This window comes from Vicia villosa, linkage group LG5 (genome assembly GCF_029867415.1).
Source record: "Vicia villosa cultivar HV-30 ecotype Madison, WI linkage group LG5, Vvil1.0, whole genome shotgun sequence".
Classification (NCBI taxonomy): domain Eukaryota; kingdom Viridiplantae; phylum Streptophyta; class Magnoliopsida; order Fabales; family Fabaceae; genus Vicia; species Vicia villosa.
The window spans coordinates 5,985,361-6,057,449 of NC_081184.1; the positions used below are offsets into that span (position 1 = coordinate 5,985,361).

The following is a 72,089-nucleotide window of genomic DNA, read 5'->3' on the forward strand; positions in this document are numbered from 1 at the left end:
TTGGAGGGAGAGGATCAGGAGGAGGCCTAGCTTCCGCTAATTGAATCAGTTTGCGATTGAGCAAGTGAGAAAGAAGTTGGCTATAAGTCATTGGTACATGATCATACATCCTTTTTGGCCTATTCTGCCTATGTTGACTTTGTCTCTGTTGATAACCTTGTTGTTGGAAACCTTGTGGTTGGTGTTGAACATATTGTTGATAAGGAACCCAAGGTTATTGACCAATAGGTGCCACGTAAGCTTGAGGAGCGGTGGCGGTCACTTGATAGCAAGGAGCTTGATCTTGAGCAGAAATAGCACTAGTCTCGCCTTCTTTCTTCTTGATGAAATTACCCTGAGGCTTCTTGTACCCATATTGATTAGTAGGGATGGCAAGCAGACCCAAACCCGCGGGGCCCACCCGCACCCGAACCCGAGTCAACGGTTGAAAACCCGAGTTGACTGGGTTTGGGTTTGGGTTCGGGTGCCACCCGATATTTCGGGTGCGGGTTTGGGTAGTGTGAAATCCGCGCCCGAAACCCGAAATCACACCCGATTATATATATATATATAATATTATATATATATATATATAATATTATATGTATATATAATATTATATATATATATATATTTTGTTGAAAGTTGTAAGAAAATTGTAGAAAAAATATATTTTATGTATTTTGTTGCGGGTACGGGTTTGGGTGAAAAAACCCGAACCCAACGGGTGTGGGAGTGGGTGTTATTTTGTCACCCGAATAACTTTTGGGTTTGGGTTTGGGTTCGGGTGGTAATTTCGGGTGCGGGTTTGGGTAGTATGAAACCCGGACCCGCGGGCACCCGTTGCCATCCCTATTGATTAGCAGCAGCAGCATTGGTGGGATTCTGGATCTTACCAATTTTCAAGACATTCTCAATTCTTTCACCAATCCTGACTAGATCGGAGAAGCCGGAAGAAACACTACCCACCATTCTTTCGTAATAGTGCCCTTGAAGAGTATTCATGAACATATCAACCAGTTCGGATTCAGAAAGTGGTGGATTAACTTGAGCAGCCATTTCTCTCCACCTTTGGGCATATTCTTTGAACGTCTCATTGGTCCTTTGTGCTTGATTTTGTAGTGGCAACCTAGTCGGCGCCATGTCGATGTTGTATTGATATTGCTTGAGAAAAGCATCGTACAAATCCTTCCAAGATCGGATCCTATTACGCTCCAGATTCATATACCAGTTCAAAGATGCCCCAGACAAGCTATCTTGAAAGCAATGGATGAGCAACAAGTCATTGTGAATGTGAGAAGCCATCTTACGATAATACATGATGATATGACTCTTCGGACAACTTAAACCCTTGTACTTCTGAAATTCCGGAGTCTTGAACTTAGGAGGAATAACCAGATTAGGAACCAAACACATCTCTTCAGCGTTCATTCCATAGGCACTAAACCCTTCGATAGCTCGAATCCTTTCCTCAAGAATTTGATACTTCTCAGCAGATCTCTCAACAGGTTGAGGTCTTTCAACAGTTGGTATTGAATGCATTTATGGATTAGCAAACTGAGGACCACAGAAAGCAGGATAAGGAATCTCTGTATGAGGAGGTGGGGTAGGAAATGGGCAAGGAGGCCCAGTCATAGTTGGCACTCCAAAAGTTACAGGCATAGGTCCTCCTTGGTTTGAAGCTCCAAGAGTATCAGTAGTCATAAAGCTAAATGGCATTCCAAGGGTGGCATTAGTCCTTGGTTGGAACTCAGGTGGATTAGTAGAAGGTGAAATGACAACATGTTGAATGCCTTCAGGTTGACTAGCAGCAAGTTTATTAGTAACAACAGAAATCTCTTGCACAACAGGAACCCTTTCAGCTCTTAAGGCTTGGATAGCTTCCAAAATAGCATCAACTTTGCCTTTCATTTGGTCCATCCTAATGGCAGCTTGATCTTGTTCATAGTTCTCCATGATTCTTTGTCTATGAGCTCTTGTCAGATATCAGTGTGGAGGAATCGTCTTGACTGATCTGATGGAGAGGAAGAGTGGTAAGAGTCTTGGTAACCATGGATGCATATGCATGAATGCAAAAATGTTAATGAAGATGCAAATGTATCATAAATCAGGATCAAGGCCTCTTGGATAACAGCTTCTCATGGTCAATAAGATATGGTCGAACCCTCCAGATTCAGAGGTTCGACATTGCTTTCTGGATAAATAGCTCGTGCATAAGTCAAAGATGGTCGAATCCTCCAGATTCAGAGGTTCGACGTTGATTCAGGATAGATAAACTTTACATAAGTCACATAAGGTCGAACCCTCCAGATTCAGAGGTTCGACGTTGATTATGATAGATAGTCTGAACGGGCATAGGGTGGGATGGAGGCATGTTTTCCTGCAAAACAAAATTTCCCAACCCATCTCACAGGTGTGATCTAGTACAAGGTAGGTCAAAAGGTCTCCAGCGTTAAAAGTTCTCCTGAGACACCATCATTGTTGCAAATACATGCCAACAATGGTATCCTATTTGAACCTCAACTGGTCGTGGGTCTCATGATCGCAATCAACAGAACCTGACATTCTGTTGGCATCATGACTATCCACTCTGTCCTAGGTAGCCTAAGTATCACTCTGGCCTGGGTATTGGGTCTCTTACCTCAAATCAGTAACATCCCATCCCAACAGACAGCATAATAATAATCATAGTATATGAAAATAGAATGCGATACATAAAGAAATAAAGCAACAAAGCCATAAAGCAATAAAGCAATAAAGCAATAAAGCAATAAATAAACACCCAAAGAAAAGAAAACAAAACAGAAACTAGGATCGACTAAGCTTCCCCAGCAGAGTCGTCAGCTGTCGCACGCTCGCGAAATGCGAACAGAGTCGCCACCAATATATTTATCCCATAGAGGGAAAGGAATATCAGAAAACCTGGAATAAGGAATGTATAAGAAAAGGTCTTGCGACCAAAGATCGGGTAAGAAGTCGGTTACGCGAGGGGAAGGTATTAGCACCCCTCACGTCTGTGGTACTCCACAGGATCCACTTATGTTTGTTCTATTCTAAGGGTGTATAAATCTAAAGCTTAGTTACAAAGGGAATGCATGCAAATGAAAGAAGAAGAAACACGGGGAAAATAAGGTTTATAAATAGTTGTGCTCGGTTAGGCCCCGCGACCCAATGCCTACGTATCCTTTTCAGGAATCAGAGCGCCGTAGTTCGGCTCTTTAGTTTTTGTTTGTTTTTGTGCTTTTTTTAGTTGAACAGTTACATTCGCACTCCGCTGCTCGACCTCTGCAGTCTTAAGCTGGGAATGGAGCGGAAATAACGTGTCCGATTAGGAGAAAGAGTGCCCTGAAGGTAAAAGAAAGAATAGATGATTGGTTTGTGTTTTTTATGGTAATTCCATGATGAACAAAACCCAATACAAGGCTTCGCACCACTTCATTACTTTGTTTAGGTCTGAGCCTTTATTAAGTATTTTGAAATGTTTTTTATTGGTGATTATTAAGGGAATTAATCTGCGAGTTGAATCACATAAGAGTGTATAATGGTAGAGAAACAGATTAGGGAATGAATCCCTCTCATTTCTCTACATAATGATCGAGAAACAGATTAGGGAATGAATCCCACTCATTTCTCTACATATCGATCGAGAAACAGATTAGGGAATGAATCCCACTCATTTCTCTACATAGTGATCGAGAAACAGATTAGGGAATGAACCCCACTCATTTCTCTCCCACTAAGTGATTGAGAAACAGATTAGGGACTAAATCCCACTCATTTTTCTCCCACTTTTAGTGAAGTGTGATCCGCCTCTTCCTTTATTAAATGTCTTAAAGTTGAAAAGAAAAAGGAAGAGCTTAATGTTATGAAGGGAACTTCTAAGTCCTAATGTTGTCATGGTTTCTACCTAAAGGTTAGGAATAAAGGAACATGAAAATAAAGTCACAATTAGAAGTCATAAGTAAGATACATGAGCAAAATTGAATAAGGATACAATGATACAAAATTATACACAAGCATGAAGTAACAAGCCAAAAAATATAGTACAAGAGTGGCCTAAAAATACTACTATTTTTATATTGATTTTTATGAGTGGAATTGAATTACAAATCAAGTAAAAGACTAAAACAAATAGCCTAAAACTAATATTTTTTATGTACATTTTTTATGTGTCAAAAATTGTGTATTAAAGTCTCAAGATTAATAGGAAAAAATTAGCTTTTTATTACTAAAAGAAATGACAAAAAACTAATAGAACCTATAAATATTAATTGAAAACAACATTACCCAGGGGGTGCAAAGTGAAATGTGTGGTGTGATTAGAAACTGGGCGCAGGGCCCATAGTGATTTGGCCCAGGGGCGTTTTTTTTGTGATTCAGATCTTATGCCAAAAATGCAATGGGCTCGGGTGGTGCAGAAAGCAAAACAGCCCAAGGGATTGTATGTTGCAGATTTTTCTTACATGCCAAAAAGATGCTATGGGCCGCAGGGGGGTGAACTCAGAAATTCGATGGCCCAAGAGGGATGACATAATCCAGATTGTTGTTTTCAGACTTTTTTGTAGTGAGAGAAAAATGGTACCTGGGCCTAAGGGGGTGATATCAATTCGTGGCAGGCCCAATGTTATGATCCATTAGATTTTATTATTCATAATTCATTTTCAATAAGAATTAATTAATTAAAAAAACAATTAATAAAAAAATAGGAAATAATTGCAAAAAGGGAAATTAGGGTTCATTTTGTGACGTTCCAGCTTCTCACTCTCAGACTCATTCCTTCTCACATTTTCGCCGGAGGCGGCGGAGCGTGACGTTACACCTAATAACATACAAAATCACAACCTCTGTCTCCATCTGAACCCTACCCCGACCCCAATTTCACAGATAGAACGCTCTAATCGCCGCAGATCGACAAGGGGAAATATGAACCCTAAGTTCTTAGTATCAACGATTTGCAGAAACGCACGAGATTCAGGAATTTTAAAGAAGGACGAAGGATGGACTAGCATCAGTAATGATAAAGCATTAAGAACACGCAAGAAGGAGAGTTCTTAAGACTTACCTGAAGTTCCGAGAGATTTCGAGTTGAGAAAACCAGAGATGATCCAAGCCTGCACGCAATTGAAGGCGAGTAATCTTCAGGTGCAATCTTTAGTTCCTCGCTTCTCTTTGTTTTTGTTCTTTATTCACGATTATTCTTCCTCTTCTTTGCTAAGCTTCTGTTCTGTTGTTGTGTGAGGGATTGGTGATGATGTTGATGTGTTTCGCAGATGAAAAGGAAATGGAGATTTGATGATTCGTTGATGAAGATGAAGATGATTCAAGATGGTGATCCAAGGACGATAATGGACGTGTAGCGTGGTTCGTACTATGGTGTGACTCTGGTCAAAGGTAATGAACGTGATGATTGATTGAAGATTGAAGTTGTTGGAGAAGATGAAAGTGAGAGGGTGATCGAATTAGAACTGGTGAAGAAGTGAAGAAGTGAAGAACTGAAGGGGAAGTGGTGGAGGATTGTGAAGTATTGGTGGTGAATCTTGAAGATTGAATTGAAGAAGGTGAAGGAGAGTGAGAGTGAAGATGAATGAAGAATCGTGGGAACCCTTGAATGAAGGTGGAGAATGAATATATAGGTTCACAGGTTAGTCTCCATCTCTGATTTTTTCTGTTAGATTTCAGTTAGGGATCTGTTTCTGTTAGTTGAAATGTTAGTTGGGCTGAAACTGAATTTGTTAAGTTAGTTTTGACAGTTGGGGAAGTTAGTTAGGAATTGTTGGGTGAGATTAAGGTAGTTAGGAAGTTAGTGACAGTTAGGAATTTGTTAATGTTATGAGGCTAGGGACTTTGGTTAAATCCTGTTGAGGATAGTTAGGGAATTGGAAGTTTTTGGAGGAAAGTGAGGTTTAGAAGTTTAAGGTTTGTTAGAAGCAGTTAGTTGGAACTGATTTTCTGTTATTGATGTTTGAAGTGTAGGGGTTGACTTTCTGTTGTGAGCTTGCTACACTGTTAGGATAGGTTATGTGGTGGTTAATAAATTCTATTATGCAGCTACAGAGGATTAATTTAAACATGATTTGAAACCATAACCTCTTCTTTCTATTTGCATGAAAGACCATATTTGTGAATGCCTTGACATGAACATTGCCTTTGAATTGATTGCATTGCGATAGGTAGATAATGATGGGCTATCTTGGAACAATGACCATGGCTCTGAACTTGGTTTAGATTTTCTCTGATTTTTCTCCCTTTTTCTGAGCTGAATCGATGCAGGGTTACTTCGTGAACAAGCTGAGTTTTTGTTGAATCTGCTTGCAATTTATAAACTCCCTTGTTTGGGGTTACATATGCCAATGTGAATGTGATTCCTTGTAATTTGCCGCAGCCTTGTCTCTTTTTTTTTTATAGTCTTGGTGCTGATTTTGAACTAAATAGGGCTATTTTTTTTTTTCATGTTTAGAAAGATATGTGAAGCTGATTTGGTTATTGTTGTTGCTGATTGTATGTTGATATATATGACTGGTGTGGCTTTTGAATTTCCATATTTTCTGTATTGGTTTTAAATGGAAGGTTTAGCTTGAATGTATTTAGGTTTTATGGTACTGATGTAGCACTTTTTGTGGTATAGGTGACAAGATTGGCTGTAGTTGCAGAGAATGACAAGGTAAAAAGGGATTAAGAACTGGAAGAAGCCGTGAAGTCCTAAAGTTGTTTGACTCAGCAAACTCAGATTTAAAGAGTTGCTGCTGCTAGTTTCTTTTCTCTTTCGTTTGGCGAATAATTTGTGGATTCTCTTCTATATTACTAGTGTATCGAATTAAAGGCTGGCCCCTGTATATGCACATTGAACCCTTCAATAAATTCAGACCTTTGATTTTCGAATTTGAATTTTGAATGATGATGCTTGTAATACAAACTCTCGCAATGTTTTTATATTACTTTTATGATTTCTGCCTTGTGATTTGCCCCTGACTCGATAAGAAAATCCAAGTTGAATCTTTCTTCCAAGTTTGACAAGAACCGAGTCTTAGTAGCATGATCAAACTTGTGTTCTTGCATGATTGGATTCATGAAATTGCTTAAACAAGCCTTGAACCATTTAGACTTGATAAGTTAACTTGAACGAATACTTCAATCCAATTCTAGCTCAATGGGGCCTTAATTCTTCAAATCATTTAAACTTGTTTGACAAGTAACAAGCGATCGAAAGAATAATGCTTATATATATTATCAACTCCTTAACAACACCTTGAAGGATCTTTGAGGATGAACTAGACTTGAAGTATAGAAATAATGAACCCTTAGTCCATCCTCAAATTAATGAACTTCAAACACACTTAAGCAGTGATCGATGAGGATGCTTATTGTAGCTTGATAATCTTGAATAGAGATGAGAGCCTCAAAACTATAGAGGAACCCTTATTGCTAAGATCCTTGATCCCATTTTTATTGACTAATGATGCATGAGGTTAGATGACCTAATGGAAACATGCAAATGAAATGTGTAGCTTAAGCCAACTAGAAATAAAATCAGGTGGGCAAATTTTGGGGTGCAACAGGTGGGTAAAGAAATTTTCGTAAGAAATTCCCTAGTTGAAACTTCCAATACACATAAGCATTGTTTCTAGTTAAAGTCCATGATCCTATCCAAACTAACTCTCCCTGGATGCATCACCATTTGTATATAGTTGTTTATTACTCTTTGATACTCATTTATACCTCATCCGATATTATTTTATAAGGGTCTTATTTATAAGAAACAAGTTATTTTTTAAAATTTATTAAATTATTAATATATTAATCTATTATTTGGTTAGATATATTGATTATTAAATAAATATAAAAGATAATTTATCTTGAAGAAGTATATAAGTTATAAATTATACACATATAAATAAGAATTACCTTTTTATGAAATATATATTTTCATAACAAAAGTCTCACGGTATTAATATAAGAGTTTAAAGGTAGTGCACTGACAGTGTAAACTAACTTTTACACATACAATCAATCAAAATCCTTACATTTGTCATGTCATATTAGTTTTTTAAAATTAAAATTGTGTTTTAATTTAATACATGATTGTGATTGATTGACAGTGTAAAAATATTTTATACTGTCAGTGCATATCCCTTTTCTCTTAATATAAATAAAATTTAATTTGAATACATTGATGGTGTAAAGAAATTTTCACCGTCAATAAATCACAACCATTAGTTTGTTGAAAGTGTTTGACTTTTATTTTAATTTTTTAAAGTTATATAATTGAGTGGTTGTGATGCATTTATAGTGTAAAAAGTTTTACACTAACAGTGCATAGCAATTAAACTCATATAAATAATTTTTTCCTGAAATTAATTATTTATTTTGTAATAATATTTTGGGTTAAATAAATTAAATCCCCTGCCATTATAGCGAGTTTTGATTTGGGCCCCATGAAGTATTTTTTTTACATAAGGCCCCTTAGAAAACTCAATTTTTGGATTTACCACACCTGCTGACTGGTCATCCAATTAGTGGCCACGTTGGCATTTTTTGCTGACTGGGACAAGTGTGATAAATAAATGCTAGGGTTGTCTTCTTCCTTCTTTCTCCACTGTTGTTCTTCATACTCTTCTTCCTCCAAGGTCGTTCTTTTTTCTTCTTCCTCCACCGACGTTCTTCATACTCTTCTTCTTCATGCATGGTCCAAAGCAACTCGTATGGTAGCAGTGTTAACTCATCCGCATTTCCAGATTTACCCAAATGTGGTTGTGATAGAGCAATGAAGATGTGGGTCTCCAACATAGTCCAAAATCTCAATAGAAAGTTCTGGAAATGCCGCAATGTCGGGGTAAGTATGCTTCTGTGTTATTTGGCCAATTCAATGTCAAAATTTTGATTATTATTAAACATTTGTTCAATGTATTTTGTAGACTGGGAGTAGCTGTGATTTATTCTTGTGGGAAGATGAAATCAGAGACCTTATCAAAGGGAATAGAATGATTCAACCAGATTGTAATAAGTGTGAGATTCTAGAAGTGAAGTTGGAGACAGTAACAAAGAAATTAGAGAAGTTGAAGAAGAAGCTTGCAACTCAGACAAGTATTAACATGAGGCTGAAGAAGACAGCAATCCTTCTTTGTTTTTTGGTTATAGCCATATTGTATTACTTAGTTTAACATGAATTCGGTTGAATATTATGGGTTGCATTTTAATGTATAACCTTGTGTATTTTATGTCAATGAAATGAGTTATGTTTATGTGTAATTATTCTTGTGTATTTTATGTCAATGAAATGAGTTATGTTTAAGTGTAATCATTTTGTTAACTAATGTGATACAAGAATTTCAATTGAGCAATAAAAGGGTGCACGATGCAATGAACTAAAATTCAGAAGTTACATAACTTGTGCACCAAAATATGGGCATAATTCATCAAGATACAAACTAGAGCACCAAAAGTGTGCAGAATTCAAAATACCTTACAAACTAAAATTGTCTTAGAAGTAAACATTACATAAGTGCACCAAACTTGTGCATATAAAAAAAACATCCAATGCATATCAGAACAACACTAAAACAAACATTACAATGCATATCAAAACAGCACTAAAATAAAAGTGTGCATTACAACACATGCTAATTTCACTTCTTCTTTTTTGGAGTAGTCTTCTTTGGAGTACCCTTCATTGCCTTCTTTGAAGTAGTCTTTGATGCCTTCTTAGGAGTAGTCTTGGCTGCCTTCGTAGTAGTATTCTTTGATGCTTCCTCTTCCTCAATGTCCATGCATATTGGTTGCTCAGGGTCAGAACCAGGACCTGTGAATGGTTTAGGTTTTTTGAACCAGTTCTCCTTTATCCTCTCACTTACCCTTCTCCTTTTAATTGGTTTAACAGCCATCTTTCCCTTACCCTTGTTCATGTTACTTGTTGAGGCCTGACTTGGAACATGAGAATGAATGTCTGGTAGGCTACTAATCATATCATTAGTGATATCCCCAAACAATGTATCAGTCTTGTTTTCTTCATTGATTGTACCAGTCTTGCTTTCTTCATTGACTGTACCAGTCTGGCTTCCAGCATTGTTTGTAGCAGCCTCTTGACTTGCATCACCTTCTTCACTTGCATTTGGTCTCATTCTCTTCTGCATTAAAAAAACAAGTTACATTATATCCAAAATCAGTTACATGTAATTAATAGTGTCATTACCTTTCTATTCAATGCATTTGGATTTTGTCTTTTGCTCTTGCATGACTTCACATTATGCCCCACTTTGTCACACTTAGTGCATCTATAATATACACCAGATAACCTTCTTCTAATTCCTTCTTCACCACTTTCCCTAATTCTTAGCTTCCTTGGCCTACCAGGTCCCTTTTTGTAATTAGGAGGTAAGAGTTCTTCACTTTCAAGCTCTGGCCACATGTCAATGCCATTAATGTGACTAATAGCAAATCCATAACACATGGCATACTTGTCTCTTGTGTAATACTCATGAACAAAATCCTCTGGGTTCTGCTATCTAAACCCTAATGCAGCAACAACACGTCTACATGGAATACCCACTAGTTCCCAAACATTACATGTGCAAGACTTTTTAGCAATGTCAACAATGAACTCTTGTATGTTATAAGCATGAATGACCTGAAAATTTTCTTCCATAGCCCAGGTTGGCAACCAATGTCCACTCATAGCTACCTCATTATCTAGTCTTTTCCTAGGAATAGGCATCACCTTGTGTGGCCACTTGTCTAGTTTCAATGTAGAAGTACTACACCTATTCATCAGATATTTTCTAATCCATTCGCACATAGTCAAAATAGGTTTATCTCTAGCATACTCATCTTCACTAACATACTCATCTTCCTCACCTTTACTCTTACTATGAAAAGTCAAATAACCAGCTATAATAGGCCCCTCATTGACTGGTAGGTAAAGTAACATCAATATCTTCAAAACCATCAGCAAGAGTTGTGGTCCTTTCATCCTCACTATCGCTCAACCCTTCTACAATCTCTTCATCATTAACCTCTAAGTCAACACTTTCATTCACACACCGAGGATTCTTACTATGTTTGGGTGCATCGTGTTTAACAAACATTTTCCCATCTACTTCCATCGAACACGCATACGCAGCAAAATCATAAGCATCAGAATCACTCCTGAACTCTTGTATGTTATAAGCATGAATGACCTGAAAATTTTCTTCCATAGCCCAGGTTGGCAACCAATGTCCACTCATAGCTACCTCATTATCTAATCTTTTCCTAGGAATAGGCATCACCTTGTGTGGCCACTTGTCTAGTTTCAATGTAGAAGTACTACACCTATTCATCAGATATTTTCTAATCCATTCGCACATAGTCAAAATAGGTTTATCTCTAGCATACTCATCTTCACTAACATACTCATCTTCCTCACCTTTACTCTTACTATGAAAAGTCAAATAACCAGCTATAATAGGCCCCTCATTGACTGGTAGGTAAAGTAACATCAATATCTTCAAAACCATCAGCAAGAGTTGTGGTCCTTTCATCCTCACTATCGCTCAACCCTTCTACAATCTCTTCATCATTAACCTCTAAGTCAACACTTTCATTCACACACCGAGGATTCTTACTATGTTTGGGTGCATCGTGTTCAACAAACATTTTCCCATCTACTTCCATCGAACACGCATACGCAGCAAAGTCATAAGCATCAGAATCACTCCTAATCTGGAAATAGTTATGATCTATTTCCGAGATTTTCGTCCATAATCTAAACGAACCAACTACATAACCCCAGCCACTTACTATGTTTTGAATGTGACTCTGAGTCCATGTTTCAATGTGTTCCCCAGTAATAAGTGTGGAAACCCCGCCTCTGTAAATCGTCTCACCATCTTGAAGTTTCATGAACTCGCCTCCATGGTGAAAGACAACATTAAGCCTAACATTCAACTGAAAAAAATGCAATGTAAGCCAACAGACAAACATCAATGGTATCCTCAAGTACGTGAGCAATTACCTCAGCCGATTTGACCGGTTCATCGTCGTTTCCAGCCATCGGAACTCTTCTTCGCGTTCGTCTTCTCCGAGCTTCTCACTTTCCAATTTCAGAAAACCCTAATTCTGTGTTTACTTGTTTTGGGGGAGTAAACTTGACAAGCAACATCATTTACAAACCCAGTCAGCAAACAAATGCCAATGTGGACACTAACTGGATGACCAGTCAGCAAGTATGATAATGGTGTCATACCCCAAAATTTGCCCTCTTATAATTGTCTATGTCCTTTTCTTTCGAATAATTGATATGGTGCAGTTGGTAAGAATTTAAGGATAAGAGTGTGCGATCGAGAGGTCCCGGGTTCGAATCCCATTGTCTAACTTTTATCAATTTTTTAATCTTATGGTCACTAACTTTAATTTTTTATTTTTTTATTTTAAAAAAAATCATAAATATTTTCATTTTTAGTTGATTTTTCGTTTTTCTTTTAATTAATTATTAAATATCACTTTTTTTCACTTTTGTGCATTTTTGAATTAAAAATCAAGAAAAGAAAGTTTTTAGATTGATATTTAATTTTGGCATTTTTATAACTTTGGGAACAAGTAAAAGAAATTGAAATTTTTTTTTTTTAAACATGGCTAATGAATCAAAATCAAATAAAAATTGATTTGATTTCTTAATTATGTGAATAAAATCTTTTTATTTTCCTTATTTGTTAACCTAGTTTATTTGTATAAATAGGTAACATTTTTACACAGAAAGGGGGGCCAATTTTCTAATCCTAATTTTCATCCTCCAGGTGCATAGTAAAAAAAAACCTGTTAACAAACCCTTATTCACCTACGTACATATTGAACCCAGTTTTGTTAAACAACCACTTTAACACTAACCGACAAAGGCCATCACTCAAAACCATACCAATCCATGACATAATCCAAATTCACCTCTCTCATCTATAATACAAGAGTTCAAGAACAATTTTAGATTGAACTCAATTAACAAAAAGAATCAAAGCAAATTAATTTAAGAAAATTGTTGTGTAATTGTCTGTTGATTGTACAGGAAAACAAGCAGTGGAATAAACGGAGAAGAGTTTCAAAACCGAAATCGGAATCGAAGCTACTGCAGACCGCACCAGCCGCTGCCAACAACCGCGTACCTCCGACCGGTCGCGAACTCCACCGCGGAAACCCCCTCACGGCCGCACGCATCCAAAATCATCATCAGATCCACCGTCAATAGCGCTAATCGTGAAGCTCCCTTCGACGGCGGGTTCTGTCATTCTGGTTTTGATTGACCGCCCCAATACCATCACTTAGCGTAACAACAATCCATTGGAAGTCTCTGTGTTGTAAAAAAGACTTTCGCGAGGAAGATGGAGATTGGGGGCGAAGGTTTTCTTTTTTATCTTTACTCCCTGGCTCTGTTTATATTGTATTTATTGGCATGTTATTATCAAATGGAAGCGTGCAGGTGGATTGGTAAGGAAGGTGAGATGTGAAGCTGGGGTCGTGGGTTCGACCCTTCGTCCCAGCATAAATTTTATTGAATTAACTCACTTGCAGATCCCATGCGCGTTGCCAGATCGAGCCTACGGTGTACCCTCATCCTGTGGCTCTAGGATCACATCAAGGTCAAGACAAACGCATAGAAATCTGAATGTCTACCATGGGTCATCAAGGGCGCACCACACAAGATTATTACCAGGTTTCTTTATATTTTTATATATATTTCTACAAATTGTTTAATTATATATATTATTTATATTTTTATATATATTATGCAAATTGTTTAATTATATATATCAATATGCATATAATTTAATTAATTATTTAAATTAGGGTTAGAATTATTTTCCCGATTTATATTCTCGACTATTCGACTATTTCGGGTAATTAATTTTAATTAATATTAAATCACAAAAAACCCTATAAAGGTGTTGAGTATTAGGGTTTGCCCGATCCCATTGCCCATTTGCCAAAATATTAATTCTTGAATAATTCTCTTCTCGAACCGACTAAAGCTATTAGTCGCATTAGACGAGAGATAAAACAATGAAACATTAACCTTCAATTAATTCTCTCCTCGACCCGACTAAATCTATTAGTCGCATTAGACGAGAGATAAAAATTAATTATAAATCTAAAACACATTCAATTGGCTGCCCGCGACGATCAATCTATCGATCTGAGCAATCAGCAATGCCCTTAACCCGTTAGCTATACTGACCAAACCTATTGGTCACTGCATCTAACGGTGCCATATCAAATCAGGGTTGTACGCCCAAAACTTAAAACATTCAAAACATTTCAAATCAAACTACGGATTTTCATCCTAATTCCAAAACTACGACAGGCCATTCAAAAAGCCTTCAAACAACCTCATACTAATTCAAAGGCGTACAACCTTGTGCCCGAACTACGTTGACTCTGATTCTCCCTAAGGAGATACGTAGGCACTTGGATAACCAAGGCGAGTCCCCCTCCCTAAAATCTCAATTCACTAAAAATCTCAATTTTCACCCTATTCATGTCCTTAGCTATTAAACCTCTAAATTTTAGCCACAAAACTTGAACCTTAGATTCAAAGCCAATAGGAAAGGGTCGAGGGTGCCTAACACCTTCCCTCGACCTGATTATAATAACTTACTCAGATCTTTATACTGCGTAGGGTTTCCTATTCGCCCTTCAGAATAGGTGGCGACTCTAAAAGCTTAATTTTTAGGGCAGGTTGCTACAGCTGGCGGCTCTGCTGGGGATAGTGATAACAAAATTGTAAATTATTATGCTCCTATAGGTTTGGCAGGGTTTAGGATTTTTGGCAAACTTTTTTAGGTTTTGGCGAAGTTTTTAGGGTTTGGCTAATTCGCCAAGATTAGGGTTTGGATTAGGATTTAGGTTTTCATTTTTTTATTTAAATATTTAATTTTTTTAATTATTTATTTATTTACAATTCCTGTTCACAATCATTATTTACAACAATTTAAATGAATATTTGTCTACGTTAATATTTATTGTTGTACGGCGTTTTTGGAGCTACAAATGGCGGATTTGGGGATCAGGTTCTTATAAATATTTAAATTTTATTTTATTTATTTATTTACGGTTTTTATTTACAGTAATTATTTATAGTAATTTAAATAAATGTTTATTTAAATGATTATTTGTTTTACTGTAAATTTTGGGGATATATAAATTGTTGTTAAACTTAAGCGTGGGAATTATAATAATGACCAGAGGGGAATTACATCGCCTACGAGTCTTATTATAATTCCACTCAGAGTGGGTTGAATATCCGGAAAGGTCTGATACGAGGCTTGACCTTGTTGAGGGCTGGACTTGGTATTTGGCTGATCTCTCTGGGAACCTACCCCTAAAATTCGAACCTCATGGATAAAATGAGTTGTTCTAAAATCCAAAGAGACAAAAAGTCTCGGCGGCTACGAACGACCCCATGAGACCTTCTAGAACATACCAATGGGAAGGGTAGGCACCCTAAGCCGTTACGTAGAACCTATGAACCTAGGGCTTATGTGCTTACATGCTTATTATATGTGCAATTTATATACTGCGAATGCCTTGCATTTCAAATTTTTGCAGGTACTCCTACGCGTTCCCTGGCCTGCAGGGACCCTATTTCCAAAACCATGTCCTTCCCACGAAGGACACCTCCATTTACGCACGTTGAATGGCCTCACGATGGCCATGAGACCTAGTGACTGTCATGAACGGTCACTCCGCGCCCGCATCTACGCACTCCCTAACCTGTGGGGAGTTACCTTTTATATCTTTGTATTTTACAACTATGTGTCCTTCCCACGAAGGACATCTTCGTTTACGCACGTCGATTGGCCTCTCGATGGCCATGCGATCTAGTGACTACTTTGAATAGTCACCTCGTGCCTACATCTACGCGTTCTCTAGCCTGTAGGGATTCTAATCCCAAAATCGCATCCTTCGTACGAAGGACATCTCCGTTAGCATACGTCGATTGGCCCCTCGATGGCCATGCGATCTAGTGACTGTCTGGAATAGTCACCATTGCTTACTCCTACGTATTCCCTAGCCTATAGGGATTTTCTTTTACATCCATGTGTTTTACAACGACGCGTCCTACCCTGAAGGACAACTTCATTAACATGCGTTCGATTAGCCTCTCGATGGCTATAAGATCTAGTGACTGTCCTGAACGGTTACTCCACGTTTGGTTCTGCGCACCCTCTAACTTGTAGGGTTTAGATTTCCATCTATACATCTCTCATCCCTAGCCTGTAGGGATTTCATTTCATCCAATATCGTCCTTATATAGGTTGTGTTCCGCATAGAGAACCTTCCCACTAAGGACAACTTCATTGGTACATGTTGATTGGCCTCTCGATGATCATGAGACTTGGCGACTTCCTTGAACGGTCACCAGCCGCTACCTTCTGCATACTCCCGAATCTAAGGGATTTCCCTTAGCGTGTCATAACATTTACCCTGTAAAGATTCCAAGAGGGTCTAATGCCGCCTCTAAGGCTATTCCTAGGATCATATGTTACACGTCTGCATTGCATACACGGAGTTACAATATAAGGAGTCTCTCGCTTACGCGTGCATTTGCATTTTCATGCATTCATACATTCACATTTGCATTTCTATCTTCGCCCGCATCCATACCAACCATGCTAGCCGGTTTCCCGAAACTCCCAAAAAAAAATCAAAGGATCGTAGACTATGGAGAAAGGAGAATAAAAGATCTTGGTCTTGCTAAAAAAGGGGGACGTCTTTTACCGTGCCAGCCACGTGTCCATGCCTTGGCTTAACAGGATTATAAATACAATAAAGGTTTTCATCGAGCAAGGACCAGTTCAACAAAGAGTTCCCTCATAGATACACTCAAGATGTATCTAGTCATAAAGGGGTTCATCTTAGAACATATCAAACTTTCGAGGACGCTCTACGATAACCCGGGGGCAAGGATTAGTCCAATTGGGGCAAAATCCTGAACAAAGATGCGTAAATACGATGGAGAGAAGGCGACGTGTGTTAACTCCACACCAAGGGGCAAAAGGGTCATAGGTTCTCTCTATCAATCTACAAACTCTGGAGGTTGCAAACGGTGTGGTGCTATCCGTAGGAAAAGCAAAAGAGGTTTAGTCAAAGGAAACTCATGAAGTTCCGATACGACGAAAACCCACCGCTAACGATTTATTCCCGCCAGGTTTGACATGTCCAAAGAAAATTCGAGGTTGCCCTCACTTCTACAAGTTTAAGAATCTAAGGAGTGAAACAAGGTCAGTGGATCTACAAAGGAGATTATCCCTAGGATCAATAGGTGTTTACCGTGCTCACAATTTCAACCCTTACGACCGCTAAGTGTTACTCAAGATAAAAGTTATACCTTCGGATTAGTAATTCTAATGGGACAACCATGCAGGTTTTGGAGTCAATTCATTCACTCACTATCATGACTTTCCAGTCACACACTTCTATTTTTAGGGTTATTAACAAACTTGAGGGAGAATGACGAATACAACAACTAAGTCCAGCTAAATATATGCTTTCAAGGTAAGACCGAGCCGAGGATGTACAGGCATTGTTTCCATTCCCAAACAGTGGAGATATAAGGATGTTAATCCCTCGTTACCCCCTCGAACCAGGAGTTGGAGTTTTTTTTTTCTACTTTTCAAATAAACCTTGATTTTAACCAGGGGCAGGGTAGATTTCAATTAATTCAATGGCATGTTTTGGTTGTCAAGAGAATCAGTCAAACGAAGCAAAAGTTCAAGCATAAGGAGCAAAGCATAAGGTTCAAGCATATCTTCTTCCTCGCATTCATCCAAGATTGAGGAAGCAATGGAGGTAACATTTACAACACCTTCTTCCAAGATCGAGGAAGTATCAAAGGCGAAGCTTACAAATCAAAATCAACATAGCAGTCACAACATTCAATATCTAAAGATCAAAAAGAGCATTTCAAAAGAAAAAGGAGAAAAACGCCCGCTAAGTCAAAATGAAAAATTCCATGAAAGAAAGAAAAAATGACTTAGGCAAAAATCAGGGCATCCCGATGGATCAAATTCGAAAGAATTGGTTCATGCAAAAATAAGGGATACAAAGGCGATATACAAAAGATAATCTTGTGACTGCCACATCATCGAAGCTTCTCATAAACTCTTGGATCTTTACAACATTTCTCATCAAAGCTTGGGTCTTTACTAAAGGCTTCTGCTCAACATCAAAATTGAAACGATTCTCTGGCAAACAAAGCACATCCATTGGATTAGGCGAATTTTTAGGATCTGGAGAACATCAAGGAGAAAGGGGTGGGATAAATAAAATTTTGAGCCTTATATCCATTGTTTCTTAAAACATGAACCAGGCCAAGTTACAACATTTAAAAGTCCTAATTGAGGCAAGGTTAACTACGAAAGCATATTAAGCAGGAATTTGTTATACTGACTCCTATGTTTGTTAAAACTACTTCTAATCACTATGCTTCTTCAAGCATTCTTTTCAAAATCATCCAGTCCTAATTCATAACGGACTTCGATTTCAAAACTTGCATACGCATTCCATTGGAGCTACTTCTCAAAAAGTACAACACCATCTACGAGTATACACTTAGCATCGAGGAAATCTCGAAATGGGTTAATCAAAGGTGATCATTCCTAATAAAGACCCTGGAGTCGGGGGAACCACATCTAGGGGGTTCTCCTAAACAGGGGCAAAAATTTCAAGGAGCACAGGGGCATACAATCGAACATCCTATTAACTAGGGGCAGTCTTCCTAAGGTTCAATCGACTTGGGGCACATCTCAAAGCAATCTCAAACAGGGGCATGTCAGACATGGGAAGAATTCAAATTCAAAGGATAGAACACTATGGATAACCTTCCATGACCTGGAGATCAGGGGCACACCCTTCAATCTAAACATCGAAGCATATGACAAGGCTATTCCCTGGGGCACTTCCTTCATAAGCATCTTTCTCCATGAAAATACTGGGGCAATGGATATCAAATCCGCAAGACACACAACAAAAGGAAAAAGGCGTTCTCGCACTTTACAACATCGAACAAATCTTTCTCCTAACTACGATCTTACGAGCTCAAACAAAACAGGTGTTGGGAAATCGCGCTAGCATCACACCCCATCCTAGCAAACAAACCTGCAACTCCAGCGAACTATATACGCTTTGGTTATTAATAACCTACCATTGAAGCATCACACAAATACATACAAATCACGCATTACATACATTGGTTGATACATTACACCGTAACTCTTTATGTGGTCTTCTTCAAGACAAACATTCACATCCATTCAAAAGACCTTTTTCGGGTAATCTTACAGAAGACGTTACTTCGTTCCACTCATTACGTCAACCAAGCATACGCATATGCGTAAGCATACATAAACATTACAAAGCCAGCATAAGCATAGTCAGGGTACAAGTGCAAGCATGGAATAAACAAGTTCAAAGGGTTTGAGGAGATAAAACCATGAGATTGCATCAGCATTAGCATACATGCATACGCATTAGCATTTGCATATACATATCACAAAAGCCCAATTTTTATTGGCAATCCAAATCATTACAAAGTCCAGTTCCCGTCTGGTAGTCAGTCCTCGTCTGACCGTTACATCAAAATTCAAATCATACAACATATGCATGCGTAAGCATTCGCACATACGCACTATACAAACAACAGGGGCATGTGCATAACGCATAAGCATGATGCATACGCATTTACAAAATTCTACATAGGTAAATTTCGCGATAACACTCGCGGATAACCCTATTGGTGGTACAGGTAAATTCTGCGATAACACTCGCAGATAACCCTGGTGACATAGGTAAATTTCGCGATAACACTCGCGAATAACCCTATTGGTGGTACAGGTAAATTCTGCGATAACACTCGCAGATAACCCTGGTAACATAGGTAAATTTCGCGATAACACTCGCGAATAACCCTATTGGTGGTACAGGTAAATTCTGCGATAACACTCGCAGATAACCCTGGTGACATAGGTAAATTTCGCGACAACACTCGCGAATAACCCTATTGGTGGTACAGGTAAATTCTGCGATAACACTCGCAGATAACCCTGGTGATACAGGTAAATTCTGCGATAACACTCGCAGATAACCCTGGTGACACAGGTAAATTCTGCGATGATATTCGCAGATAACCCTGTCGGTGCAGGTGAACTTGCTAGAATTATAGCAAGCAATCCTATTGGGGTCCACAAATTGCGGAAACTTACTAGAACTATAGTAAGTGGGGGTTCACAAACTGCGGAAGCTTGCTGACCATAGCAAGCCAATTACACAACCAACAGAAGGTCCTCGCTATTCCTTTTCAGGAGCCTTTCCAGGCAGTCTTCTTTAAGACGTATTCCATCCTTTTTAGGAGCTTTTCCAAGCAAACGGGGTTTTACAAAGGATTTTACAACAAAGGGGTTTACAAAGTTTCTCAATTGGGTTTATCACGTTAGTCCCTCGGCAGTGATATTCTCCAAAACATCATCAATAACAATCAAAGGTGTTATCTTTCTTTTCAGAATTACTAACATATTTCAATTAACATAATTAACAATCATGCATCATTCAACTAACATAGTTCATTCATACATAGTGCATATACATACTTTACTCTCATTTATTTTGAGAAGCTCACTGCATCATACATTACATGCATCATAACAATGCATAAAAATAAGGTTGCCTTTTCAGGCCATGCTACAATCAAATCGCAGTGGTCCCTTTCAAAAGCGTTTGCTCCACACTCTGAAAAATGGTATTCACCTCGGGTGGCATCTGTAAGCCCATCTCCTTCAGAACTTCTTCCCAACAAGCACAAATTTCGGGGCATTCAATATTCAATCCAATTCTACCTTTAGATCACGATAGGCAGACGTGCCTATTTGCCTCTTCAGGTTTAAGAAGATTGAATAGGGGCAGCTGTCATACCCCAAAATTTGCCCTCTTATAATTGTCTATGTCCTTTTCTTTCGAATAATTGATATGGTGCAGTTGGTAAGAATTTAAGGATAAGAGTGTGCGATCGAGAGGTCCCGGGTTCGAATCCCATTGTCTAACTTTTATCATTTTTTTAATCTTATGGTCACTAACTTTAATTTTTTATTTTTTTATTTTAAAAAAAAAATCATAAATATTTTCATTTTTAGTTGATTTTTTCGTTTTTCTTTTAATTAATTATTAAATATCACTTTTTTTCACTTTTGTGCATTTTTGAATTAAAAATCAAGAAAAGAAAGTTTTTAGATTGATATTTAATTTTGGCATTTTTATAACTTTGGGAACAAGTAAAAGAAATTGAAATTTTTTTTTTTAAACATGGCTAATGAATCAAAATCAAATAAAAATTGATTTGATTTCTTAATTATGTGAATAAAATCTTTTTATTTTCCTTATTTGTTAACCTAGTTTATTTGTATAAATAGGTAACATTTTTACACAGAAAGGGGGGCCAATTTTCTAATCCTAATTTTCATCCTCCAGGTGCATAGTAAAAAAAAACCTGTTAACAAACCCTTATTCACCTACGTACATATTGAACCCAGTTTTGTTAAACAACCACTTTAACACTAACCGACAAAGGCCATCACTCAAAACCATACCAATCCATGACATAATCCAAATTCACCTCTCTCATCTATAATACAAGAGTTCAAGAACAATTTTAGATTGAACTCAATTAACAAAAAGAATCAAAGCAAATTAATTTAAGAAAATTGTTGTGTAATTGTCTGTTGATTGTACAGGAAAACAAGCAGTGGAATAAACGGAGAAGAGTTTCAAAACCGAAATCGGAATCGAAGCTACTGCAGACCGCACCAGCCGCTGCCAACAACCGCGTACCTCCGACCGGTCGCGAACTCCACCGCGGAAACCCCCTCACGGCCGCACGCATCCAAAATCATCATCAGATCCACCGTCAATAGCGCTAATCGTGAAGCTCCCTTCGACGGCGGGTTCTGTCATTCTGGTTTTGATTGACCGCCCCAATACCATCACTTAGCGTAACAACAATCCATTGGAAGTCTCTGTGTTGTAAAAAAGACTTTCGCGAGGAAGATGGAGATTGGGGGCGAAGGTTTTCTTTTTTATCTTTACTCCCTGGCTCTGTTTATATTGTATTTATTGGCATGTTATTATCAAATGGAAGCGTGCAGGTGGATTGGTAAGGAAGGTGAGATGTGAAGCTGGGGTCGTGGGTTCGACCCTTCGTCCCAGCATAAATTTTATTGAATTAACTCACTTGCAGATCCCATGCGCGTTGCCAGATCGAGCCTACGGTGTACCCTCATCCTGTGGCTCTAGGATCACATCAAGGTCAAGACAAACGCATAGAAATCTGAATGTCTACCATGGGTCATCAAGGGCGCACCACACAAGATTATTACCAGGTTTCTTTATATTTTTATATATATTTCTACAAATTGTTTAATTATATATATTATTTATATTTTTATATATATTATGCAAATTGTTTAATTATATATATCAATATGCATATAATTTAATTAATTATTTAAATTAGGGTTAGAATTATTTTCCCGATTTATATTCTCGACTATTCGACTATTTCGGGTAATTAATTTTAATTAATATTAAATCACAAAAAACCCTATAAAGGTGTTGAGTATTAGGGTTTGCCCGATCCCATTGCCCATTTGCCAAAATATTAATTCTTGAATAATTCTCTTCTCGAACCGACTAAAGCTATTAGTCGCATTAGACGAGAGATAAAACAATGAAACATTAACCTTCAATTAATTCTCTCCTCGACCCGACTAAATCTATTAGTCGCATTAGACGAGAGATAAAAATTAATTATAAATCTAAAACACATTCAATTGGCTGCCCGCGACGATCAATCTATCGATCTGAGCAATCAGCAATGCCCTTAACCCGTTAGCTATACTGACCAAACCTATTGGTCACTGCATCTAACGGTGCCATATCAAATCAGGGTTGTACGCCCAAAACTTAAAACATTCAAAACATTTCAAATCAAACTACGGATTTTCATCCTAATTCCAAAACTACGACAGGCCATTCAAAAAGCCTTCAAACAACCTCATACTAATTCAAAGGCGTACAACCTTGTGCCCGAACTACGTTGACTCTGATTCTCCCTAAGGAGATACGTAGGCACTTGGATAACCAAGGCGAGTCCCCCTCCCTAAAATCTCAATTCACTAAAAATCTCAATTTTCACCCTATTCATGTCCTTAGCTATTAAACCTCTAAATTTTAGCCACAAAACTTGAACCTTAGATTCAAAGCCAATAGGAAAGGGTCGAGGGTGCCTAACACCTTCCCTCGACCTGATTATAATAACTTACTCAGATCTTTATACTGCGTAGGGTTTCCTATTCGCCCTTCAGAATAGGTGGCGACTCTAAAAGCTTAATTTTTAGGGCAGGTTGCTACAAATGGGGTGTGGTAAATCTAAGAATTGAGTTTTCTAAGGGGCCTTATGTAAAAAAAATTCAGGGGGCCCAAACCAAAACTCGCTATAAAGGCGGGGTTTTAATTTATTTAACCCTAATATTTTTATTTATTTAAATATAGAAAATATGGTAATAACTTACTTATAATATTATAGAAAAAATAAATTATTATTAAAAATAAAAATTTACTATTTATATTTAAACGTGTAAATAAAAAGTTTTTAAAAAAACTTCATCTATTTCATTTTATTAAATTTTCAATTTAAGTTTTGACTTTTGTAATATTTTAGGATTATGATTAAATTGTATTTAATTTGAATGAACTTTTTATAGAAATTATAAAAATCAATGGAGTAACTAATAACAAACTCAAATTGTCTCTTCAGTCCTCTTTATGGTAAAAAATGAGAAATCACAAATAACAAAAAAAAAATTAATGTATTTAGTCTTTTTGTGGTGTATACACTTCTTGGATTTGAAGCTTTTGTTTTCACTCACATACTCACTCATCCTTTCCACCACTAGAACAAACAACCCAAGGTTTTTTTTTTTCTTTCCCTAATTTTTATTTTTGATTCTTCCTTTTCATTTTTTTAATATTATTATTTGATTCCATGAACTGAAATTTGATTTTTATTATAATATTTTTTATAGATTATGATGATTATTATTATTTGTTTCAGAACATTGAAAGTGTAGAATGGCTTCCATGATTTCAACCTTGCCACCACCATTGCTACTTCATCATGGTAGAAAATCATTTTCTGGAAATTTCCAGAATTTCTCTGTTTCTCTTCTTGCAGGTAACCCTTTAATGTGTTTGTTCTTTTTCTTTGCTTTTCTTTGGATGGGTCTCTAAAAAGTTAAAATTTTAATTCCCTTAGACAGTATATGAAATAGAACTTGTTAAGATATTTCATTAGATAGGAAGTAAAATGAGTTTTGGAGTTTGAAATTTTGAATTTTAATGAAAATACTTGAAGAAAAAACATGGGAGAAATGGTCTGATGTAGTTTCTAATGGCGGTTGGATGTATGATTTCAATTATTCACATTGCAATTGCGGTCTGATGCGGTTGTGAAGGCTACTACATCAGCAATATTGATATCGCAATTGGGGTTGCTGACTGCAATTTAAAACCATGGTTTGACATTATTGTAGCATGTGAGAGATGAATTCTTAGAAGGTAACATTGTTGATCGATTGACTAACTAGTTTCAGATACAAACTAATTCAGCAATCACAGTTAAGCGTGTTTGGGCGAGAATAATACTAGAACGAGTGATCCTCTGGAAACTCCGCAATTGATAAATAAAGACTAACTCCGTAAAATGCTCATTTTTTAACTTCGGTAGCTTACTATGCTACGGAGCAATTATGAAAATGTTGAAGGTCCTTAAAACAACATTGATTTGAATTCGGTTACCTTTATTTTCTTATGGTGTGTACTTAACTGCAAGTGCTGATTTTTCGATCTCACAGGAAGACGGAATAGCGTTGCATTTGTTGTGAAGGCTTCTGGAGAAAGTTCTGAATCTTCAACTTCACTTACTGTTCTCAAATCTGTTCAGAATGTTGTGAGTTTCGCCTTCCGCTCCCAATCTTCTCGTCTCTTTCTTGAGAAAAACATCAAATATTACCTATATTTATGTTTGTTTTTTGTTTGTTGATGTTGAAACAGTGGGATAAACCTGAGGACCGGTTGGGACTAATTGGTTTGGGCTTTTCAGCTGTAGTTGCATTTTGGGCATCGACAAATTTGATAGCAGTAATCTTTACCAATCTTGCACTATTCTGGTTCCGAATTCGTGACTGTCTTTCCGATTTTGATTTTTTTGTGATTTTTGTGTATAGGCTATTGACAAATTGCCAATCATCCCGATTTCACTGGAACTAGTTGGAATACTTTTCTCAACGGTAAGTCCTTTTCTAAATAACGTGTAAACTCACGAAGAATAGAACCACCATATTATAATAGAAAATGCATCATTTTGCGCTGTTCCAAAAGTTCGAGAAACTATAATAAATTGCGTGCATTCATCACAAAGTACATGGAGTTATACAATGTTTTGCAAGAGGGACTTGATAAATTTATTGGTTGATTTAGTAACTTGAATTGATAAGTAACTAACTTGTTTTTTCTGATTCAGTGGTTCACTTATCGCTATCTCCTATTCAAGCCGGACCGGTAAGCATTTACTATATCACTTTCTTGGTTTCCAGTTTTTCGGATATTAGCTACATCATAAAATTATATGAAGACCTATGATTTCATAATGAAGTGAGGAAAGAAGAAAATTAGTATGAAGTATCTGCTCTGGAGCACCAACACCTCTGAAAAATGAAAAAGGACGTATCAGTGGCCGTGTTGGTGTCAGATGCTGACAGGATACTGACATTTGTGATTACGTTAATTTGTTCATTTTTTTTCAAATTATTAATGGTGTCGATGCATTAGTCTCGGTGTCATTTTAAGTTCATAGATTGGTACTTTTCAAGAGTTTATCAGCTTATATGTGCAGTCACTATGCAAGCAACTTCAATTGAGTTTTTTTTCTTGATTACAGGGAAGAACTTTTCAGAATCTTGAACAAGTCAGCTTCAGATATCTTGGGCCAGTAAGATGTGCCGCTGAAATATTACTCGAGATTATGATTTTAAGCGCGGATTATCATTAATCAGCGGCAAAAAGTTTACGCCCATGTCAATTACAGTGCAAGTTCCAAATCTTAACTTATGCATTAATGTGATTTGGTTTGATGTAACTAATTATCAAACACATACTCAATGTATAGTTTCTTAAGTTTCACATTAAAAAACACTTTAAAGTTGTTCCAAACATATATTATTAATAGCATTTTCAGTCATAACATCATCATTAAGTTTCACTCCCCCTATTTTATAGAATGATATCATATAAATTTGAAATTAGTTATATATCTTAAATCAAATTATTAATAATTTTAAATTTAATTTATACTCATTTGAAATATTCTTAAATGGTTTGTTTGATGTTTTTATCACTAAAATAAAATATATGACTATGGTTTAGATAGGAACTTTTGGTTGACCTGTAATGTTATTTTCGAAGTGAGTTTGACTATCTAATATGAACATTGGTTTTATGAGGAAGAGTCAAGAGGAGAGTGAAGAGAAGAAAAAATTGGTTTTATTTGTAAGGGTCAACAAGAGAGAGTGAATGATTTTATGTGTAATAGTGAACAGGAGTGGAGAGAAGAAATCATAAGAGAGTTCTATTGATCAAAGAAGTACAAAAGATATGAGATACAAGAGATTAAAAATAGCATAAGAGATATTAAGAGAATCAAGATGTTTTAGACTTAAGGATAAAGAATTATGGTGGTAAAACATGAATGTTCAGGCTTATGGATTATCTCATGAAGTTATGGAGAAAAAGTGTTAGAACCGAGATTAAGTCAAATGACTCAAGTTAATGATAATCAATTTGGTTTTATGTTTGAGAGATTGATCATGAAATCGATCTATCTACTATGACATGTGATAAAGAGGTATTCATGGATTTATCGTGTCCACAGATGGTCTGGTTAGAATGTCATTCAACGGTTTCTGCGTTTCTGAGCTTGGGTTTAAATGAACTGAAAGTAAAAAGGTATAAACAGGAAAATAAATATTCTTTGGAGAGAATAACTTATCAAACATGAATATACATTACTCGTCACAAACTTAAACTTATCGATTAGTTGCACACAACCTATGATACTCGTCATTACCATCACATATCTCTCACATCAGTGTTCATCTCTGAAGCACCAACGAGACATATCACAACCGATGTTATCTCTAATGCAAAGTTGCAAGAACATTTGTATTCTCGCATCGGCGATCTCTCGCGCGTAACTCAAACACGGAAGCATTAAGCTTATACAAATAAGTGATTGTCAGTTCTAAATCTATCTCTAGAATCCATAAACTAATAGAAGCTCATCCCTAATCAAAATCTGCGAGGTATATCTCTACAACAACACAATTTCAAACATAAATGAAAAATATTAAGGAAGACAACAATAACGGTTTGTAAAGCAAGTTTTATACAATGTCATGATCGATAAATATACATATGTTCAGAGTAAATATACAAACAAACCCAACAAAAGAAAAATACACAAAGAGGAGAAGAGATAAACCAAACATCTTGCGGGTTGTCAATTCCGATTGATGAAGAATCCACCTCTGATCATCCAATTGCATGATCCGATGGTTGTTTTCTAAGCTAATCTAACCTAAGAATGAAATTGATGAATTTGGAACAAAATTCCCTAAGACATAACCTAAAACTATGCTGAAATGAGAAAGATATAGAAAAATTTACGCAGGCGCGCTAAGAGGGCTCATTGGGCTTAGCGCGCTTGCGCTTTATTACAACATATCTGGTATAGTAAAAGGGACCGCGCTTAGTGGGCTGACCGCGCTAAGCGGGATCAGAAATTCAATTCTGCCTCTGTAATGAGAATGGTAGCGCGCTAAAACTTGGGCTAAGCGGGCTCTGCAGAACTTTCTTCCTTATTGCTCAAAACTCCGTATTCAAAGCTTTGTCTTCGACACTTTATTGCTCTAGGCTCCAATACACATCAATACTTATAAAATGAATAAAAAATGGTCAAACAGTACATAGAATGAATAAAAAAACTCAAGTATACTATTATTTATACAAAACTCGGGTTTTACTATAAAAACCAAAAGAATAGAATATATACTAAAAATAGTTGACATTTTGATACTTATCAATACACATATAGATGACAATATAACTTTGTATTTAGTCATTTATGCATTATCTAATAACAACAAAATTCATCATATTTGGACAACAAATTTCTATTTAATATACAAAAATAAGATTGGAGAAAATTGGAGATAAAACAATACCAAAAATATTATGATAAAATAGAAAAATAACGAAGATGAAAGATCATAGAAGATGAAAAAGAAAGAGTAAAAGAGTTGAGAGATTAGAGAAGAAGAGGTGCATTAAAAATATAATTGGAAGAGAGGACAATATAATAAAAATAAGAAGATGAAAAAGAAAGAACATAAGAGATGAGAGACAAAAGAAGAAAATATGAGATATACATGAAAAAGAAGATGAGAAGAATGAATGATATCGTTAGGAAAGATTTGAGAAGAATTAAACTGAGGCCTTAAGTATGAGGAAGAGAAAATCATTCCTAATCGTAAGGCTAAGGCATAATAGGTTTAAGTTTGAGTTGGATGTGGGTTAAGTGAAGTTTGGGTTATAACATAATGCGGTTTGGTTCGATTTGATTTGGTTTGTAAAATAAAAACCGTAAATCGAACCGAACTGTACTGTTTTATCAAAAAATAACTCAAACGCACCAAACTAGATGTAGTTCTTTACTGTTTCAGTTTGATTTAGTTCGATTAACAATTTTCTTTAAGAACGTTCAATTTTGAACACCCCTATCTAATATACATTAATATTGGTGAGAATTTATGAAAATAGTTTTAATGTTTTTCTTTTATAATTATCAAAAAATAACTCAAACGCACCAAACTAGATGCAGTTCTTTACTATTTCAGTTTGATTTAGTTCGATTAACGATTTTCTTTTAGACCGTTCAATTTTTTTTTGGCTTTATACCACCGGTTTAGTCCGGTTCGGGGGCGAGTTCTGGCATCAAGTGGTTCCATCCCCCTCCTGATCGCAGTTGCGGGGGATCGAACCGTGGTTCTCCCTACCAAATCCAGCGCCAATCACCACTGAACCAACTAACGATTGGTTAGACCGTTCAATTTTGAACACCCCTATCTAATATCTAATATACATTAATATTGGTGAGAATTTATGAAAATAGTTTTAATGTTTTCTTTTTTTTGATAATAAAGAGGGAAATGGCCCTAGACAGGTTTGAACCCACGCCCCTTGAACCAACAACTCAAAAGCTTACCACGGGGCCAACCCGCTATGGGGTTAAATAGTTTTAATGTTTTTGTTTTGGAGCAGTCAAGCCTATTATTCTGTGAGACACATGCTCCATTAATGATAATAATTATTTGGGTTAAATATGTTTTTAGTCCCTTAAAATCACCCAAAATTGCTTTTAGTCCCTATAAAAAAAATGTTGACTTTTAGTCCATATAAAATTACTTTTGCACTCAGTTTTAGTCCCTTTAAAGGGACCAAAAGTGAGTGCAAAAGTAATTTTATAGGGACTAAAAATCAATATATTTTTTATAGGGACTAAAAGTCAAAATTGAGATATTTATAGGGAACAAAAACATATTTAACCCTAATTATTTTTAACTTATTTTAATACATTGGATAATACCCTTTTTTTTTATTGAATATTTCATGATACCTTTATAAACAAAACTTATAACTTACATATAAATAGATTAAGACTATGTCTCAACCCACTCCATGGTTATCTTACACACCATGCAAAATTTCAATTTTATCCCCAGCTTCCGTAGATGCACATTCTGAAGTATTCCATATTTTGAAAAAATTTGATTCCTTCCGTAGATGCATCTACGGAAGCGTAATAAACTAGTGTATATGGGAAAAAATACACATAAAAATCAGTTAAGAGAAGTTTCCGTAGATGCATTTACGGAAAAGCTTAGCGCCACATTGTTCCGTAGATGCATCTATGGAAGTGTCTGATATAGTTTGAACCAGAATGGTCACTCCCCCATTGTTTCATTTCTTCAAACTTTTCATACTCCACACCCTAAAAACCCTACATCATCAATATCCTATTTCACTCAAACACTCAAACTTTTTGGTGCAACAAATCAAAGGGAGCAAGAAGAGTCTGAATTTCAGGTAAATAATCACTTTCAACCACTACATTGTTCACATTGTCAACGATTTTTTCTGCAAAAAAGTTACGAAGCTTCCGTAGATCCATCTACGGAAGGTGTTGAAGATGAACACTTCTGTAGATGCATCTACGGAATAGTCCCTGCAATTTTTTCCAGCATTTTGTAATTCTGTGTGATTTTGAAAAAATAGGTATGGTGCACCCCGATAATATTTCAAGAGAAGTAGCTACTTTAGTCGATGTTTATACGAGTATCAATGGGGTAGTCGCAAATGTGGTAGATGTTGGAGGTCAATTTCGTAGCAAGCAAGACTTTGATGATCGTGAAAGCATGCTAACATGGATTCGTAGGAACGCAACTAACCTTGGTTTTGGTGTGGTGATAGAAAAATAGGATAATGGTATGACAAGAAAAAACCTGTTTGTAACAATATTGTGCGAAAGAAGCGGGAAATACCATCCTCCTCTAAAGAATTTTAAAAGAGACGACACGAGTACTAGAAAATGCGAGTGTCCATTTAAAATTTTCTGGTACATGTTGGCTAGCACGAAGTGGAGATGCTCTGTTGATCGGCATTCCCTTACTCTCAATTGATCGGCAACGTGTCTCGGGCCGGATTGAATTATATATCTCACGAGGCGAAACGAGGTGAAACAATTGGTGGCGATAGCGCAAAGTGTGGTTGCACTATTACTATCACGTATAGTGTCCCATGTGCTTGTGCTATTGCTAAAAAAGTGAGATTAGGTGAGCCAATAATAATGAATGAAATCACTCCTCATTGATAGAGACTTACTTTTGATGATGATGGTTGTGTCGAAGAAGATTCGAATATCTCTATTATTTCCGAATTGGAGGCGATACAAGAGAGGCTTTCGAAGACCGATGACAACACGAAATTATAAATCAAAGAACAATTGTGGAGGATTGGATTTCCCAAAACAACCGGCATGAAACCGCTGTCTCAATCCGTTAAGACAAAGGGTGCTCCAAAGAAAGTGAAGTCTACGCCAAATGACAACTCGACAACACGGTCTCCTTCATATTGTGAGAACGTCGACAAACGCTTTCCCGACTCACCTACTCCGAAATCGCATAAATACATCGACTGGATCGTCAATGTGGCGGGGGACGGTAATTGCGGATTTCGGGCTGTATCGGCTTTGCTTGGTAAGGGAGAGGATACCCATGAGCTTGTCCGTCATGATCTTATCGAAGAGTTGGTGAACCATAAAGACTCGTACATGCGGATATTTGCAGATGAAAACAAATTTGAAATGGTAAATGAAGCTCTTGTCCCTTGGGGGGGCGCCTACGCACCAGTTTTGCATTGGATAAGATTCCCGGAAATGGGACATCTTATTGCATGCGCATATGACATGGTATGCATTGACTTGACGCGTTATGGTTTTTCAGAAACCTTTTTCCAGCTCCGCACCGCACCTCCTCCAAATCCAATTGATCGTATTATATGTTGGATGGCTCGCCAAATCTCGTCATTTTGTACAAGTTTACTTGAAACTGGAATGTCCCATACCACCTACGTCACCGGAATGGAATCTTCATCATACCAAACTTACCGAGACGTGGCCGGATATATTTGTTGATAGGATGCATGAATTCGAAAGATTGAAGAATATCGATAAAATCTCGAATGCGGAAAAGTCAAAATTGGAACCACCAATAGATTTAGCCGGCAATAGTTCTTTTCATGTACTTATCTAGTTTCAAAGTGTAATATATGCACTCTATAACATTGCAATATAATCCTTTTGTGTTTGTGTGTTTGTGTCTATATGTTTCAAATTGTTTACGTTTTGTGTTTCCTAAATTTCTTATCAAAATTGATGTTTACTGTTTCTGTTCTGCTAAACAACATAGCAGGGAAACTTCCGTAGATGCATCTACGGAAGGGTGTTACATTGAAAATTATAGGTGTTAACCGTAGATGCATCTACGGAAGGGCATTACATTGAAAATTAAGGGTCTTTACTGTAGATGCATCTACAGAAAGGAGAAATCTATGTCCCTTCCGTGGATATATCTACGGAACATTCTGTGACAGACATTGTGTGGTCCACAGTTTCCAAAGACTTCTATAAATTCGGGGTTTCTAGGTTTGCATTACACACAAGCACAAACCCTGAACACAAACACAAAAATGTCTCGCATTAGGCCAGAATGATGGCACCGAACATCAATGAAGCGTCCGGGTCCTGAACTGGAATACCGCATAAGGGATGGGCAAGTCATTTTCTCTCCTGTCAAATCCCTCGTGCCGCTGAAGTTTTGAAATATTCATTCCTTCGACCAACTCAAGAGGACAACCATGTCTTTTTTAGATGGGGAGTACAAATCCGGAGAAGAAATCAAAAGGATCCAGAGGCTTAGAATAAGAACCTCATTTGAAACCGGAAAAACGGAACGTTGGTGGGATGAAGTGAAATACGGCATTGATTCCATTCAAATGATGCATGGAACAGATGACATTGTCTTAACTGTTGTAATTTCTTAGATTTCATAGTTTTCTTAATTTTCTCTATAATGCCGACTAATCAATGAATCAATGCAATGTCTTTTATGGTTAAAAATGTTTCTGCTCTGGTTTTCTGGGTCTGGACTGATTTTGTAGATGCATATACGGAAGACTTCCGTAAATAAATCTACGGAAGCACGAGGATAAAATGGTCAATTCGGTGGTGCGTAAGAAGAGTATGGGATTGGTTGAGAAATTCTCAAGATTAATTCCTCTTTACTTATAGAATTAGACCAATTATATTCCATCTTAATGAAAAATAACTTACAACTATTTAATAATCACTTTACTTAAACTTTAATTAAGTTGTTGCTTAACCGAAACTCATGCTAATTTTTGTCTAGTATTGACCAAGATCGCGTAACATATAACTGACACGTGCCTCCTCCTTCTTCTTCTTCAACTGCCATAATGAAATCACTTCACTCATTCACTCACTTTCTTCATCTTCTGCATTTCCAAATCTTCATCATTCATCTTCAACAACATTCATCAACTAGGTGCTCGTTTCTTCAATCTCCTCTCTCATTTTCTCTGATTTTTCCGTTTATTTTCCTGTAATCACTATAACATTTCGTTTCTGTTTACAGTTTTTTTTTTCTTCAGATTTTTCTAGTTTTCTTCCATTCAGTTTTTAAATCATTGAATAATTAAGTAATGTTGATGTTCATGTAATCTAATTTTATGGAAACAACAATGTGCATGGAAAAAAATAACAATATATTAGATCTGAGAATTTATTTTTTACAATTTTGTTGTTTGGTTTTATGGTGTAGGAGATTGTTGAGAGATACTCTGTTGTGAGATTTGGAGAAGGATTTTATCGTTACGCAATGCGAGGGAGACAACGAGTAGGATCAAGGGAAACCATAGCAGTGCAGGATAGTAAAGATGACAGTTCAGGTATCTTTCTGTTTTTGTAAATATTATCTTTTTAAGTAATTTTGTTTTTTTTTAATTTTTAAAATTGTTTGTTTTTATTGTTTAAAGCAAGTAGTTGCTTTTATTATCAAAAAAGTTCTGATTTGTTGATTTTATATTTGAGTGATTGGGTGAGTTATTATCAATGAGTTCCAATGTGAGTGATATAGGAGTTGATAGTAGTGTGGTATAACATCAACTCCAATGGGATTAGGCATATCTCCATGCAGAAACACGCTGGTGGTGTCATGTATGACATTCGTATGACACGTATCTGACAATTTAGACAAATGATTCAGTTGGTGTCATGTATGACACTCGTACAACACGTATCTGAAGACTTAGACAAGTGATTGAGTTGGTGCCATGTATGACACTCGTACAACACGTATCTGATGACTTAGACAAGTGATCGGTTTATTTTTTTCTTTGCTTTGACATTCTTTTAAACCAATCTACGAGAGTTAAAGATGTGTCGAAGCAATGATGATAAAAATAATAAATTTTATTACATTACTTTTATCTTTTTTATAGTAGATGGATGAATGAAGGTAAAAGAATGTCATATCTTGTTTTAGAAACTTTTATAACTTTAGATCTTTAACAAAAAAATGTTCATATATATATATATATATATATATATATATATATATATATATATATATATATACTTTGACAAGGATTATACTGCATAGAAATTTAGTTATTCAGCTATATAGTATTTGAATTGTATAGCCATATATGTATGCATATCTTCTATGTAGCATAAAATTTTCATTTCTTGTTTTTATCTATATATAGTCCATACGGAGAGCTGGTTTGTACAGATATAACTAACATACTAATTTCCTTCTTCACAGCTTCAGTACGTGTACCGATTGCCAAACCTTGTTGGCGGCGCTCTTTGAGGCATGTATTAGTGGCTTCTCTTTCCTCATTCTTATATGGATACCATGTTGGGTATGATATGCTTCACTCAATCTTCACATACCTTCATCTTCTTTTCCCTGAATGAATATATCTAGTTTTCTTATCACTATTGGCAATGCAGGGTAGTCAATGAAACCTTAGAAAGCATTTCTATAGATCTCGGTTTTAGCGGAAATACATTGGCGGAAGGTACTAAATCTTAATTTACTGACGAACAGTAATCTCTTCATCATGTTTTACATATAAATATTTATCTACACTCTTTTTTGTCTATGTTATGAAGGTCTTGTAGTAAGTATATGTTTAGGAGGTGCTTTTATTGGATCTCTATTCAGTGGATGGATCGCAGATGGGGTTGGGCGTAGAAGAAGTTTCCAGTTGTGTGCTTTGCCTATGATCATTGGTGCCATAATGAGGTATGAGCTATACATACAATATAAAATAATTTCTCTTTTTCAATATTTCTATCACCTTGCATTTGTATGCAATAAAATTTGCTTTTCTTTTGCAAAGGAAGTACTAAGCTATGATGTTTATTTATAAGATATCATTTAAGTACCATATCATCCTTTTTCATAGGAGGTTAATTTTCTTTGGACTAATTTAACTAGGAAAGAAAAAAAAGAATCGTCAAAATAAGACAATGCATAAAGCTATAAACTTATTATTCAAAGTTGTTTTGCAGTGCAACAGCAAAATCCCTCTGGGGCATGCTTTTAGGAAGATTATTTGTTGGTACTGGAATGGGACTTGGCCCACCCGTTGCAGCTCTTTATGTAGCTGAGGTATAGTAGATCATCTCATTTTCTTCTATCTGGCTATGAAGCATCGATACATACATGAACACTAGACCCAACACTATTATTGATAATCATTTGAAAATGGCAGATATAGAATGTAACTACATATGTAGGTGTTAGACATCTCCATGTATCGGACACGCCTTTAATATGAAGTGCTGGTGCTATATAATTCTCCATATTAGGAGCCCACTTTGTTTTTTAAAAGAAGTATATTTGGTTAATACTTGAAAGCTCCTCTTGCATTCATAGGTCTCACCTCCAGCTGTGCGTGGTACATTTGGGGGCTTAACGCAAATTGCAACATGTCTTGGACTCATGGCGGCTCTCTTTATAGGAATCCCAGCCAAAGATATAGTTGGTTGGTATGGAATGTCAAACTGGCTTGTTGAAATTCATGATCATATCTTTACTTTATTTGCAGCATTATCTATGAATTCCATTTTTCCTAGTTAATCCCTCCAATTCGTTGTAGCTGTAGTTTTTTTTTTAAAGTTTTGTTTCTATCTTTTGGCCATTTTCGAAGTTCAATTCGACATTACCTATTGTTTTATCAATAATATTCTTAATTATTTATTATAGAGAAAGAAAAAAATGCAACAAAATTTATTATTTCCATTGCTATGTGTAAAACAACGACTTAAACGATAGTACCTTTTACCCAACTGTTATTATTTATAGAAGGTAGTATCTTATATGGAAATTATGTGCTCAGGTGGCGGATTTGTTTCTGGGTATCTGTCATCCCTGCTGCTATACTCACTATTTTCATGGAGATCTGTGCAGAGAGTCCTTATTGGCTTTTCAAGGTCAAATCTCCATGTAATTTATTAAGTACCAACTATTAATATTTGTTTTTGACTATTTTGGACTCTGTTGGAGGCTAATTGATTGTGTGAAATGAAGTACGGAAAAAAATGTTGTCCTGATAATGTCTTATAGATATTTAAATATGAACTTGATGGTTGTGATGATGTATAAACTAATATGATAGGCAATAGAACATACAGTGTGTCAAATTCTCTTGATTATTCTTATGTTATCTTTTGCTTAACTTGTTTTCGAAGTGTTGTTTCTTCAGTATCTCTTAACTAACTACTCTAACTCCCTTATTTTAATAAGTCCTTCCTGATATATCAAATTTTCCTATTTTTTTACTTGGTTCAGAGAGGAAGAACCATTGAAGCTGAAGCTGAATTTGAAAAGCTCTTGGGAGGACTACACGTGAAGCCTGCAATGGGCGAACTGTCTAAGTCTGATAGAGGTGATGAGTCTGGCGCAGTAAAACTCTCAGAATTATTGTTTGGCTGCCATGCCAGAGGTACATATCATAATTTGTTTCTTCCTCTTTTTGAAATATTTTGTGTGGAATCGCATATGGTTGTATCTTCTTGATAGTTCCTTAATCATGTCTATTTTTTAACAATTTCGATTTTTAAAACTATACACTTCTTTTATTACTGGTTGCTAAATCATTAAATACATTTTGCAGTGATGTTCATTGGATCGGCGCTTTTTGCCTTGCAGCAACTTTCCGGCATAAATGCTGTTTTCTATTTCTCTTCAGCAGTCTTTGAAAGCTTTGGTGTACCATCTAAGATGGGAAATACGTGTATTGGAATATGCAATTTATTTGGTATCTTTCGCTGGCTTAACTCCTTTGTGTTTGATCTGTAAATTGTTGTATATTTGTCTTAATCTTGTTGTGTATGCAACTTCAGGTTCGGTTGTTTCAATGATTCTGATGGATAAACTTGGAAGGAAAGTGCTTTTACTTGGTAGCTTTTTAGGCATGGTAAGAAATAAAAATGAAAATTAACTTGTCTGAATTAATCACTTTTAAATTTGAATGTTACCCGCATAAAATTCCATTAAACATATTTTAAATTCAAACTAGACTGTTAAGAAGTTTATTTTCTCTCCAATTATATTTTCTGACTTTAACTCTTTTTTCTTATTTAGGGAGTAACCATGGGTCTACAAGTCATTGCTGCTAGTTCTTATGCATCAGGATTTGGAGCAATGTATCTATCTGTCGGCGGCATGTTGCTGTAAGTGATTAGATAGTGTCAACTTGCAATTGGGAGAAGGGGTATTGGGAAACGAGAAAAATTAGGAATTTTCACTAATATTCATTTGATTATTTATTCAAAATGGATTGCTGCATAGATTTTTTATGAATTTGAGAAAAGTTGGTTCCTTCTTTTGGATTACCGGATTATTGTAAAGATCTCTACTTACCGGAGAACTCATATTTAATAATATGTCTTCTAAATGTAAAGTGGACTATGCAATGCAGGTATGTGCTATCATTTGCTCTTGGTGCTGGTCCGGTTCCTTGTCTCCTCATGTCCGAAATATTACCTGGCAAGATCAGAGCCAAGGCAATGGCAATTTGTTTGGCTGTGCATTGGGTAAATGTCTTTTGCATTCATTGATATAAATTTGATGCTTCATGTTGAGATCTTTGATAGTGGGCCACTCACATTTATTAATACTCTAGATGTCTAGTTTTAGTCCTAAGAGGTGTGTGAAGATTCCACATCATCGACTACAGATAAAGGCTAGGGCAGTCCCCACCCCTGGATTTTGCTTTCTCGGTTGAATTAGGTTCAATCTTAACTCTAAGGTGATATCAGAGTCAACCTTAGTACTATATCCTAGTACTGTTGTCAAGCCACCACCCACTTTTGGTCACTCATCATATAAGTCCAATCTTGGATGTGAAAGGTGTGTCCTTATAAAGATTTGCGCAATCATCGATGCCTAAGCTAGCTTTTGAGATTGAGTTAGGTCAAATCCAAATTCTAGTACTAATGCACTATGAGTCTGCGATACTATTATGGTGAATTGCTAATTTTCTTTATTATGAAGTTGAACTGTTTAGCTTTTCTTGCCTTGATGGAATCGGGAAGTAACAGGCCGCAGTAGATGGAACCACAGTGTGATATCATGTTTAAATTATGGGATTTTAGATAAAGAAATGATAGAAAAATATATGGACAAAAATATGATTATAATTGATGATTAAATGATTAAAGGTGTTTACTTCCTATAGCTTATTAGTCCTCAAATCGGCTAGCATTTTCTATCTCTAACTGGTTAATTTATTGATGTCATTTTGTTTGGCTCCTTTCTCTAACATTTTCTTCAACAGGTGATAAACTTCTTTGTCGGTCTATTCTTTTTGCGTTTGCTGGAACAAATGGGGGCACAACTCTTGTACAGTATTTTCGGTGCATTTTGTTTGTTGGCTGTAGTTTTTGTGAAGAAATATGTTCTGGAAACAAAAGGGAAGTCACTGCAGGAAATTGAGGTTGCACTTCTTGCACTAGAAGCAACATAAATGAACAAAAGGGGAATAGGCATATTTCTATTGTTGGATAAGTTGCGGAAACATTTTTGGTGGATGAAAAAGATAAAGAAAAAACAGTTCTTTAACATGAAATTTGACCATTGCATTAGCTTGAATGTTAAGCTTTTGTATGATGACTTGTTAAACAAGCAAGTGACTGTAAAACATGATTATTTGTTCTCTCGCTCTCTTACCGCTTTGTTTAACAAATTTTTCTTGTAAAATACAAATTAATTAATGAATTTAACCATTTATTTTTCTAAGGTGTGTACCATGTTCTTATACATGTTCTAAAATAAGGTTTTTGATATATTAATTTTTTTTTAATAAACATAAAATTATTATATAATCAAGATTATACATAAATAACAAATAAACGTACAATGTTGCAAATAAGAAAGATAAATTTAATAAGCTTTATTAAATGGATCTCAAACTAATATTATAAATTATTAAAATTACTATTTAGAGGATAATATTTATGATATATTGTACAAATTAATTTTTTATGTAGAGACTTGTGATCAAGAGAGAGGACAAAACTCAATTTTCAATGCCTCCAAAACAAAAACTATAAAAAAGAAACGTGTTTTTGGAGGATTCGCCCATTTGCCAAAGCCAAATGGAAAAAATAAATTCAAATTGGTATGAATGAGTGTTACAACACGCAACAATGAATCTCCTCATTAGCATTACTATATTACTATATATATAATATAAGGAATTGAACGATTAGGATAAACTCAAAAACACATCAAGCATGTTTGGATTGAGTTTTCGAAGTTTCAAAATCAAATTTTAGAGGTGTAGAATTGATTTTCGATAATTCGGAGATATTTGTTTTATCAAAAGTAGAATTGATTCTGCCTTCAAAATCGATTCTACTTGAAGCTAAAATTTGTAGATTCTAACTTCATAATTGATTTTGGATGACTTTTATATTGAAATTTATTGTTCAACTCACTTTACATAAATGTAATCAAACATAAATCAATTATATTAAACTCAATTATGTTAAAATCAATTCTACCAAACTCAATTATGATAGAATCAAATCTAAACACACTGAGGAGATGTCCAAAACGACCACGTTTTTTATTGATTAAAGAAACTAGAAGAAAAAGAAAGCACAAAACTCCAAAACACAGACAGTTCCACCTACCTTTACCGCTCAGCTAACCTTATTACTGCGAAATGGTTAGTTACTACAAAATGAGAAACTCATTTAAGACTTTTAACAAACACTTCACTTTCATTTCTTTTCATAAACTTCGTTACTCTTATTGATAGGAAGTTAATCCTATCAAAACTATAATCTAGGGTTTGTAATAGAAAAGGGGAAGAACACTAAAATTAAAGGACTTAAAATAAAATAAAAGATAAACATAAACTTTGATTTCTTTGATTGATTCTAAATGTCCCTATGAGACTACAATATATACTACTCTAAATGGATATTAAACCTAAAAGGCTCAAACACTACTAAAAGCCCAATTCAACCAAACATTCAAAATAAAATAACAACTAACATTATATTACTAATTAAAATATCTAATTGCACCTCCTATCATTGCCGCCCGGTTCACATTGAACCTTGTCCTCAAGGTTCAGTCATAAAAGTTGGACTCTTTAATAAACTCCTGGATCCCACTGTTTGTAAACGATGCATTTTGAGCAACTAAAAGCATGAGAAGCCTCTGTCACATACAGAGCAGCAACAGCAGGAGAAAAGGTTCTATATCCAACAACAGCAAAGTTTACAAAATGATGATAGGGATGAATCCGAGAAACATGTCCCAACTTTATCATATTAGCACTGAAAAGCAAGGTCTGGAGATTATCACCAAGCTGAGCAAGAATCTGATGTAGCTGCTCAGCAGAACCCATGCCAAATAAACAACCAACCTCATCAAAAACAACATACTCCACAAACTGATTTTCCGTAATATCACCTCTTAAGTTATCACTATCAGGCCAAATATGAAAACTTAAAGTTCCATAGCTCTTCAACATTTCAACTAAAAGCAGAGTGTTGGTATATATGTTTAGTTCACTTGTTCCACAACCAAGAATATGAGAGACAGTGAGAATGAAAATCTTAGAAGTACAAGAAGTCAGTAGATTGAAAAATACATTAGCAACCATGTATGCATCTCTAGTTGAATCTTTCCACAATTTTGTCAACATTTGAGGACCAAATGAGCATTCATAATGAAGGATGGTAAGCAATTGGTTTATAAATGGGATGATTAGTGAAGGTTGTTGATAATCACAAGATATGTTTACCTTGGACGGAAGTAGTATGAGCTTATGAACTTCGACCATCATGCCAAGCAACTCAGCGACATCTTGAACTCTGTCATAAGAATCAGCTCTAGTATACACTTCAACGACCCAATTGTAAGTTTCTGTGTCTGGCTTCATATACATATTCGCAAACAATCTTCTAGTAGGAATCAGACACTTAGTTAGAAAACCGGCATGACTTTTCTTTGGACAACCACCATGTATAACAACAATACCAACTTGTGAATGGAGATTTTCACTCGAAATTTTTATCAAGGAATGAGCAGCTAGGACCACAATTGAATCAGTGTTGTTCATAGGACTATTTTCAGACCAAAAATCAATTATTGGAATTAAAGCAACAACCTCTTCGTGTATATTTTCAATAGAAAGAACACCATTTGACTGAAACTCTTCTTTCCTCATCAAATAGAAAGAACTCAGAACCTCCTCTACAAATTCATTTTGAGTAAAACTATCAATAATTGAATTCCCCAGCCCCAAAATTTGTTGAGTCATTCTATCAAACACCTTAAGAGCAAGCTTCATGCATCCATATCGAACACAAATATTTGCCAACGAATTAGAAACTCTAACATTGTCTCTGAAACCTTTCTTCATTGCAAACCTATGTACGCACAAGCCAAGACCAAGTGCACCCAGGTGAGCACAAACGAAAATGATAGCCATAATAATCACGTAATCAGAAACAACACCGACAATCTGCATTTTTCGAAAACACTTAAAAGCTTGTTCATAACAATCCCTCTTGTGATCATAAATTTTTGTGTCGGGTGAAAGAACGGGCTCGTTCTTCGTGTTCTTAAAGGGAACAAGCATCATTGGAAACATGAAATTTGTTTTAGTAGACTTATTGATCATTGAAGGAAACAAGGATGATGAGTGGTAATGAACTGTTTGTAAATTAATGGAATTAGGTGCTAAGTTTGAAACTGTGTTGGTTGATTTGTGAAAACCAAATTGGTGTGGTTGATTGAAATTGGCTTTAAGAAATTGGTAGGTGAAATAAGGCAGAGATGCAGTAGAGGACATGGGACAACTTGTACCAGGATGAGACGCAGCATTCTTTTGTCCAAAAGTTGTGTGGGAGTGTGATATTGTATGGAGAGAGAGAAAGTCTTGTTGAAATGATGTGAGTGGTGATATGGAGCTACACGTGATCACTATTGCAATAGGTGGGACATTTTTTTGAATGAATGGTTGTGATGAGTTCTGCATAAATTGAGGGAAATGTAAAGGTGGATGATTATTTTCAAAGGATAAGAAGGAACCTTTTTGAAGTATGGGAGAGTGCGCTGACGGACGTCCAACAGGTAGCAGGCGCGTGGGCCTTGTGTGATTGACGTGCAGCAGGCGCGTGGCAGGCTTTAATTGGACCGTTGGATGCTTTTTCTCAACATTACACAGTGGTGAAAGTTTGATGAATTCATTAGGCAAACATTGATATGGTGACTCTTGTAGGAAAACAGATGCACTTGTCTTTGTTGCGTGAGATTTCATCTGAGATATCATGGAAGGTATTGTCGGAAGTGTGGCCGGAGAAGTTGCCGGAAATATATTTTTCTTCATATTTTCTTCATAGCAAAACGATTTCAAAGGTGGCGGTGGTACCGGAGGCTGATCAAATATTGACTCCGGTGGTGGCTTCGGTGGTGATTTCTCTCCCTGTGACTCTATTTCTTCATCCTCTATTTCACTCCCTGGACTACAAGTTGAATGTGTTATTTTAGAACAAGGTGACGATGCCCTAAAACAAGGAGATTGGATTTGTTGTTGCTTTAGAGTTGGCAAAGGATTTAGATTTATTTCAGGAAGGTCTCGATGGACAGGTTCCACAATTAAATCTTGATGAAAACAAGTTTCATCAATGGGTTCCATTGATTCCAGATCTGGCTTTGTGAAAACATAGTTTAAAATTTCTGAATATGGTTTCCCTGCTTCATCTGACTCAGGCATAACATCTCTAAACTCAGGTTTAAAATACCAGAGGATAGCAGTAGTAAAAGCGTCCCAGCTTGTCGATGAGTACCTTTGAGACCATTGAAACCACCATTGAAGAGCTCGACCTCTCAATACTGGAACAATGCTTGCTACTTTTTCTTCTTCTGGTATTCTCTGTGTAACAAAATATTTTTCAGTACACAAAATCCACCAATAACAATCGTCACATCCATTGTATATGGAAATATTCATCTTCAATACTAGGCAAGAGATCGAAAATGAAAGCACCAATTGATAGGAAGTTAATCCTATCAAAACTATAATCTAGGGTTTGTAATAGAAAAGGGGAAGAACACTAAAATTAAAGGACTTAAAATAAAATAAAAGATAAACATAAACTTTGATTTCTTTGATTGATTCTAAATGTCCCTATGAGACTACAATATATACTACTCTAAATGGATATTAAACCTAAAAGGCTCAAACACTACTAAAAGCCCAATTCAACCAAACATTCAAAATAAAATAACAACTAACATTATATTACTAATTAAAATATCTAATTGCACCTCCTATCACTTATGGTTTCATAGCTTCTTCTTCTTCTCTCACACATCTCACCTTCTCTCAATTCCGCTCATCATTTTCCGGTAAGCTTCTCTTTTTTACAGACTCCTCCCTCTTTCTATCATTGCTTCCTAACACTGGAAATTTGGTTTTGTACTTTTATTTTGACGTTGAATTTGATATAGGTTCTATTAAGAGTTTATAGTATAAGTGCTTATTATATAAATGCTTATTTAGAAACTTTTTCTATAACAGAAGTCAAACTATTTTACTGTAAGGCTATTTGATTGTTTCTTCTTTTTATATAGCATCTCCGTCTTCTACATTTATGGAGGTATTCAAGGAAATTGCTAAGCAAGACCTTGCATCCCATGGAAATGTTGCTATCAGAGCTGATCACAAGAGCTATAGTTACAAGCAGCTAATCTCGTCGGCACTCGAGATTTCTAATCTCTTATGTGGAAGTGATGTCAAAGTAATGAGTTACAACTTGAAATTCCCTTACTATGTAGAAAAGTAGTTATTTAATTAATTATTGATGGCGCCAAAATCCAGGGAAATGTTGCTGGAGCTCGAATAGGAATTGTAGCCAAACCCTCTGCTGAATTTGTTGCTGGAATACTTGGGACTTGGCTTAGTGGAGGTGTTGCTGTTCCGCTTGCGGTCAACTATCCCGAAGTGGAGCTTCTGTATGTGATGAATAATTCGGTATGCTTTAGAAATCCTCCCTTTCTTATACACCCTCTCAATAGTCAGGACTTTATATATCTTCCCTTGACATTGTCTTCATACCTTTCATCTTAACTTTCAAATAGTGTATGTTTGGATTGGCGGTGGACATTATTGATTTTGACAGAATTGAGTTTGATAGAATTGATTTTAATAGAATTGAATTTAGCTGAATTAATTTATGCTTGTATACATTTATGTAAAAGTGAGTTCAAGTTGAACAACAAATTTCAGTGTAAAAACCAACAATCTCTAGCTGATTTGTATGTAAATCTTTGCTTCTGGGAAAGTTAATGACCTAAGTTAAGTGTATGTTTGGTGGAATTGATTTTTAGTGAATTGATTTTGTAGAATTGATTCTGATTAAAAGTTAGTTGGATTTAAAGTGATTTATGTGTGGATGTAAAAGTGAGTTGAATTTCAGTGTAAAAATCACGTTTAAACTCAAGCTTCAAATTGTAGCTTCATATAGAATCAATTCTGGAGGCAAGATCAATTCTACTTTAGAAGAACCAAACACCTCAAAATCATTCCAAAATCAATTCTAAACCTCTAGAATTGCTTTTGGCCCTTGCAAAAGCTAAACCAAACACACACTCCGTACCTTTTATATATAGAATTCATAATGTACCCTAAGGAAGAAATAATTCATTATTTGTACCATTGTTGGGCTATTAGTTTATTCTGCATGACCTTTATTCGTCACTTTTATTTTCTGGACTAAATCTTATCATAAATTTGATTATAATTTGGCTATAGGACACATCTGCAATACTGAGTACTGAAGATCATAGTGAACTAATGCAAAACATTGCCAATAAAACCTCTTCAAATTTTTTTCATCTTCCACCTGTTGCTAATAATTCGTTAGATAAGAACACAGACGAACATTCACAAAATGGAGAAGTTGATGCAGCCAGAATTTTCCTGGAGAATATTGAAAGATCAAGTAATATCACATTTTCAGCTTTCAAAAATTGGATTGAGTATACACTTTTGGTAGTAATTAGTTGGTACTTGTTTCTCATCATTCGTTTTTCTTATCTTTGGCTTACTAAGGTGAAGACCCGGCACTCATTTTGTACACTAGCGGAACAACAGGTAAACCTAAGGGAGTTGTTCATACACACAGAAGCATCATTGCTCAGGTATGATTTATGGTTTATCCAGTTACATTTAATGCTACCTCAAATCGACAATTTCATTACTTAAATAAATGATATTTTTAGTTCTATTCTTGTTCAAGTTATTTTGGTAGGATAATCAAATCATACAAATACTTCAGTCCTAGTTGATTTAACTATGTCAATCCGTTCCTCTTTTGTTTTTCTTCAATTTTTGTGTTCAATCTGTCTTGATTTCAGGTCCAATCATTGACAAAAGCGTGGGAGTACACTTCTACTGATCAGTTTTTGCATTGTCTCCCGCTGCATCATATCCATGAAAGTTTTGTTGTTTGCGTTATTCAATATTTTTGTAATTAAGGAACATATTAGTATTTTGCATATTTTCTGTCTCTATGATTTGGGATATCTTTATGATGTCAATCCTTAACATACATGATTTACATGTCCACGGGCTTTTCAACGGTTTACTGGCCCCTCTCTACGCTGGTTCCACGGTAATTTACTCATAGCAAATACGATTAATCAACAAAGTGTTAATTTTGGTTCAATTGATCGTAAAATATGCAATATCCATTTTAAATATATAAAATTTTGTGTGTGCTAAGAATCTAATTGTCTTGTTGAAGGTTGAGTTTTTGCCAAAATTTAGTGTCAGGGGAGTTTGGCAGAGATGGCGCGAATCATATCCAAATGAAGGGTCTAAGGCTGATGATGCTATAACAGTATTCACTGGAGTAAGTGTGATTTTTTTTTTTATTCTTGAAAAATTAATGATTTTCACATTTCATGCATTTAATACCGATATACTAATTAGAAAACTTGTCTTTTGGGAACTCATCATGTTTACATAATTTTTTAATTGAAGGTTCCAACTATATATGCTCGATTAATTCAAGGGTATCATGCGATGGATCCGGAGCTACAAGCTGCTTCAGCATCGGCTGCAAAGAACTTGCGTCTAATGGTAACTTACTGTTCCATACATCCATTTTCAGAAAGTGAAGATTATTATTTACTTTTGTAATTTGATTTACTCGGTTTATAAATCTTATCGGCGTGGCTATTTACCTTGCATGGGCTCGCTGCAATTAATGTTATGACTACTGACTCAATGTCATAAATCTGATATATTATCATGCTATTAATATTCAGATGTGTGGATCCTCGGCACTTCCGCAACCTGTTATGCTAGAATGGGAAGCCATCACTGGGCATCGCTTATTGGAGCGATACGGCATGACTGAAGTAAGTACACTCTTTTTTAAGTTCACCGACTTCCTAAAAAATCTTATGTATTGTATTTTACTCCAATTCTCATTTTGTAACAATTTCTTATATGAATCTTACATCACTGTATCAATGTTTCTAGTTTGTCATGGCATTGTCAAATCCATTGAAAGGTGAGCGTAAAGCAGGCACAGTTGGAAAACCACTGCCCGGCGTACAGGTTAGTTGAACTTGCACTTTTTCATTTGCTATTGATCATAAAATACGGGCTTGTTGATCTCTCGGTTCCACTGTTGCATAATCTGTTTACATGATCCGACCCCCTAAACAATAGTCTTGATGATTTTTATCATATGGTCTGGTCACAAGTTTCGAACAACGCTCAATAAAGTAATTTTCTGTATGCATAACAGGTCAAGATTCTTTCAGATGGAGAGAATTGGAGTGAAAAAACAGGAGCCAGCGGCGAGCTTTGCGTTAAAAGTCCTTCACTGTTTAAAGAATATTGGAAACTTCCAGAGGTGCTTTCAGAATGTTAATGTTCTTACATCTAATGATTCTGTAATCATCAACTAGTTGTTCCTCAGAAATTTTATTTATTTCCATGCAGGTAACGAAGGAATCATTTACGGAAGAAGGATTCTATAAGACTGGAGATGCCGTTACAACAGATAAAGATGGATATTACATCATTCTAGGACGTAAGGAAATCTATATTTTTCTACATATGTTGTATGGCTCTCATGCATAAGTATGTGTGTAAATTTATATTTCCAGGAGATTAACCTTGATCCAAATCTTTTCGATTTTTCACATACGAATCTTTCTGCATGAGTAAAAACAATGCTTGAAGTGTTATCGGCGATTTGTCAAAGAAACAATATTTTTTTATCGTGGTGGAAATAATACATTTTGTATACATTTCTACTGTTAATCAGGTACTAATGCGGATATCATCAAGGCCGGGGGCTATAAGCTGTCTGCGTTAGAAATCGAATCAGTTATAATAGAGGCAAGTGGCTATCGTTTTCTCAATCTATTGGTTTTTAGTCCTCATGTAGTCATATGATTTTAATGATATGACATTTCACAACCAAAACCTTTTTGCAGCATCCAAGTGTCTCAGAATGTTGTGTCTTGGGATTACCACACAAAGAGTATGGAGAAATTGTCGGTGCAATTATCGTGCCAGAGGCCGATATTAAACGAAAGCAAGATGAAGAATCAAAGCCTGCTCTTAGCCTAGAAGAATTATCCACCTGGGCCAAAGATAAACTTGCACCTTACAAGGTATGATGGCATGGTCATTGTTTATTTGTTGTATTTTCTGTCTGTTCGCAATAGATGTTTTTCCAGACCTTCCATTTTCATATATTGTGCTGAATGTTCACCCGAGGAAATGTTTATATCTTTGTTAGATACCAACTCGACTAATCGTGTGGGACTCACTCCCCCGCAATGCAATGGGGAAGGTAAGTTACTTTCGCATCTATGCCATAATAATCACATGTCATTTACCTTTTCATCGCGAAGTGTTTGGATCCTCTGTATGGGAGAGTCTTTTGCGTTTCAAGGAGAGTCTAAAACAACTATATTTGCGCATTCAATATGGCATGCTTTCCTTCAAATGAAGCTTTTTTAGAAAAATCTCCGCTTTGGATTAAGAACAACCGCATATATGGTTTCGACACCATATTTTTTCCAAAAACCTATCAAACGTAGGACATCTTACTCCCACTTGGCATTCCAACACAGTCGCTGCAGAGGTTCCGATTCTACGTCTTTTTGTAAGGAAAATTAACTATTCTTTGTTTGAAATTTCAGGTAAGTAAAAAAGAGCTGAAGAAGATTCTAGCTTCAGAACAGTAAAAAAGTGCTGTCTATGTGACTCCTCATGTATATATATCAATGATAAAGAATAGTACTGTTTTCAACCATTCACATTTTTTCTTGTTAATAAGTTGTCTTCAATTGGTGGGAATATGATAGAATTGTTCGTAGCAATTACTATTTTTGCTTTGAAATAGTTAGTCTCCATATAAGGCCATTAAGAAAAATCTTATCCTTAGAAACTCGATGTAATATCTTAAACTCCAAATTTTTATAAATAAATAAATAAAAAATTCTAGAGAGTACACAAGTTAAGCAGTGGTTTTAAAAAAAACTTATAAACTTTTTTTTGTTTTTGTTTCAAAGGCTCAAAAGAATACATTTTTCATTTTTCCAAATCACTTAGAGGTTTGTTTATCCCACCTTAAACAGGACCTTATAAACTTTTTTTTTTCAAAGGCTCAAAATACTACATTTTACATTTTCCTTCTTTTTGTTTCAAAGGCTCAAAATACTACATTTTACATTTTCCTAAATCACTTAGAAGAATCGAAATCCGGTATTTCCCGAACCTTTGTCCTTAACAGGAACTCGTTTACCACTCGAGTCTAATTGTTTGGTTTAAAAAGTTTTATATTATGATATTATCATATATATTAAAAAATTAATTTTAAAAAATAATTAATATCTCAAAAAAATAAATGAAAAAAAATCGATTACAATAATTTAATCAATAATTTTGTATCTTAAAAGTTCAACAAAAAAAAACTTTTAGTTTCATTGTAGACTTCGTTTGTGAAGTATGTGTTGAGCCGACGTATGTATAAGCAACTACATATGTATAAACAACTACAATGAGTATATGTTTTAGCACATGTCAACATATCAAAATAATCTACATGGTTGAAGCAAACACGAAAATCAGTAAAAAGCTTCTCAAATACCCTCCATTGGACTTTGATTGATCTAGTGTAAGGGTATGGAAGAAACACCAGCTGAAAATTATTGCGTAATTAACTAAATGGTCCAAAGAAACAAAAGGTTGATAGGAAGAGCACAACAAAAAACTAAGATAACAGTGGGAGCAAGTTCATCAAACTATAAGCTAGCTTATTGTGCGCGACAAAGAGATTGTAACTAAAACCTACATTGCCTTCGTGTGCAAGGCATTTAAGTAAGCAAAAGTTGTGGTGGTTTTCTTCCAACTAGAAGCAAGTTCATGAGCTACATCTCTTGATTTGCCACAAGATATGAACTGATCTGCTAAATGAAAAAGGAAAAACGGAATGATCAATGCTCTAACAAATGGTGGAGTATGACACAGAAATCATGGTTCAATGAGGAGAATCCCTTGTGGGCTACATACCTCCAATCTATTTCTTCCTCTCCGTAAGGCCAGTTCCATAATGACGGCTCATCGAGTGTTACTGTTACATTGCTGTCATGCAGTACAAGTATTCAACTACTGATGCATCATACAAATACCTTCCTGGATCCCTCGAGGGAATTTAAGCTTTGAAAGTACGGAGATTTTGCAAGATCTGCAGGAGATAAGTACACTACATAAGTTAACCATTATGTCATATACATGGTTGGTCTGCACTGGTCAGTGTTGTTGATGGCGGTCCATGGTAGAAGCCAAAATATCTGCCGCAAAGCCGTTATAGCGGAATATAGCAGAAAAACCCGCAATATCGGCCGATATTTACCGTTGTGGCGAGCCCAAAAACTGCCATGTATATCCATCATGCGGCAACGGCTATGGCACCGCTATTTGATAACAATGAAAGGTGCTCACAAATCACAAACAAATGTTTTTTTGCTCTGGTTTTTATAAGAGTTCCCCTACCAACCAAAATCATAGTTGTCACCAATAGGTTTAAACTAACTTTTGTTGCTGGAAGTTGGTTTTACACTTGTTGAGGCTGAGGATGATGATGATATCATGGTTGTTATTAAATAAGAAACAAAGCATTGGAAACAGAACAGATGAGAAGGCAGGGGAGAACAAAGGAAAACAAGAAGGTGGGGAAGAAAGGGGAGTACGGCTGCGAACAGCGAAGAAACAGATGAAAGGGGCGGCAAACGGAGTAGAACCGTGGAGATTTGCGAAGAATAGTGGAAAACGGGAACGCATAGAAGGCAGGGAAAGCGGTGACAAAGTACGACAGAACTGAAGAATCAATCATCGAAAAGACCAATATACCTATAAAGATATATGGGCTTATAAATTTTCCCCCAAAATGAGAATGGTGGCCAGTAAACCACTATGGCACTGCTATTGCGGTGCTACAATACCGCTATTCGCGGCCGCTATGACCGCTTATCATCAATAGTGCTTCACAGGCCCCCAATAGCATAGCGGTGAGGGGCTGTCCCGCCACAATACACCGCTATGGCGCGCTATTGACAAATTAAATCAAAAGCAAAACTGAATGTGGATGAACTCAAACCATTAAACAAACCTTTTTCTTAACAATAGAAGAAAAATTGAACATCATGTACTAAAAGTAGCATCTGTTTAGATATATTGTATCACAAGATTCCCAAGCATTGTAGAAAACATGTTCATGCAAATAAACTGATTACCTCTTGAAATTGAAGGTAAACATTGCAGGCAGTTACAAGAGTAAATTTGACAGATACAAACAATGTGACACCTCGTTTAGGTTTTAAGCTCTGTAGCACTGACACAACTGAAAAATTGTGTTTGTGTCAGTGTCTGAAACCGACACTTTGTGACTATGTTAAATTTATTTCTTTTTTCAAATTATTACCAGTGTCGTTGTCATGTTTCCGGTCTCCGAGTTTCATAGGTTTTGAACATATTTTAACACAACATGTCTACTGTAAAGAAAGCTAAACTGTGCTAAGTACATGCCCTGTTCAAGTTAAAACCTACAAAAATTCATTGCAGAGACATAATAATAGTTCTGAACAAGCATAGCACCCAAAAACACAAACCCTAGTAGTAGTAATTCAAAGACTATTCCATTTAATCAACCAACCACAAACACAAACCTAACCCTAGACATAGTTTTTCCCAACCTACGATTGTATGATACCTAAGAACTAATATGTGTGAATATGAATGAGAACAGAAATTAACCTTCCCTTTGCTCAAAGTTCATACTGACACGCTCTAAGTTCATACTGACAGACCAACTTTCCATGAGTGTGAATTATAACCATCAGTCAGGATGGCCGAGTGGTCTAAGGCGCCAGACTCAAGTTCTGGTTCTCAACTCTCTTAGTTTTTAAAAATCCACTTCTGACATTTTTTTTTTATAAATTTTGATTATTTGTGTTCAAGTTCAATACTCTATTATATTGAAAACACAACTTCATACTTTTCCATAACATAGAAACGTTTTTAAAAATCTCTTCTTCATCTTTACTTTATTACCAAACGTTAATGATTGGTTTCCTTCATCTAAGGGTGTGTTTGTTTCATGGATTAATATTATATTCCTTGGAATACTATTCCAAGGATTATTATTCCTGGGAATATTATTCCAACCTATGTGTTTGGTAGAAATTTAGATTCCTAGGCATAATAATAAAATTTGTTTAATTTTAAATTATAAAAAAATAAAAATAAAAATAATTATGAGTAATAGTTGGAAGTTAGAGTTAGTTTAACTTATTCCCATGGGAATATTTTATTCCCACCCTTTATGCCTTGGAATAAGAATTCAAAAACTATGTGTAAATAAGATTCCTTGGAACAACTTTTTAAAACTTGAATCAAACATGGGAATATTGCATTCCCATGCTCATATTCCCAGGAATAATTTTGGTAACCTTGAAACAAACACACCCTAATTTATTCGGTAAATAATTCACGAAATTCAACTGTTCCATTCTGCTTTTTGAATGTGTTTTCCTTCTAGGTATAAACAAACATCATTTTGCTACGAGGAAGTGATATTAGCTCAATCAACTGTTCCATTCTGTCACTTAGCATATGCTGATGTAAGTAACTTCTTTAGGAATTAAGATTATTTCATTTTAGTCGAATACAATTTGTCTCCTCTCATGATGGTCATGTTCATTTTGGCGAAACATTTGATTTTTACAAGTGCGTTTTATGTATGCAGACAATTGTGGAGTATGGATGTCTTTGCTTGCCCAAATGTTGAAGTTATTCTTATTGGAAAGGATAGGTAAATTATACCTTCATGTTGTAGTAATTTGGGCTAAGTTTAATATTTTATCATCTAAACTAGTCATTGATAGTAGTTGATAATACTATTACTATCTAATTTAAGTCTGTTTTTTTTTTATGCTTTAATCTAATATAAGTCTTTAAATGTGTCATAATTGTAACTTATAAGTATTGAATAGTTGAAATATATATTATATCATCATTAATTAAGGTCCAACTTAAGATTTGGTCTATTATTAATTATATCATTTTATAGAAGTGCTTATAAATTTTGGAAATTTCTTTGTCCACCTCTCTATCGGGGTCACCCCAGCGAAAATCCCAATTTACTCCTGCTTCGGAGATGCATTTCCGAACTATTTATTTTTCTAAATTTTCCCAGACTTTGGAAGTGTATTTTCGAATACACCAAATGGGGGTGTTTTCGGAGATGCACTTCCGAAAACACTTTTTTAAATTTTTTTCAGACTTCGGAGATGTATACCGAAAAAATTCTAAAAATTGGAATTTTGATTAATTCGGAGATGCATCTCCGAAAAGCCTCCCAAAATTAAAAATTTTATATCATAAATTTGATATAGTATAATTTATGAGTTATGAATAATAATAATTATATATTTTGCTATAATTTAGGAGTTATGAATAATAATAATTATATATTTATATTTTAATTCATATTTTAAAATTTATCATTTAGTTTTGCTAAATTGATATTAAATTTATATAAATCCGTTAATGATATATTATTGGCTAAGACATGTACTAAAAGCAAAAAAACATGTCTTTTTAATATTAAAGAGTTTTGTTTTATTATATCCTTAAATTGTATATTCGTATAAGTTAGATGATGCTATTTATTGTAATTGATTCATATTAATATCAATTAACTAAATTCTAATATTATTTACTATATAATTATTTGAGTTAAGATTGTGGAGTTAAGAAATATTTTGTTATAAACAAAATTTTTGGGATTATATAATATATTGATATTGATATGTTCCTTTTAAATTTTCTTGAAATATATTTTAATGTGGGGGTGGGGGCATATAATAATATATTATATTAGAAGAATTTAATTTGATGTGTGCATATAAGTATGATTAAAATGATTTGAGATATTTTATTTTAGTATAAGATATTATTATTTTATTGGTAACAAATTAAGTTATTATCGAAAATACGCATATGATATGAATGAGAGAAATACGTGAAATAAAAATTTGGTTATTTAAAAATAATTTTACCTTATTTATTTAATGAAAAAAAGATTTTCATTTAGTTTAAAAATATTTTGTTTAACGAAATTAAAAAAATATTTTACCTTATTTAAAAATATTTAACGAAAATACCAATAATATAATTTTTCATTTAGTTTAAAAGAATGTAAAAAAGATTTTGTCTAAATTTTATTTAATGAATAAATTTTATATTTAATTTTATATAATTCAAAATTTACTTATAAAATTATAATGTTTTTAATTTATATAAGTTAGTAAAATAATTTTTAACTTTAAAATTGTTTAGGAAATTTTGATTCACCTTGATTTTATTGATTCACCTTATTTTATTGATTCACCTTATTGTATTGATTCACCTTGATTTTAATTTTTTAATAATTACTGTATTTTTTCGGAAGTGTATATCCTAAACATTCTAAGACCAAAAATTGGAATATTTCGGATATGCATCTCCGAAGACACCCCTCAAGTGTGTTTTCGGAAGTGCATCTCCGAAAATACCTTTTTTTTTCGTGTTTTCGGAAGTACATTTCCGAAATCACCTTTTTTCTCATAAAATAAGTGATTTCGGAAATGCATTTCCGAAACAGGGAACATTTTGGAAATTTCGCCAGAGGTGATCAAGAAAGTAAGGAGGTGGGTAAAAAAATTTCCTAAATTTTTTGTTTTTTTTCTAATGCTCAAAGTGTGTTATTGGGATTAAAAGGAATCCACCCAATAACCCGATTAAACCGTTTCATTTAACCTGTGATCCTTATAAATATAATCTGTCCAAACCGTGTTTAGTATTGGGTGAAAATGGACCTTCATAGCTGAAGCCTAGGTTGGGATGAGTGAGGCTTTTGTGTCCAAAATCGTCAAACTTAGTATGTTGTCCAACCCTACCAAGAAAACATGTTTATTGTTATGATAAAAATTTTGATTTGGAAGAAGACAACCACTATAATTAGTGACATAACCAAGAACAACCAAAATGGGTTTGGAGATATGAAGTATCAACCACATTATCATTTATATATTAACGAGAAAAAATTCAAACAAAAATTTAAAAAATTGGATTAAGGAGAGCTTTCAAGATTTGCAATTTGATTTCATGGTATGTATAAACTTCTTTGAGTTTGAGAATTATATCGTAAATATGTATATGGTTAATAAGAAGACAAAGTGGCCCAAATGCGACTAATCAGGGTACCACAAGAAAAAATCTTAAAAAAATCTCTTACTCTAATGAAAAAAAAAACTGATCATGAAAAATAGACTTTTAATTTCTTATAGAGAGGAATTGAACAAAGACTAAGAAACAACACTATATTATATAAGGGTATTATTTTTTTTAAAGTATTTAAAGTGAAGGTTTAATGTCAAATGAGTCAAGATTAATGCATTCAGACTATATTATCTAAGTAAATTGATTACCATGTCTCACAATATTAATATATTATGAATATGAGATATGAAGTATTTACATAACTATAAATATTAGTATAAATATTAGGTATAATATTTATACTCGATTGACACACCATGAGAATATTATATAATGAGTTAGTTTTGGAATTAATACCAAATTACTCAAGTTCGATATTATTCGTTTATTCACGTGATAAGGTCTAGCATGCCAAATATAAAAATTACCAACATATAAATTAAATTTAAAATTTTAGTCATGTCAACATTAATTTTAAATATGCTATCAATGACTTACCATTTCCCAACAAAAATACCATTTTTAATAATGGTGTACAGATTAACCCTTATAATTTAAGCAAACCTAAAATTATTCAAAAGAAACCAATAAACAAGATTCTTCCTGATCTTTGGAGCATGCAACATATTTTTAAGAAACCAAGTCTTTCCATAGATGAACTTGAGTTCTAAATCCCTAGTTCTAAAAATATTAGTGGTGTAGCATCTCCCGATAACATTTTCTTATCCTTAATAGTTGTGTATATTTTAAATATAGCACAATCATAACAAATATGATAGGAGACACTAATGAGTACCCGCAATTCATGTAATCCACCAAAAAGTTGATCTTAATTATCGTAACAATAAATTTCTCTTCTTAAATTAGGTTAGTCGATGGAGAAATTCTTTGTTTCTTTCTACACTTCCGCACCACATGACACAGTTTCTCAAAATTGTAGCAAGTGATTATGATCTACCAGGTTCATTTCTTTGATGAGATGATTGCTTTCTAGGAGGGTGGCTATTCAAGTTGTGGCTAATGTTGTTGTTCCTATTTATGTTGTGGTTCTAATTATTATGTTGTTTGTCAGTTGGCTTTAGAAGAGCATGCATGAATTTATTTATTTTTGCTTGAAACAACTAGCACTTCTTCTTTATTCTCTTGTTTCCGAACTTCTTAGTCTTGTGCCTTAGAAGATTTTTGGAACTCTTCCAAGAGGGTTTTGAATGATAACAATTTAAATTTTGATCTAAATTCGTACCTTCGTTGATGATTTCTTATACTATCTTATGTATTTTGTGGGATTGGCACTTCTCGTATTTTTCATCAGTCATCTGGTACTTGAGGTAGCGGCTCACAACATATACTTTTGAGATAGGCAATGTAATAATCATATAAGTAACCAATTGTTGAAAGTATTTTGGGTAAATATTTTCTAATATATCGTATCCACAGAGACTGAGTCAATATTACTGTCGTTCTATAGTCGAATTATAATGAGTGGTAAAAAGCATTGATTTTGATTATTTAGTCTAAAAGTGCATATAAGAAAGTAATAATTAATTGACGGAAAGCTTAACGAATGAATAACAATGGTGATGAATATGTTGAGTTCTAGGGTTCATCAACCTATTCGTATGCAATGATCAATTAATCCACAAGTTAACCATTATAAAAGCTATTATCTTCATTCATCCTCAAAAATGACCTCATGTCTAAGATCAATTTAGAACCACCACTACCAGTATGATATTCGATCTCTCAGAATAACAATAAAGATAAAGGGAATTAAACACAATGATTTAAGAACAAGTCAATATAAAAACCTAAGGCAAAAGTATGAACCCTATCTCTCGGTTGATAGCTCAACAATGATATAAAATAAAAGCAAGGTTATTTATTGATAATAAAACTTAAACAATTGTTCATCGGAATTAATCAAAGTTATTGCATCTTCATAGGTTAACTACTACCTTAAACTCAACACAATGGGGTTTAGCTCTCCATAGACATGAAGAACACACAAAACTTCATAGATGGATTCATCTTAATCAAGGGAATGTCTTCGATTGATGTTGAATTCTCCGTCGAATGTTGTTTTCAGCTCTGGAATATGAATGCTCTCTGAATTTCGCTCACCAAAGATCTCCCCTTTATGAGGATTAGGGCTTCTTTTTATAACAAAGTTTCTTTTTACGAAGGCTTAGCGCGTCTCGCGCAGTTTTGCTGCGGCTCGACCTCTGCTTTATCCCACTTCTTTGTGATTTTGCGTCTCCAGTGTCTTTATGCCTTCGTGTTTCCTCGTCCTTGCCTTCCAGCCTTAATATCTGCCCAAAGTGATTCAATTTACTCTACAATTAGCATCAAACTTCTAGAGTTCAATTCTAACCATAAAATCACTAAAAATTATACATTAAGCTCGACTTCAGATCAAATGGTAGTTATTTTAACACATGAAAATACTAATAATTCACTCCTAACACCAATCAAACCATTCATAAAATAACTCTTACAGAGATAGTCATTCTCGTGTCATAGTAACGCTTCTTTAGTTGTTTTATCCTTTTTGGCTTTATCAATTACTTCATTCATCCATGATTGGCACGTCCTTAGTCAAAATAGTGGCAACCTTTCTCATAGTTAAGATAAAAAGTGTCTTTTGTTGCCACCATTTGAAGTGACTTCCGTATAAGTTAAATGGTTTATTGAAGTCATGAACAGTTGAATTGTTACCAGTAATTTCTTTGTTGGACAAGGAAGAAAGGAACATATTAAAGTTGTTGTTTTTGAAATTTGAAAAAAAAAAGGTTTTAAAATTTATTTTTGCCACTGAAGAATTTACTGGCTAAGTCAAGTACTAGGCCGCTTTCTTTAAGACATTTTGCGGTACTGCCCAAAATTGTGCAAGTGGGATATCAGTCATGAAGTTCCCAAAATAAAACAGCGGCGCCATAAGTCCCACTTCTTCTCGCGGGTGTTAGGCTCAAATACATTACCACTACCGTTAATATGCCTAAAGAATACCATGTACATAGTAGAAAATAAAAAAGACATAAAAAATGGGGAGAATAGAGTACCTATTGTAACGCTTTTTGAGATGGTGAAGAAAAATGAGTTCGTAGGAGAAAGAGAAATAACAAGATGAAATAATTTTTAAGGGAAATAATTATAAAAAATGTACGATGAAAATGGGAGGCCAACGTTCTGATTTCTTAAAAAGGAAACAACCCCATCTAGCCAAAGTAGCCATTATTAGCACATAGCCATCATTAGCATGACAAAGCATCAAGGACTCTACTCGTGATCATGCAAATTAATGGATGGCTCAAATTAGCTGGCCCTTCCCAAGGTCTTTTTAATCATTTCTGTCAATAATGACTCACTTAATCTTCTAGTTAGACCATTTGATCAGAAAGCCAATTGTCCACACAATTTAGACAACCACGATCAAATTCAATCTTAAGTCCATAAATGACATCACTCTCGCATCTGACGTTGTCCTCAACTACTTCCCCCTTGCATGTCTCGTGTTTGAGGGGCTATGGATTGTCACATTTCTCCCTTAACCACTTCTCCCTTGCATGCCTCATACTTGAGGAAATATAGACTATCATGTCTTTTCTTTCAACCACTTTACCCTCACAAGCCTCATGTTTGAGGGTCTATGGACCTTAGGGCTGGCATGTCACTCCCTTAACCACCTCACCCTTGCAAGTCTCGTGCTAAAAATATCATGGAATTCCATGTCTTATCGGTTAATCACTCCGCTCTTACAAGCCTTGTGCTTGAGTGACTGTAGGCATGTGGACTATCATGTCTTCTCGCTTATATCACTTTGCCTTTGTAGACCTCATGCTTGAGGGGCCGTGGACCACCATACCTAATATAAGCCAAATAAAGGCAAAGTCAGTAAAAGCAGGAAAAGCAAGGCTCGAGGTAGTTGACAAAAGAGTGAAACATTAAATGCAATGCTGTACGGATCACACAACGCATTAAATGTTCCCAACGGTCACCTTCTCAAAATGCATATAAATAGTGAAGTTCTGATCAGAAGCACGGTTACCAATTCACGAACAACTTTTTCATACTTACTGAAACGCTGCTGAATTAAAGAGCCATCAAACTTCATCTTCAACCTCACTTCACTGTAATATCTTAGTGAGATTTAAGCTTAGAACTTAAGAGAAATATCACAGTTATGATTATAGCTTATTAAGAAGCATTGTAATACTCTTGTAAGAACTTGTTTACATTAACTTGTAACGGTATCTAGAGAAGATCAGGGTGTGATCGGATTCTCTAAGAAGTCTTAGAAGGTATCTAAGCATTGTGTTCCTAGAGTGATCAAGTTGTGATTAGTATACTCTAGAAGACTTAGAAGATATCTAAGTGGAAAACAATTGTAATCAAGGTTGATTAATGGATTAAATCCTCAGGTGAGGTAAATCACTCTAAAGGGGTGGACTGGAGTAGTTTCGTTAACAACGAACCAGGATAAAAATCATTGTGCAATTGTTTTTATCTTAAGAGTTTTTAAAGATACACTTATTCAAACCCCCCCTTTCTAAGTGTTTTTCTATCCTTCAATTGGCATCAGAGCGCCGGTTCTAAGGTGCAAGCACTTAACCGTGTTAGAAAAGATTCAGGAAGAGAAAAACGCTAAGTCAAGATGGTTGAAACTCCTCCACCTACATCTACATCTGGCTCTACTGAGCAATACAATGGTAATGGCAACAACGGCTACACTAGACCACCAATATTCGATGGTGAAAACTTTGAATATTGGAAAGATAAACTCGAAAGTTACTTTCTTGGATTAGATGGTGACTTATGGGATCTTCTGGTGGATGGTTACAAATATCCTGTGAAAGCTAGTGGTGAAAAGCTGACAAGACAAGAAAGGAATGATGATCAAAGAAAGCAATTCAAGAATCATCACAAGTCTAGGACTGTTTTGCTGAATGCTATCTCTCATGCTGAATATAAGAAGATATCTAACAGGGAAACTGCCTATGATATATATGAATCATTGAAAATTACTCATGTAGGAAATGCCCAAGTCAAGGAGATCAAAGCTTTTGCCTTGATCCAGAAATATGAAGCCTTCAGAATGAAGGATGATGAAAACATTGAGACAATGTTCTCAAGATTTCAAACGCTAACTGCTGGATTGAGAGTTCTTGACAAGGGATACACCAAAGCTGATCACGTCAAGAAAATCATCAGAAGCTTGCCTAGAAGATGGGGTCCGATGGTTACTGCATTCAAGATTGCAAAGAATCTGAATGAGGTTTCGCTTAAAGAGTTGATCAGTGCTGTGAGGAGTCATGAGATTGAGTTTGACGCTAATGAACCTCAGAAGAAAGGTAAGTCTATTGCGTTAAAATCTAATTATAAAAAATGTACTAACGCATTTCAAGCTGAAGAAGAAGATTCTGAAGAATCAAAATCAGAAGAAGAAGAAGATGAACTGTCCATGATCTTCAGAAGGGTAAGCCAACTCTAGAAGATCAAACAAAGGAAGTTCAAGAACTTCAAAAGTTCTAAAAAGCTTGAAAAAGGAGAATCTTCAGGAAGCAGAAGATATGACAAGAAGAAGGTCACATGCTTTGAATGCAATGAGCCTGGTCACTACAAGAGTGAATGTCCAAAGCTTCAGAAGGAGAATCCCAAAAAGAAGTTTCATAAGAAAGGTCTTATGGCAACTTGGGATGATTCAGATTCATCGGAATCAGAATCAGACTCTGAAGGTAAGCAGGCAAACATCGTGCTGATGGCCACAGTTGATGATGGATCAAAATCTACATCAGAATCAGATTCTGAAGAGGTATTTTCTGAACTATCTAGAGAAGAGTTAGTTTCCAGTCTAACTGAGATGCTAGAACTCAAGGCTCAGATTATTATCAAATACAAAAAGTTAAAAAAGTTGTTTGTATCTGAAACTAAGAAGCTGGAGGTAGAGAATTCTGAACTAAAAGAAAAAGTTTTAAATCTATCCAAAGATGTTGGATCTCCTTCTAACTCAGAAAAACCTACTCCTAGTCTGAACAATATTCTGAAAGAATATGACTCGAGTTTTAGGAAGTTCTTATCTAGAGGTATTGGAAGAAGTCAACTTGCCTCTATGATATTGTTAGCTGAAGATTTCATTTTGCAAACATGTTCCTTCGAAGGATAAAAACTCGAAGGAAGGATGGTTACTGATGACCATCTTTGAAGATAAAAATGGCTCCTGATGGCCATGCTTCGAGAATGAAGATTTCTAAGTTATAATGAAGATAGTGAATGCTGAAGCTAGTAGGAGTATATGTCTTCGAAGACTTAGACAGATTTCGTGAAATATGTTAAGTATTGACACTTAGCGTGCTTTTGTAGTGTTTTAATGTTAAATACACTGCAACGCGTCGAAGAAGGACTTAGGCGGGAGGATTTGAAATTCGAAGACGGTTTCGTAACTGTCTAAAGACAGATGGCGTTCCTGAGGTTCTTATGAGAAACGTGGCATTAGATTAGCGTAGGACCGTTAAGGTCGAAACTAGTATAAATAAGGGTCTTAATATTAGGATTCCGGGTGTTCATTTTGTACAAATCACTCACATATTACTCAAGTATCAAGTGTTAAAGAGAAAGAGTTCGCTGAGAAATGTACGTATGACACCACCATTTTAATACATGTGTATTTTCCCTTTATTTTCAAGTATCTTTCAATATTATTGCATTTCGTTTACTTCTTGCCATTTACGTTTTTGTACTCATTATTTTCATGTCATTTATCTTTGAAGTATTTAACATTTCTGCACTTTAAGATTTTTGCACTTTTACAGTTTCGTCTCATATTTTATCTTGACTTACCTTTCGCTGAAGTTATACTCACGTGTATAACGAAGTAATTGCTAATTTTATTTGTTTCGTTCGAAGTAATTCTTATTGACAAGATGAATCATAGATATGGTTCGAATGACCATCAATAACAATCTTTTTGACTATGTCCTAGGATCAATCTAGTCGATCCTGCGAGTAACCAAATCATATTTATTATAGTTTGGAAGACTAGCGGTTGTTTACCGGAAATCACCATAAACAAATTGGCACGCCCAGTGGGACAGTGTCAAGCAGATTGTTTTTAATCAATTGCTTTATCTTTGTCTAGACAATATCAAGACCTTGTATGAACCTTAGGAACGGTAAGTTAACGAACAGTGCACAACCGATTCCCAAACAAAGGTACAACAAGAAAATGGCCGTTACGACCAGTGCAGGGGGAGATCAAGATCCCCCACAAGGCTCAGGATCAGGAGCGGCAAATTCGACTTCTACTCAAGGAGCACGGGATATACCGGGTCCAAATGGATCGAGACCTGCAGATAATTCCCAAGCTATGCCTGAGAATAATACAGGGCCAACAGGGACTATTCCAGTTTCAGTGTCGACCACCGCACTTTCATCCACAAGCGCGGAGGAGATGCCACTTTCCTCGACAAATGCTGCAAATAACTTGTTTAACCAGGGGTCGAACTCTGCTTTCGAATGGAGGCCAAATTACCCATACGGAATGCCATACCCATTTGGAACAGGCGTACGAGGGGCAGGACCTACATATGCTACAACTAACAATGCGACGTTTTCGCCAAATGTTGGTTCAGTGGGTCGAAGTGCACACAATACTGGCTTTTTTGCCCAAATACCCAATTTTACCACAAATAATCAAGCAGCATTTCGGCAAGAAATGGATGCAAGCAACCATGATATGTTAGGGGTCTTGGCCAAAGAATTGGCTTCAATTTTGAATCCACTAGCAACAAATATTACTAGTACGAATCGGGAAAACGTGGAGATTTTCCAAAAGATATCATCTCAAATGAATCGAATGGCAGATTTCATGGGAGTTCCACCACCTAGACGAAAAGACAAGCAGCCTTTGAATCAAGAAGAGAGGCCCATTTTGGAACGTATACAAGATGTGGTTCCCCTGTCTAGGACAGCCACTAAGAATTTAGGTGCCCCACAGAGAACAGAAACGATCGAAGGGACTCAAGTAATAAACTTAGAGGCTTCGAATCAAAGAACTGTCCCCGTTCGACAGGAAACGGAAGAAGATCGACCCAGATTAAGGATTGTGGGTAGGAACGAACATCCAGATGAAATCGTCCAGAGAGTCAGAAGAGAAAATCTGGCTACAGAAAATAACCTAACTGCCATGATAGAAAGGGTTATGGCCAATAACGGCCTTAGTACTGGACTTCGACGTCCAAATTATACATCCCCCATATCAGATTATATCATGCAAACATAGTTGCCTAGAGGCACTAAAGTACCCAAGTTCACAAAGTTTTCAGGCGAAACTAGCGAGTCAACTGTGGAACATATCGCCAGATACTTGACAGAGGCAGGAGACTTAGCAGGGAACGAGGATTTAAGGATCAAATATTTCCCTAGTTCCTAACAAAGAATGCTTTCATTTGGTTCACAACTTTACCACCAAATTCGATAGATGCTTGGGCACACTTAGAAAGGTTGTTCCATGAACAATTCTACATGGGTCAAACCAAGATAAGTCTGAAAGAATTGGCCAGTATTAAGAGGAAGTTTACAGAACCAATTGATGATTACTTAAATAGGTTCCGACTGTTGAAACCAAGGTGTTTCACAATAGTTCCAGAGCATGAACTAGTCGAAATGGCTGCGGGTGGTCTAGATTATTCAATTAGGAAGAAACTAGATACTCAATACCTTAGGGATATGGCCCAGTTGGCAGATAGGGTTCGACAAGTCGAACGCTTGAAGGCAGAAAAGGCTAAGGCAAATAAAAACTATAGAAAGGAAAGGGTAGCGTACATCGAAGCGGAGGACGCTGATGATGAGTCTTTTAACGACTCATACAACCCTGAAGAAGTCGAAATAGATTTGGCTGAACTGAAGGAAGCGCCACCTTATGCCTGCAAACTACTCAACCCTGCAAATGGAAAAAACCCAGTAGAAAGCGATAAGAACGATAGATTCCCTAAGAAAACTTACACATTCGACGTCACCAAGTGTGATGAAATATTTGATTTACTAGTAAAAGATGGCCAAATGATACTGCCTCCAAATTCTAAAATTCCTCCACATCTGAAGTCGAAGTTACGGAAACTAAAACGGTGTTCAATGGAGAGCAGGCTACTGAAAGCCTAAATGATGATGCAATCTTCAATACTGATGTTGAAGAAGCTTCCAAGACAGAGATAACTGAAGGTTCGAGGGGAGAGAACAGCGAGGCCACTGAAGACCTCAGGGTGAAGCTCCAAAAAATCCAGATCTCTGAAGTTCCTCCAGCAGTTGTTAACATGGTCAGCGCCAGACGTCCAGTGTCTGAATTTGGCGAATTGGAGACATGGTTGACAAGGCAAAAGGGGGACATTGAAATTCCTCCAAGAGGAGAAAGCCTCAAGGGCTACCTCTGGAATTGCCATGAAAGGAATGGCAGAAAACAATGGATGTGTCCAAGATGTTCGATCATGCTGAATCGAAGGGTCGAAGCTAACTTCGAAAGGGCTCGATGCGAAAGATGGGAACACCCTGGGAGAGAACCAAACCCTCTGCTACAAGTGTACCCAAAGATGGAGGAAAGCTTAGTGGGATTTTCGGTCAGATGTCACAGGGAAAACGCTGAAGTTGCACTCTGTCCCAGATGTGGGGCAGTCTATGATGAAATGCTGGCACGATCATTCGAACGTGTCTACTGCTACATGGGTCGAGAAACTCAGGGATTGCGTCCTAACCTATACGGTTTCGACATATGGACCCCAACGAAAAGACCTGATAGCCCACATCCTAGAGCTCGAAGGGTAACATTCAAAGTTCCTGCGGATGTACCCAGGGACAGATGGGTGCAAGCTGGTGCAAGAACCAACAAATGGCGAAGTTGGGACCAAGGAGGAAGGACTGCAATGGCATATAGGAAGCAATTCCAAAAACCAAATCGAGAGATGTATCGATTGGAGAATTACAAAGGAAAAAATCCTATGTCCCGATCCCAGTGGAGAAGGCACCAGAGAATGAAAAAAGCTCAAAGGGAATATAGGCCAAGAGAAGCTGGAGAGTCTAGTAGCAACCAAGTCCCACATCAGGGGGCAAAGTCAAGCAAACCTCCGGTGGAACGCAGACTATTCGAAGCTGAAAAGATCTTGGATGAAGAAGAAAAGATGCATTCCAGTTCTTGGAAAGAAGAAGATAGAATGACAAATGATTTCGATTCTGATGGGGTGTCATCTATAAACCTCAACTGCAATGTTGTGTCTGTGCTCCCTCATGAGTTTAATCAGGAAACTGAAGTTGAAGACTGCGAAGAGGCTGATATCGAAGAAATGGCGAAACACAGACCTGTGTGTTACTGTATGCTGAATAATGGTGTAGTTGAAGAACAGAACGCTTTCTTCGAGAGGCCCGATGAAGGTATGCGAAATCACTTGAAACCACTCTATATAAGGGCTAAAATTGAAAATGTTGGCATTAATAAAGTCCTAGTCGATGGGGGGGCAGCAGTGAACCTAATGCCCCAATACATGCTGAAAAGAATTGGTATGTTCGATACTGATATAAGGCCACACAACATGGTTATATCTAACTACGAAGGCAAGATAGGACAAACACTAGGAGTTGTTCAGGTGAATTTAACCGTGGGATCAGTCACGAGGCCAACTATGTTTATGGTTATACCAGCAAAAGCAAACTACAACCTTTTGCTTGGGAGAGAGTGGATCCATGGAGTTGCAGTTGTGCCTTCAACAATGCATCAAAGGGTAATCATTTGGAGAGAAGATGGTATAGTAGAGAATATCGAAGGGGATCAGAGTTACTATATGGCTGAAGTTAACCAAGTTAATAAAACTAACTTCGATAGAAACTTGGCAAACATAGGTCCTTGTCATGCTGCAGAGGAGATGTATACCCCAAATAAGAATGCGTTGTACTATTTAACTCTACACCCAAATGGATTCCAGTGGGACAGAGAGATCATGGATGGCCCAACAGATACAGCACCATTGGAGAATTATCCACCAATACGGCCAACAGGCTGGGACGATGACATTAATAATGTCTGAGTCCTCCTTCTTCGATAAGATTTCGGCTTACGTAGCCGAGAACAAAAGAAAGGCGGCTCTCGAAGCCGAATTATCAAATGTAATGATTAACACAGTTCTAACCAAAAAAGAAGTGACAGATCCAGAGATACATACGAGTTCTAAATCCTTTGGAGATCCGGTTCAAGTCGAAGAGATCATAGAAGAGGAATCGAGTCAGAGGTTAGACGCAATTTACGATGAAGAGCCTCTGGGATTCGAAAAGGACCCAATGGCATCAAACATAAAGATGTTAGCCCAAGATCCACTCGAAGAAGTAAATCTTGGAGACGAAGGTCAAAAGAGGATAACGTACATCAGCGCGAAACTAAAACCAGCACTAAAAGCGACGATCATCAAAATGTTAAAAGAAAACAAAGATTGTTTTGCTTGGGATTACGATGAGATGCCTGGGCTAGGAAGAGATTTGGTCGAACTAAAATTACCAATAAAAGAAGGGAAGAAACCTATAAAGCAGACTCCCAGGAGGTTCGCGCCGGATATTCATTCAAATATTAAAGCAGAGGTCGAAAGGCTTCTACGTTGCAAGTTCATCCAAACTACAAGGTATGTTGAATGGATTGCTAATATAGTACCTGTAATTAAAAAGAATGGTTCATTAAGAGTATGCATAGATTTTCGTGATCTCAATGCAGCCACTCTTAAAGATGAATATCCCATGCCTGTGGCAGAAATGCTAGTAGACTCAGCCGCAGGCTTCGAGTATTTGAGCATGTTGGATGGATATTCTGGATACAATCAGATCTTTATTGCAAAAGATGATGTATCCAAAACGGCATTTCGTTGCCCAGGGGCAATAGGTACTTACGAATGGGTCGTAATGCCTTTTGGTTTAAAAAATGTCGGGGCAACCTATCAAAGAGCAATGAATTCTATATTCCATGACTTTATAGAAACATTCATGCAAGTATATATAGATGACATTGTAGTAAAGTCTACCTCAGATATCAGTCATCTCGATCATCTGGGCCAATTATTCGAAAGAATGAGGAAACATGGCCTGAAGATGAATCCCCTCAAATGTGCTTTCTTTGTGCAGGCAGGTGATTTCTTGGGTTTCGTAGTCCACAAGAAAGGGATAGAAATCAACCAAAATAAGACAAAAGCTATAATGGAAACCAAGTCTCCATCCACGAAGAAAGAACTGCGATCTTTATTGGGAAAGATAAACTTCTTAAGAAGATTTATCTCTAATGTGAGTGGACGCACGCAAGCTTTCTCACCTCTACTACGGCTTAAGCAAGGAAAATTTGAATGGCGTGCTGAACATCAAGAAGCTTTTGATAAAATCAAGCAATACTTGATTCATCCACCAATTCTATCTCCCCCAAATGGAAAGAAACACATGCGCCTATACATTTCAGCTTCAGATAAAACAATAGGCAGCATGTTGGCACAAGAAGATGAAAATGGCATCGAAAGAGCCATTTATTACTTAAGTAGAGGACTCAACGATGCAGAGACTAGATATACCGCGATAGAAAAACTTTGCCTTTGCTTGTATTTCTCTTGTATCAAACTTAAGTATTATATAAAGCCAATTGATGTTTATGTTTCGTCTCATTGTGATGTTATTAAACATATGTTATCTAAGCCAATATTGCATAGTCGAATTGGTAAATGGGCTTTAGCCCTTACTGAATATTCACTTATATTTCAGCCTCTCAAGGCGATGAAAGGTCAAATTGTGTCAGATTTCATTGTCGACCATGCAGTAGTTGAGAGTCATCAACAGTATGTGGATCTAAAGCCTTGGAAGTTATATTTCGATGGTTCGACTCATAGAGAGGGAACCGGAGTTGGAATACTAATAATTTCTCCGAATGGAATTCCAACAAAGCTTAAGTATAAAATCGAAGGTCCTTTATGCTCCAACAACGAAGCTGAATAAGAAGCATTAATCGCTGGACTTGAAGCTTTGTTAGAATTGGGGGCAACCAGAGTCGAAATTAAAGGAGGCTCTGAATTGGTCATTAAACAACTGACAAAGGAATACAAATGCATCAAAGAAAATTTGATCATGTACTTTGTCATAGCAAATAGGTTGCTCAAGAAATTCGAATATGTGGAATTAAAACACGTCACAAGGACCAACAACCAAGAAGCAAATGACTTGGCACAGCTAGCTTCAGGATACAAAGTATCAAAAGAGAAGTTAGAAGAATTTATTGAAGTAAGAGGGAGAGCAATGTCTACTAAACTTTCCCCAAGTGATCTGGAGAATTCACAATTAGGTTACACCAACAAAGAAGAGTTCGAAATACTAAACATAGACTCCTTGGCAGATACAGATTGGAGGAGTCCAATAATAAACTATCTAAAACATCCTTCGACAGATACAGACAGGAAGGTAAAGTATAGAGCCCTGTCATATTTCCTGATGGGAAACGAATTGTTTAAGAAAACTCCTGAAGGTGTATTGTTGAAATGCTTGGGTGAAGCAGAAGCATATTTAGCTCTTTCGAATGTACATAGTGGAGCATGTGGTGCACATCAAGCAGGACACAAAATGAAATGGCTCCTGTTTCGTTATGGAATGTATTGGCCTTCCATGTTAAAAGACTGCATAGAGTTTGCGAAAGGGTGTCAAGAATGTCAAGAACATGCAGGTATCCAACACGCCCCAGCAAACGAATTAGGTACAATAGTGAAACCTTGGCCTTTTAGGGGATGTGCACTAGATTTGATTGGAGAAATTCACCCGAAGTCGTCTAAAGGTCAAAGATACATATTAGTAGGAATAGACTACTTCACAAAATGGGTCGAAGCAATACCACTGGCGAATGTGGATCAAGAGGCCGTGATTGAGTTTATTCAGAAACATATTATATACAGATTTGGAATCCCAGAAAGTGTAACTACTGATCAAGGATCGGTCTTTACTGGGCGGAAAATGCAAGACTTCGCCAAAGAAATAGGTTTCAAATTATTTACTTCTACACCTTACTATGCTCAAGCAAATGGACAAGTTGAAGCAGCAAACAAGATAATAATTGGCCTTATCAAAAAACATGTGGGGAAGAAACCCAAGAATTGACATAAAACTTTGGACCAAGCACTTTGGGCTTGTCGAACGTCTCCAAAAGAAGCTACAAATACAACGCCTTTCCAACTGACGTTTGGTCATGACGCAGTACTCCCAATCGAGATATATCTGCAGTCAGTAAGGATACAAAGACAGGCAGATATTCCTCCCAACGTATACTGGGAGTTAATGATGAATGAGTTAGTAGATCTGGACGAAGACAGACTTCGAGCGTTGGAGATGATAAAAAGGAAAAAGGAAAGAGTATCCAGAGCATACAACAAAAAGGTGAAAGGTAAAACGTTTATTAATAATGACCTAGTTTGGAAAGTTATTTTACCTATAGATCGAAAGAATCAGGCACTTGGTAAATGGTCCCCACACTGGGAAGGACCCTTTCGAATCTTAAAGGTATTTTCGAATAATGCTTACGAAATTGAAGAGTTAGCAGAAGATCGTAGGATCTTAAGAGTAAACGGGAAATATCTGAAGAGATATAAACCAAGCATGTACGAAGTAAATATTGCAAAAACGTAGATATTCAAGGTACTACGAAAGCCAAAATGGTCAAACCATTACCAAAATGGCTTTATAATCAAAATATATGATAGGTAAAGTAAAGAGATAGAGAAACGCCAAAATATTTGTCATTTAAAAGGCAAAAGTGCATGCATTACAAAAGAGATCTAAGAGCGTGACCCAAGAACATTTGAGATTACAAAAAAAAAAATATGAAAACCTAGGGCAAACACTTGCTAATTGATCCTTTGATCTAGTCCTTCTAAGGACAGCACAGGCAGGCTTTCTGCCTCGAACATATCTATAGATCCAGAGGTGCGCATCCTCCTCACTATACCCTTTTTGAGGAATATGTAAGAGAGGAGTCTCCCATATGGAAGACACGTCACATTCCCTTGACGGGCAGCAGCCATAGAAACGGCTTCAACGAGCCCTTTGAAAATCATCAAGGGAAAGTTGATTTTCTTCCCTCGAAGGCCACAGAGAATGAACTCTAAGTCCTCGACCATGATGCTATTTTCGTCATGCTTCCGAGGATGGAAGTTACCCACAAGCATTTGATGCCAAATCCTTATAACCTTGGCACTGAAAGGATCATTGTCCATGAGAGTCCTCAACAAAAGATGAGTGGTCATGTTGAAGCAGTTATCATCAAAAGTCTCCCCAGAATTGTTACATCTCATCAAGTTAGCAATGGTGGTAGGAGTGATGCTAAGATGAGCATGTCGAACCTCAGAGACTATCGTGGTTCTACCTTCGGTTTAAATATTAATGATTGATTGGACTGCGTTTGGTATTCCAAAAAGAGAAGTTATGGCTTCCGCCGTTTCCCGCCCTTGGAAGTTGAGAAGTAATCATGAAAACTGATGCACGCACGTCTCAAAGAAACGTTTTGAAGAAAGTGACGTCACCATTTAATGATGATTACGGCTAAGGGAGTAGAAACGTCAAGTCTAAGAGTAAGGATGCTGCGAAGGATAGTCAGATCATATGTGGTACATTAATTAAAATCACTATGGAAAATTTGAAAATATATTTTGACAGAATCTGAAAGATTTGCTGAAAAATAGTGCTTGCGAATATTGGAAATATGGACAAAGTGAAAAAATAAAAGTCAAGCATACATATATATTTCCACGAAGGGTTTGGTTACAAAACGAAGGTGCAGCATTATAACAAAATACAGAGTTTGAGGTAACTAGTTAAAGTCCCCAGGGAGACTATTTTTGAGCTTCGAATATTGAGTTTCCCATGAAGACATACGAAGCTCGAGTAATGCCCGTTGTTTCTTCAGTCCTTCAATCTCTGGCACTAACTTTTGGGCAGTTTCGAAATGTTTAATCCCCAATTGCGCCACTTCGAGCAAATCTTGTTGGTTGGCCTTTTGAATGGTTGCTTGACGAGTTTCAACTTCCTTTATTTTCTCTTCGAGTACTTTTATCTCTTGTTTCCAGGAGTTGATATTCTTCTCACAGTCGTCATATACTTTCTAATTCTCTGAATGTTTAAGCTTGAGGGCCTCACATTGTTTGGTTGCATCCATAGCAGAGTTCCATGAAGAGTTATGAGAGGCCATTTTTTCGCTTAACTGATCGTCGACATTTTGTTTTCGAAGAATATTGGCCTGGAGTTGTTCGACTAGAGAACCTAGCAAGACAATTACCTCTGAAACTTCTTTTGAGACTTGAAACAAGTCCACTTTCTTCAAGAGTTGATTCAAGCTATGACTCTTAGTAGGATTCTGACTAAGAACATCCGCAAGGTTGGTCTCAAAGAATTTTTCTTTTATCTGACGAAGGAGACCAGGGATGTCCTCCTTGTCACCAGATTCTACAGGAACAGCTGGAGAGACATCAAGTTCAGAAGACGAAGTAGTGTTCACATTCATCATGGCCTTCAGGAAACTGAGGGGGTCAGTTTGCTTAAGCTGTTCCAGTTCTGAAGGAGTAAGTTGCGCAGAGATAGGCGTCGAAGTTGCCCCAGAAGCAACTTTTGTGTCAAAGGTAGAAGTTGCTTGAGGATTGTTTTTATCCGGTTTAGAAATTTCCTCCATGGCATCTTGTTCAGACACAGTATCTTCACTACCATTTGGTCGCTGATTCGCATTATCACTACCTGAGCATGGATGATCTTCTCCCAGGTTTTTACCTTGGTGGGTAGGTGGGGATTCATCAGTGGAATGGCTTTCTTCGACTGGAGCATTAGGAAAGATGGTGGCAAGAGGCCTAGCATCTTCAAGAACTGGTGAGAGAACATGAGATTTGTTTTGAGAAACATCTGCGTTAAACAAACCAGAATTAATCATAGTGACA

General features: G+C 36.1%; 4 protein-coding genes and 1 long non-coding RNA gene across 6 annotated transcripts; 4 read left to right on the top strand and 1 right to left on the bottom strand.

The window, feature by feature from the left end:
* Positions 1 to 23,801: 23,801 nt before the first annotated feature.
* On the top strand, positions 23,802 to 26,292 carry LOC131606183 (protein CURVATURE THYLAKOID 1C, chloroplastic). Its single transcript, XM_058878453.1, has 7 exons — positions 23,802 to 23,957; positions 24,101 to 24,220; positions 24,900 to 24,994; positions 25,099 to 25,185; positions 25,272 to 25,334; positions 25,568 to 25,605; positions 25,985 to 26,292. Exons 2-7 carry the CDS (start codon positions 24,118 to 24,120, stop codon positions 26,037 to 26,039), a joined length of 441 nt encoding a protein of 146 aa, XP_058734436.1. The 5' UTR covers positions 23,802 to 23,957; positions 24,101 to 24,117; the 3' UTR covers positions 26,040 to 26,292.
* Positions 26,293 to 31,195: 4,903 nt separating this feature from the next.
* Positions 31,196 to 31,970, top strand: LOC131604099 (uncharacterized). Its single transcript, XM_058876588.1, has 2 exons — positions 31,196 to 31,525; positions 31,662 to 31,970. Exons 1-2 carry the CDS (start codon positions 31,196 to 31,198, stop codon positions 31,968 to 31,970), a joined length of 639 nt encoding a protein of 212 aa, XP_058732571.1.
* A 1,195-nt stretch (positions 31,971 to 33,165) lies between these two features.
* Positions 33,166 to 39,050, top strand: LOC131601237 (probable plastidic glucose transporter 3). Its single transcript, XM_058873010.1, has 14 exons — positions 33,166 to 33,281; positions 33,558 to 33,684; positions 34,563 to 34,662; positions 34,754 to 34,821; positions 34,916 to 35,048; positions 35,318 to 35,417; positions 35,685 to 35,797; positions 36,148 to 36,241; positions 36,600 to 36,753; positions 36,925 to 37,068; positions 37,154 to 37,227; positions 37,395 to 37,483; positions 37,732 to 37,846; positions 38,590 to 39,050. Exons 2-14 carry the CDS (start codon positions 33,615 to 33,617, stop codon positions 38,776 to 38,778), a joined length of 1,443 nt encoding a protein of 480 aa, XP_058728993.1. The 5' UTR covers positions 33,166 to 33,281; positions 33,558 to 33,614; the 3' UTR covers positions 38,779 to 39,050.
* A 916-nt stretch (positions 39,051 to 39,966) lies between these two features.
* Positions 39,967 to 48,689, top strand: LOC131601236 (probable CoA ligase CCL8). Its single transcript, XM_058873009.1, has 18 exons — positions 39,967 to 40,066; positions 43,614 to 43,685; positions 43,911 to 44,077; positions 44,158 to 44,310; positions 45,091 to 45,280; positions 45,391 to 45,479; positions 45,696 to 45,764; positions 45,899 to 45,952; positions 46,085 to 46,192; positions 46,324 to 46,422; positions 46,611 to 46,703; positions 46,828 to 46,905; positions 47,099 to 47,206; positions 47,296 to 47,386; positions 47,624 to 47,697; positions 47,796 to 47,975; positions 48,104 to 48,157; positions 48,510 to 48,689. Exons 1-18 carry the CDS (start codon positions 39,982 to 39,984, stop codon positions 48,552 to 48,554), a joined length of 1,809 nt encoding a protein of 602 aa, XP_058728992.1. The 5' UTR covers positions 39,967 to 39,981; the 3' UTR covers positions 48,555 to 48,689.
* Positions 48,690 to 49,565: 876 nt separating this feature from the next.
* On the bottom strand, positions 49,566 to 51,836 carry LOC131601238 (uncharacterized). Of its 2 annotated transcripts, XR_009283600.1 has the most exons (3): positions 51,105 to 51,836; positions 49,882 to 50,056; positions 49,566 to 49,775 (listed from the first exon to the last, which is right to left on the bottom strand). It is a non-coding gene; the product is annotated as an uncharacterized LOC131601238 (long non-coding RNA). The 2 variants fall into 2 exon arrangements; XR_009283599.1 differs by having other exon boundaries at positions 49,882 to 51,836.
* Positions 51,837 to 72,089: the final 20,253 nt, after the last annotated feature.

Coding starts and splice junctions, on each gene's coding strand:
- LOC131606183 (XM_058878453.1), top strand. CDS start 24,118: ATGGCTTCCATGATTTCAACCTTGCCACCACCATTGCTACTTCATCAT. Junction 24,995..25,098: donor TCAAATCTGTTCAGAATGTT/GTGAGTTTCGCC, acceptor ATGTTGAAACAG/TGGGATAAACCTGAGGACCG. Junction 25,335..25,567: donor TTGGAATACTTTTCTCAACG/GTAAGTCCTTTT, acceptor TTTCTGATTCAG/TGGTTCACTTATCGCTATCT.
- LOC131604099 (XM_058876588.1), top strand. CDS start 31,196: ATGAAACCGCTGTCTCAATCCGTTAAGACAAAGGGTGCTCCAAAGAAA. Junction 31,526..31,661: donor ATGAAAACAAATTTGAAATG/GTAAATGAAGCT, acceptor ATGGTTTTTCAG/AAACCTTTTTCCAGCTCCGC.
- LOC131601237 (XM_058873010.1), top strand. CDS start 33,615: ATGCGAGGGAGACAACGAGTAGGATCAAGGGAAACCATAGCAGTGCAG. Junction 36,754..36,924: donor GTTTGGCTGCCATGCCAGAG/GTACATATCATA, acceptor TACATTTTGCAG/TGATGTTCATTGGATCGGCG. Junction 37,484..37,731: donor TCTGTCGGCGGCATGTTGCT/GTAAGTGATTAG, acceptor TATGCAATGCAG/GTATGTGCTATCATTTGCTC.
- LOC131601236 (XM_058873009.1), top strand. CDS start 39,982: ATGGTTAGTTACTACAAAATGAGAAACTCATTTAAGACTTTTAACAAA. Junction 43,686..43,910: donor ATTCCGCTCATCATTTTCCG/GTAAGCTTCTCT, acceptor CTTTTTATATAG/CATCTCCGTCTTCTACATTT. Junction 45,765..45,898: donor TGCATTGTCTCCCGCTGCAT/CATATCCATGAA, acceptor ATACATGATTTA/CATGTCCACGGGCTTTTCAA.